Below are 72,089 nucleotides of genomic sequence, written 5' to 3'. Positions count from 1 at the left end.
AATATTCAGAATATATCTCTATATTAGCACTTCAGAATGAGTCTTATCTGCAATGAGTATTAAAGCACCCATATTACAATGAGTTATTCACAAATAAATTTGTTTCACCATCAAAATCCTGCACTTCTGCTAGCTTCATGGTTTGCATAACAGCTGCATTTTAAAGAGACATCTGGTATTTTCTGTTTACTGTGAATACTCATTTTCAATTTAAAAGCTTTGAATGAAGATGGAAAGATGAAAAACTGTCTCAAAATTTAATTTGCCTAACACTTTTTATGTTTGCAAAAGGGGCATTCCACGGTATTTTTGACATTATGTAGAGTCCGTAACGTGACCTTTTTTCGCCATAACTTTTTATTTTACCGTTTGATTTGCAAATTATTTTAATTGGAGCTGGTGTGTTGGTAGGAAAAGATCAAAATAAAATAATATGCTAATCAAACAGTAAATTAAAAAGTTACGGCAAAAAAGGTCACGTTACGGACTCTACATAAGTGTCAAAAATACCGTGGAATGCCCCAAAAGCAAAACAGAGGGATTTTAAACTTCCAAACCTATTGTTTACTTCTGAAAAGTTGTGCGTTTTATAGAGAAATGCGTTATACAGGTCGGCGTTATAACTGTCTTCTACTGTAATATGGAAAGCCAGTGCCAGATGTTTAGAGATGGCCACTCTGTTTCAGGAAAATAATGTGAGGCTAATTTTTGACACGGGAGCAAAAAAAAAAAAAAAAACGCATACGTTGTTATCAGTGTGCAATCCTGCTGAATCTACACAAAAATCCTACACGAGAGACTACTCAGATTTGCGGACTAATAAATGAACCAAAGTCTGTGAGTTCTCACTTTTGTTCTCATTTAGTAAAAAATTCGTAAAATAATTTCCTCTGATCTTTTTAGTAAAGAAATTCATCCAGTGAAATTTTGTTTTGTTTTTGTAAAATGTCATAATCTTTTAATTTATGGTTAATGTTACTAATTGCAAATAGGGAATTTTTACATTTGGGGTGCGTGAATGTTTTTAAAAAATTTTAATCGCCACCGAAATTGCAAAAGTGGCTGCCATTTTTTGTGGCTTTGGTAGCCAGTGGCTACTATTCAGAGTTCCTAGCTAGAGCTTTAGTTATCAATGAAATATACGAGTGGTCAGGTGCAGTACAAAATGGCTGCTTCCCATGGGGGGGGGGGGGGGAATTATGGCACAATTTGTGCCATCCAAATTGGGGGGGGGGGGATTTTTTGAATTTTTTTGTTTATTAATTTAAATTTATTTATTGATTTATTTTTAACTTTTATTTTATTTCAATTTATTCTGTTTATATTTTATTTCATTGATTTATTTAGTTTGTGTTTGTCATTGGCGTAGCACAGAACTTTTCTGATAATAAAATAATAATGATGATAATTAAAAATAAACCTCTACTAATAATAAAGCTGAAAGTCTCTCTGTCCAGATCTCTGGATCTCTGTGACCTGCATAGTGCCTAAACCATTTGGCTGATTTTCACGAAATTTTGGCACTGAATTAGTTTGTAGCATGGGGGTGTGCACCTAAAAGCGATGTTTTGAAAATTTGATTTTGATCTTTTTCTATTCCAATTTAAGAATATTTTACCGAGCAAATTATCACAACGTGGAAGATTAAATTACAAAACTGTGACATGGGCGAGCAAATGAACCTAGCCAATTGGCGAGAAATTCGTCATCCATTATTCGTAAATATAAAGGCGAACCAAATGACCTTTTAGTTTTCTACTATGGGCAAAACCGTGCGGGCATTGCTAGTAAATGAATAAATTGTTATAAATAAAAAAATAAATAAAAAATATTTTTAAAAAATCAATAAAATAAAATAATAAAAATTATTTTAAAAAATCAATTAAATAAAATAATAAATAAAAAATATTTTAAAAAAATCAATAAAATAAAAAAATAAATAAAAAATAATTTTAAAAAATCAATAAAATAAAAAAAAAATATTTTTAAAAAATCAATAAAATAAAAATAATAAATAAAAAATATTTTTAAAAAATCAATAAAATAAAAATATTTTTAAAAAATCAATAAAATAAAATGATAAATAAAAAATATTTTAAAAAATCAATAAAATAAAAAAATAAAATAAAAATATTTTTAAAAATCAATAAAATTAAAAAATAAATAAAATATTTTTAAAAAATCAATAAAATAAAAAAATATTTTAAAAAATCAATAAAATAAAAAAATAAATAAAGATATTTTAAAAAACTCATCAAAGTAAAAAATAAATAAAAAATATTTTTAAAAAATCAATAAAATTAAAAAATAAATAAAAAATATTTTAAAAAATCAATAAAAAAAAAATTTATTACTTAAATACAAGACTTTTTTTTATCTTATTGATTTTTTAAAAAATATTTTAAAAAACCAATAAGATAAAAAAATAAATAAAAATATTTTAAAAAACTCAATAAAGTAAAAAAAAAAAAATAAAATTTTTTTTAAAAAATCAATAAAGTAAAAAAAAATAAAAATTTTTTTAAAAAATCAATAAAGTAAAAAATAAATAAAAATTATTTTAAAAAATCAATAAAATAAAAAACTAAATAAAAATTTAAAAAAAAAATCAATAAAATAAAAAAATAAATAAAAAATATTTTAAAAAGATCAATAAAATAAAAAAAATAAATAAAAAATTTTTAAAAAATCAATACAACAAAAAAATCAATAAAAAATGTTTTTAAAAATAAGATAAAAAAGAGAGAGCTGAATATAAAAAAGGGAAAGAGAGTTTAGATTTTTTTTTGGGGGGGGAGAGGGGGGAACTGAACTTGGGGGGGGGATGGACACCCCCGCATGGAATGGCCCTCATGACTGCCGATCGTTCCAGGGCTGTATTCCGTGGAGAGTGGCAAGGGCACCCCTGCCCTGGTGTATGGCACCTTCTGCGACAGGATCTGTCTGTACTACGATGTGAGGCTGCCCTTCTTCAGGGTCAGGACCCTGGGGGAGGCCATGGAAGAGCACCCCGAGGGCCCCCAGCTCCTGGCCAGGTTCCCCACCGAAGGTGAGTCTCCAGTTGTTACAAGTGTTGTTGTTGTTTTTGAAGACCATTTTTTGGTGTAGGGTAACAGCTCCGGTAACAGACATGCTTAAGACACTGCTCTCGGGTTAGCTCCATTTTCTAAGCCTTTCGATGTATTTAGACTTCTGAAACTATTTTTCTCTCATGCAACGACATCTCGTTTGGCTGCTTCTGGATCCTCTGAATGAGTTTATTCTATTTATATTTGCTCCATTTGGAAAAATAGTCCGACCCAGGGGCGGATCTAGAGGGGTGCCATGGCCCCTCCCAAAAAACCTTAAGAGTGGAGAAGAAAAAAAGAATGTAAAATGAGAAAGCAACAAAATTTGACACATGTGTTTACTTAAAACGAAATTTAGGTCTTCATTGGGGGAGAAATTTAGTTCCTCTCCTCGAAGCAGAACTTGTATTTTTAAAAGACTAACTTTAGACACTTTGATAATCTGCAAACGCTGCTCTCTTCAGAATACACCTGTTGTTCAAAAAACCAAAGAGGGCCTAATTTTGCATTTTTAGGGCTTTAATTTCCGGGTTTTTCTGAGGGAGAGCCCTTATTTCTATGCTCATCCACAAGTATCATGAAAGAAAATGAAAAATTGCACTTTAGAGCTTCGATTTGGAACATTTTCCTGCGACAAGAAGCTATTTCAGCTTTTTATCCCTTCATTTTCCCAAAAACAGCTTAAAACAACCTTTTGGGGCTTCCATCACAGTTTCTGGTAAGTTTTTTAAGTCAATTTATAAAAAGTTTCCAGAATCCTTGACCCTCTTCTCTTTGTCTCCAAAGACCTAAAACTGTGTTAAGAGTTGAATTTCCGAATATTTTCCTCTTAGATCTCAATTACCCCCGTCCTTCCTCTGACGCAACCGAAGACAATATAGAATTGAGTTTTTAAGATTTGTAACTAAGTATTGATAGCTTTTTCTTCAAAGCAATAAGTTACACATAAAGAATGTTTCAATACTAAACTTACCATAAGTTTAATAAATCCACCCTATTTCTGTTTTTATTCTAAAATTAAAACTTGGTATAGAAACTTGAAAATGGGAAGAGTCGATTTTTTGGAGGAAATATAAAAAATCCAGCATTGTTTGAGAGGTGACCTTTAAGGCAAACATCTCAAGTAAGTTTGTTAAAAAATTTCGAATGGCCCCAGGAACAGATAGGATGAAAAAAAGATGAATCATGGACAGAATTCCCCCTTCCTCTTCAAAATGTACAAAATTTCTTTATTTTTAGAACGAAAGCCTTATTAAATCCAAATGAGTCCGAAACACCGGCTGACCTCATGGTGGCTGTTCGTAACCTCCCACCACTGACTTTTAAATACCAACTGGCTCATAAAATTCACTCTGATAAACACCAGATGGTTGCACCGTATTCATGGGCCACAGCAACATCCGTTTTACCCGACTAAAAGTGTTATTTTTTTTAAATCCAAACTTATGACTGCCTGTTACTCGACCCTTGTCTGTTACTGGTGCCGTTACTCTACTTTCTCTGTCGTAATGCCTGCGGTTTGCTTTTGGTTTTGAATTGTTGCTAAAAACACTAAAAAACAATACAGTGAAATCCCGTCACAACGAACTTCAAGGGCGTAAACGGTTGTTAACCACAATATCCCCCCTGCCCCCCAAAAAGGTGTCATTGACCGCGAGTGAAAAGTAGTGGAGGTCACACAATATTGCATTTCATATCTCGCTTAATTTTAGTCCCGCTAATGTCAAACTTTTTTGGGTTGGAATAATTTTTCAATGGAGATAATCTCCCTAAACATAAGTTAGGGGACCTGGGGTCCGTATAAAAAGTTAAATTTTGTATTTTTTGGCTCAACAACCGTAAATGTAATTCATTGTTTTGGCGATTTGTTTTGGAAGAAAAGAAACTTTTGATTTGTTTTTATTCGAGAGAAATGTACGACATTTTCTTCTTTTTTTCTGACGATGATTTTTGAATGTTCCACAGTATGTTTTTTTTTTTTTTTTGCCGTTAGACGGATGAATTATGATAGCGTGGTTGCTGGGCTAGATGGCGATAAACAATAGAGAGATAAACAATAGAGAGAATTATTTTTCTGTTTGAAAGACATTATTTGATATCTTTTTTGGTTTATTTGAAGGAATATTTTAAATTGCGGTATAAACCGCTTCACTCGCTAAAAAGAGTTTTAAAACAACTGTAAATCTAATGTAATGATTTGACAAAAAGTATTAAATTCCGAAGAAGCTTTAATATTTTTTTTTTTTTTTTTTTTGAAAAGGTGTGTACGCATTTTATACAAAGAAAAATGATCATTTCACATCAGAGGGAGAAGGGGCGTCATTTTTTTTTTATTCAGTGAACTTCCATCCAATTTTTAGCACGAGCATCGCTGTGCTGGTACTGCTAGTGTGTTAATAAGCGTACCATATTTTCCTGCATATTATCCATGGGCTGCCTATAATCCGCAGATCCTAAAATAGGCCTGAAAAAAAAAAAGCTTCGTATAATCCGTGGATAATACGATGTAAAAAAAGTAAAGTTTGAATTTGACATACTAATTGAGCAACTAAACTAGAAACGTGAAAAGGTAATTACTTTGAAGGCATAATCAAAATTAATCTGAAATATAATCGAAAATATAATGATTTCTACTTGAAATCTTGATTATAGTACGCTAATTACTTGAAAAACAAAGAATCGAGACAAAGGAACAAACGGTCTAATCTTGTGCAAATTGGCTACCTATTTCACTGTATTCTTGCTTATATTGCATGGCCTGATTCTCGTAAGTGGAACATTCAAGCAACGTAAAATAACCAACATACAGGCAAGCAGCGAGGAAGAACATGCATGCTTCGTAAAATAAACAACGTTCAGTCGGCGTACGGTCTCGATCGGTGAATCCTACCGTAAAAATATCGAGGTTCAATGCGTTGGTGTTAAGGGGGGAAAAAATCACAGATTATACGCAGGAAAATACGGTAAAATTTCTTGTTGCGCTACTTGCAGGAACTTGTCCTATATAGTTAAAAATGTGCCGGAAAAAAGACCTTATAAAGGCCCTGTTTTTTAATCAGCTGGAAGTGTGGGAACTCTGGCATATTGTCAGTACTTAGACTGAAAATTGTGTATACTTTGGGAATTTTTATCGAAATTCCGTTTTACCGTCTCCTCTCATCTTAGCTGTGCAACTCTTACATTTAGACGGATTTAATTAATTATCTAAGGAGTTTTTAATCAATTCATTTATATCATTTTTGTATGAAAAATGTTGGTTTTGCGACATTCGCCGACTCGTCTGTTTGGTAGGAGGAAAAACAATTTTAAAGTTTTTAGGGGACCTCACAAATGTGTCTTGGTTGAGTCAAATTAGGAAGCATATTTAAGTAAATCATTAACATTTATCAGTGCAGTAAAAATACAACATGTTAGCAAACATTTCTAAAGCTTCTTAAAAAATAGTGTATTCGTGTAGAATCCTAATTTAGCAATGAAAAAATATTGCAGCATAACAAGAACAAGAAAAAGTTATACCACAGGTGCTCCTAAAAAATCATCTTGATAACAAAAAAAGATCCAGTAGTTTTGAATCATCTTCAGCCAGGTAATTTCCAATCCAAATCTTTAGCAGTTCACGCAAGGCCGGGCGGCCTAACTTATTCATTCAACAGGTGGATCAAGCACGATTCCATCAGCATCAGCCAGATACATATTTAAGTTATATCTTTTTTAATAATAAACCAACATATTACATACATAATGGCATTTATTTACATTTGTGTAAGAAAATAATACTTTCATTTTATTTTTAAGTTACATTTAATTCATTTATTTTAAACTAGTGGCACCCGCACGGCTTCGCCCGTAATAGAAAAATTAAAGGTCTTTTGGTTCGCCTGTATATTTACAAATGATGTATGGTGAAATTTCTCGCCAATTGGCTTGTACCCATGTTACGGCTCCACGTTATGATCATTTCGTATCTCGCCCATTGGCTTGTGCCCATGTTACGGTTCCACGTTATGATGATTTCGTAATTTATGATAGTTTTTTTCTTAAAATTGGAATAAAAAAAGAACCACATCGCATTTTCGAAACATCGCTTCGAGGTGCACACCCCCATGCTACATACTAACTTTGTGCCAAATTTCATGAAAATCGGCCGAACGGTTTAGGCGCTATGCGCGTCACAGACATCCAACAGACATCCAGACATCCTCCGGACAGAGAGACTTTCTGCTTTATTATTAGTAAAGATTAATGATAAATTGTATACACGGTATTTATTTATGTTTTAAAACAAAATATATTATTCACTTTGAAATAAATATACTTCGTAATAACGTACATAATCCGTATTATGTCGAATTTGTAGTTATTGGTCATTCAATAGTACATTGTGCAGTTACTGCTGACTACCAATAAAAGTGCATGAAAATTACTACTGCAAAGAGCAGGTAAACGGCAGTATCTGCTTAAATTAAAATTTTGATTGCGAAATCAAAATGAAACAGACTGCCCAAAAAATACTGCGATATAAACATATAGAATAGCCTAAAATCAAATTTCGATATTTTATTGATGTTTGTGGGAAATCAAAAACGCGTTTCTTCAAGTATATCTCAAAAACTCATTTTTGTAGATACTGCCGTTTACCTGCACACAGCAGTATAGAGGAGGGAGCATCGTTGTTGTGGAAGCGGGAGAAAGCGAGTGATCGACGGGATCGATGTCCACCGCTTAAATACCACCCCAATGACGTTCCACTCAATTTGCATGTTCACTCTTGACAGTTCGATGAAATTCTCCAAATAAACTCAAAAATATTATTGGCAACACTTCATTTCGTTGAAACCATTACTTTGACGAAAAAAAAAAATCCTTTTCACTGTGAGTTTTAACCGAACAGTTAATCGTGCACCATGCGGTTTGTTTACTTTTGTACTACGCATGCCGATATGAACGTAAGCTTTGGGACTGCATTTAACGAGTGTAGCGCCAAGATATGGAGAGCCCCCCCCCCCCCACATAGAAATAGGTAAGTATAATTAATATCATTCCCCCAGCACCGGAAGGTCAAGAAAAATAAATAAAAATATCTAATACAGTAGAAGACCGCTATAACGCCGACCCATGTAACACAATTCTCTATAAACCGCACTACTTTTCAGAAGTAAACAATAAGTTTTGAAGTTTTAAAAAACCCTCTGTTTTGCTTTGCAAACATAAAAATGGTTAGGCAAATGAAATTTTGAACGTTTTTCATCTTTCCGTCTTATTTCAAAGCTTTTAAATTGAAAATGAGTATTCACAGTAAACAGAAAATACCAGATGGCTCTTGAAAATGCAGCTGTTATGCAAACCATGAAGCTGGCAGAAGTGCAGGATAATTCACTTTCTTTTAATTGTGAAACATATTTATTTGCGAATGACTCATTGTAATATAAGTGCTTTAATACTCACTGCAGATTTAAACTCATTCTGAAGTGCTAATACTTAGATATATTCTGAATGTCAGTTTCAAAATTTGTGAAATGATCTATATAAAGCAATAACTTGTATAACGCAAAAGCTCTGGTCCCAAGGTGTGCATTATAACGGTCCTCTACTGTATTTTGACACTATTCCATTTCAGCGTCGGACCTTCGCCGCCTGTATTCCATGTGTCTGTACGAGTTCCCTTCCCATCTCAAGCAGGAAGAAGACACGTGACCCTCCTGTGTATGTGTTTATTTTTTTTATGTACAGGAAGCTCAATAAAATGTTTTTATATATTTGAAAATGGTGTGTGTACTTTTTGATATGCGAGAAAAAACAGCATTTTCCCCCATGGGCCATTCCATGAAAAAGCAGACATTTTGTTTCACATATAACAGATCTATACACTGTAAAAAAAACTGTAAATTTTGAAGAAGTTCTGGAATCTAGAAGCACAACTGACTACAACTGTATTTATGTCGAGGACTGCATACTAACCGCCTTGCCTCCATTATTTTATATACCGATAGAGGGCAGCACCATCACCGGATCGAACAGTTAATGAAAATTTAGAACTAGTCCAGGAGCTAATAGCTACCTAGTGCTAGCACCCCCCAGAGGTAGCGTTTCACTTGGAGGACATGGAGACCACGAGCAGTGGCGTAGCTAGACCCGACTTTCGGGGGGGGGGTTACTTCTTATATATATATATATATATATATATATATATATATATATATATATATATGTATATATATATATATATATATATATGTATAATCGCTTGGAATTTTTTCCTTTTCTTCTTTTTTTTTCTTTCTCTTCTTTTTCTCTTTTTTTTTTGAGACTAACTTTTCGGGGGAGGGAGTTTTGTCCCCAAAACCCCCCCTTAGCTACGCCCCTGACCACGAGCCTATTTAACGTCCCCTTTAATGACGACGGTGGGTCTTCGACCATCGAGGTTCGAACTCAGGACCCTCCGGCCCCGAATCCGACACTCTACCGATCGGGCTACCACGGCCCTAGCTCGTTTTATTTATGAGACTTTGATTTTTAGAAAAACCCTCTTTTTCCAGCGATGCTTGAACATAAATGGACGATAACTCAACACTAAATATAGATAGAAAGATTTGGTAGAAAGCATTTTACAGTACATTAACTGCTGTTTAATATAATTGGCAACATGACTAGTTCAAAAAAAAATTAAATTTAAAATTTAAAAGTCTCTTGAAGCATATAATGAATTTTTTTTCAAAAAATTCTCGTGTATTTTATTTTTGTGCAAAATTTCAAGTTGGGATCTCAATGGGATTCTTTTTTTTTTTTTTTTTTTTTTTAATTTTTGAATAAAAATTGATTTAAGAAATGATGAAATTTTTCAGACTCTCATTCAGTTAAATATGGGGTTCTCTTACTGGGTGACGGTTTAGTAAGTAGTAATTAAACATGAATGTGCTTGAAATGAGCTGGCATGTACTTGTAGATTTCTAAGCCCCCCCCCCCGCACCACCAATTTTTGTTTTGTTTTTTCAAAATCAAAAAAAAAAAAAAAATAATAATAATAATTTGAATTTTGACATCTTGAATTCAAATTATGTTTTTCGCAATTACGAGTGTGTGTATGTAGGCGTGTGGGGGGGGGGGTATGTGTATGTGGTGTAGGCATGTGTGTTTGTGTCTGTGTGCAGTCATGAGTGTTTGGGTAGTTGTGTGGATGAGTGTTTGTGTGCGTGGGGGCGGGGTATGTGTATGTGTGTGTAAGCATATGTGTTTGTGTCTGTGTGCAGGCATGAATGTGTGGACAGTTGTGTGTATTTGTGTGTATGTGTAGGTGTCTGTATGCATGCGTGTGTGTATGTGTTTGTGTATGTGTGTAGGGGTATGTGTGTGTATGGTGGCGTTTGTGTATGTGTGTGTATGTGTAGGTGTGTGTGTGTGTAGTTGTGTATGTATGCGCGTGTGTGTAGGACATGGATGCAACCTGGAGACGGCTTTCGCTAGAGGAGCAGCATCGTGAGATCGACGGTGATGGTGCGGAGGGTGGCGGTGGGAAAATAAAATGATAGGACGCCGAAAACAGTCAAATGAGAACAATAAGCAATCGTGATTGCTCAAAAAAAAGCTGGTACATAAGAATAATAATCTTAACAAACTGAGATGCTGCCAAACATCAGTAGTGACTAAGGCTTGCTTATAAGGGGGGGGGGATCATAAAAACTAAAAGTCGGGAAAACTTTTACAGACCAATACAACCACACTCATTTGCAGCTTTTTCTTTTTTTTCCGGGGGAATTGGGACAGTAGGGTGAGGGGGGGGAAGCAATCTGGAGCGAAGACTAACAACATGGAAGGTTATGCTCAAAAGAGCAAAGTTTGTTGGATCTATAACTGCTTTTAATATCTGTATTCTGTACTAGTGGTACCCGCACAGCTTTGCCCGTAATAGAAAAGTTAAAAGGTCTGCATATTTACAAATAATGTGTGGTGAATTTTCTCGCCCATTGGCTTGTACCCACGTTAGGTTCCACGTTATGATCATTTCGTATCTCGGCGATTGGCTTGTGCCCATGTTACGGTTCCACGTTATGATAATTTCGTCATTTACTCGTCCGTCTCATGATAGTTTTGTTCTTAAAATTGGAATAGAAAAAGAAGCACATCGAATTTTCGAAAAACCGCTTCGAGGTGCACACCCCCATGCTACAAACTAACTTTGTACCAAATTTCATGAAAATCGGCCGAACGGTCTAGGCGCTATGCGCGTCACAGAGATCCAGACATCCTCCGGACAGAGAGACTTTCAGCTTTATTATTAGTAAAGATATAGATAGAATTTCAACCACTTTTAGATTATCAAGTTTTTTATTGAAATACAAATGCATCATTAAATGTATTAACAAAAAGTATTTTACATTAAAAAGAAAATAATAATAATAATTGGCAAAGTATATAACTTGCACGAATAGCTGCCCGTAGACGTTGGAAGGGACGTGTACAGTTCGAATGCAGTATGGCTCGGTCAACCTGCTGAGGTGGCTCTGGTAACTCGATGCTTGACCTTGGGCGAGCTCATTTACGCTTGGGTTGACGGAGCAGAGATTCTTTTATTGGCACAAAGCAAATAATTGCGAGGATAGAAAATCTGCTCCAATTGTGCCAATTGAATTTGAAGAATTCATAACTTTTTACTTTTAAGAGTTTATTCTCTCAGTGAAAAGGAGACGTATGAACTAGTGATGGGCATAATCGAGATCTTAGGAATCGAGATCTTTTGAAATCGAGAACTCGAGCGATTGAGAATCGAGATCTTTTGAAATCGAGAACTCGAGCGATTGATAATCAAGCTCTTTTGAAATCGAGAACTCGAGCGATTGATAATCAAGATCTTTTGAAATCGAGAACTCGAGTGATTGATAATCAAGATCTTTTGAAATCGAGAACTCGAGTGATTGATAATCAAGATCTTTTGAAATCGAGAACTCCAGCGATTGATAATCAAGATCTTTTGAAATCAAGAACTCCAGCGATTGATAATCAAGATCTTTTGAAATCAAGAACTCGAGCGATTGATAATCAAGATCTTTTGAAATCGAGAACTCGAGCGATTGATAATCAAGATCTTTTGAAATCGAGAACTCGAGTGATTGATAATCAAGATCTTTTGAAATCGAGAACTCGAGCGATTATCTTTCTTAACGATCGATTATCTTTCTTAACGAGCGATTAACTCGATCGATAATCAAGATCTTTTGAAATCGAGCCATTGATAATCGAGATCTTTTGAAATCGAGAACTCGAGCGATTGATAATCAAGATCTTTTGAAATCGAGAACTCGAGTGATTGATAATCAAGATCTTTTGAAATCGAGAACTCGAGTGATTGATTATCGAGATCTTCTGAAGTCGAGAACTCGAGCAGTTCCTCGCTCGAGAACTCGGAAAGTGATAATTGTGTTCTTGAGATGTGACGATCAAGAACTTGAGATCTAATAATCGAGAACTCGTGATAATCGAGTTCTCGAATGATCTGGAATAATCAAGTGATTCGATTATGAAAACTCGATTATGGCCATCACTAGTATGAATACATGTATTTAAAGTTTAAAAACGCAGACGTTCGGGATGAAAATATTTGAAGAAGAAACGAACGCTCTCAAGGTCAAGCCTCTTCTTTCCTGCGCCAGCCAGTAAGATCACGCTGTTGCAACGCCACCGAATGTTGACTTTGAACTGTAACCAAACGCAAAAGGTTTTCCGAGCCTTGAGCACAGAGTAACGAAATAAAACAGTAGTAATATACAGTACATCCGAGAAAGATAGTTGCCATCCTAAACATTAACAACAAAAACACAATCAGACGAAATGGCTGCAGTAGAATGAGTTTCTTTTATTGTTTTCTTTTCTTTTTGATATCCATTGCTTGTTGGAGAACTTGAATTCTTCTTCTTTTGTAAAGTGAGTATAGTAGAGAACACAATTATCCGGAAAGTTCGGGACCATCGCTATCCCGGATATCTGAATTTCCCGGTTTTCTGGATAGCTAAAAAGCGCTATTGGCCGATTGTTTAGAAAACTTAAATTACTATAGAAATAGACATTTAAAAAAAAAACACTTTTCGTCGTTTTAAAACGAAAAAAAATGAAGGGAAGGGCAAGAAACAAGTTTTTGAACGTAAATGTGCGATTTTTTTTACTCTTGTGTATGAAAGCATTTGTTTTCATGAACGCATTGCTTTTTTTTTAAATTTTTTGTGAAGGTGTTGTATTTGCGATTACGATAGGGTTATTGATAACTATTGCTTTTACATTAAGTTAATGTGAATAGAAATTTCATTTATGAGTTCTTGTAGCCTTATTACAGTCTTGTGTTTAACGATTTCCAGATTCTGCGATCAGCTATCCGGAAATTCGCGAATCTGGTTTTCGGCGTTTCCCGCTCTTTCGCTCTAAACAACTTTAATTTAATTTAAGGAAATTCACAATAAAATATTGCATTAGAATGTGACAATATTTATTTCTTTAGGTTTCAGTTGGAATGAAACACGAAAATTTTGGACTTACGAGCGTACTCTTTAATTCAAGAAAATATTTCGGAAATTTTTTGCCGCTTACAAAATAACCCTTTGAAGTTCGTTTTTGTTAACTTTTTCCCGAGTTATAGATGAGTAATATGGTATTTATTAAGAAACCGTTCATGTTCTTTTAGGTATTTCAAAAAAAAAAAAAAAATGCTTAGTTTCTCAAAAATTGCCAAAAATGCGTATTTTTGAAAAGTGGCGGGAAAATGGGCAAAAAGTTGCCGGTTTTCTGGTTTCCCGGTTTTTTGGTTCCCGGATAAAAGGTTCTGCACTGTACTACTTCTTTGTAATGGGGCTGCGTCGGAAGCACTACCCTTTTTACAGACCTAATGCGATCCTCTATTATGGCATCGTTTCTTTCTCTACCGCTATCAGCGGATGCCGTTACCAAGAGAATTTAGTCGCCCAGTTTCCTCACCAGATGGAGTCACCTGAGTTCTATTCGATGCGAAACTTACTATAATTTTGCCGAGAGCACTCCAAGCCAAACGAGTACTCGAGGGATCTTTTACATGCCGCATGATCATACGACATGGAAGCTGCCGATTTGTTTGTATTTCGACAACCCCCGACTGGATTCGGGTTCGAACCTGCGCCCTCAGGGCGTAAGAGACCAACGCCGAAAGCATTGGTTTCCTTGGAGCGAATCACCGACCTTCGGCGTCGCTTCTCGCCGATAGGAAAACTTGATTCTTCTGCGCATGCGCGCCCGAGCCAAATCGACGTCGTGAGTGGCCACGCCGGAATCACTTGACTTTGATTTCAGCGTCACGCCGAGTAGCGACGCCAAAGCTCGGTGATTTCGCTTCTAGGAAACCAGGGCTTAACCACTCTCGACGTTTAGGAAGGCGAAGATCTTTCTCGGACGTCCTTCGAGGCTAAACTGCCACCGGATTTGGAGTCGGTTGCCGAGTGCCGATCACCGGTCCTTGAAGATGATGGATATGGGGTGGGAGGGCACCACTATGAACGCCTGCTTGCACTTGACCTCCTGACCCGTGCTCTCCAGCTTGAATCTGTACACCAACTGCAAACAAAAATCACAAATAAAGACCACACAGCGCTTTAATAGTAAAACATACTTGCCAACTCAACTGTTCTTAACGGGAGACTCCCGTTTTTTGCTTCCATCTCCCGATTTCCCGTTTTTTACGATTTTCTCCCGGTTTTGCAGTTTTTTCAGTCAATCATCAAAAAGTTTCACTTTCTTCTCAGTAGATGGCGCCCTTTTCTAGTCTACCAATGTCGGGGAATAAGAATTTTTCCAATTAATAACTCATTTAGTAAAAATTTATTTTTTAGAAGCTTTCCACTTTTCATGTTCAACGAAGCACGTGCTTTGACGAAAATGGCAGCAGATTTCAATCCTTTTGCATCTTGAAATTATTTCAATTATTTTTAATGTTTGAAGTTATTTTAACATGTGCTACCCTATACCTATTTATTTCATATTGTATTTTCATTATATATTGATTTCCTTTTTTTTTTCGGATTTTTGTAATTAAATTTTTGTAGCCACTTTGCTGGTAGAAACAGGAGAATGTACGAAACTTTAAGCAAATTCACTCCTTATTATTTAGTTTTTCCTTTGCAGTCTATTTTTCTTGCTGCTACCAATTTGCTTACATCTGCAAAAAATCCCCATTTGACTTTAAATTTAGTATTCATGTTATTTAGAAGCATAATTTAATAATTCTGTAGCGAGGATATGTCGATGGTGAATCACCTATATACCTCTAGTAAAATCTCCTGTTTTTTTTTTTCCTTCGAAGGTTGGCAAGTATGTCATGAGTTTCAGCGATTCTCACCGCCTATTAGAATTAAGTGGGGCCATGGTTTAGCACAGAAAAAAGAAATAAATTGGCAAGGCCCGTTAAGCGGCAGCGTGTGTCCGCCATCTATAGTGCGGCCATGATTAGTGATCTGATTTTTTTTTCTCACCTTGGCGAGTGCGCTGTGCATCTCCAGCTCCGCGAACCGCTTCCCCACGCACATCCGGTTCCCGTATCCGAAGGGCAGGATGCTCCAGGGGTTGTGCTTCCGGTCCGGGTCCGTCCAGCGGTCCGGCTCGAAGCGGTGCGGCTCCCGGAACCGGTCCGGCTGCATGCACGGCACCATGAAGTTGCAGAACAGGGGGACCTGGGGGAAGAGACACGTTAGTGGGCTTTGCCCCTTAAATTACCCCGTCAGTGCCATCTATCGGCACATTTTGGAACCGTTTTTACTTCCTTTTACAAAAAGGAAGTATTGTATTCGCGAAAAAATTTTCACTCATAAAACTACCTTAATTTCCATTTTTCTCACTCCCGAATGAATGTTGAGTTTTTTTTCGACCCGACCACACGTGGATATATGCCTAGAAACGTACAGACACCCGAAATATCCATTTTGACGACCTACGAGTTAATTACAACGAACTTTCTCGTGACGTCTGTATGTACGTATGTATGTGCGTATGTGTGTATGTATCTCGCATAACTCAAAAACGGTATGTCCTAGAAAGTTGAAATTTGGTACGTGGACTCCTAGTGAGGTCTAGTTGTGCATCTTCTGTTTTGGTTGCATTCGGATGCTCCAAAGGGGGTGTTATACCCCTTTTTTGGGGGAAATCATTATTAATTTCGATGTAAACTCAAGTAGTGATATAATTTGTCGGACACTTGGCGATATATCGCCAGTCTTTTGGTCGCCAAGTTTTGTGGTTGGAGTAAAAGGAAGTCATGTGATGCACACATATTACCTCGTATTCTTTTTTGCCAAACTAATTTCATCGCCTCAGGACTGCTCTGGTGAAATATTAAGTCATTCTTAGCAGTATAGTTTTAAAATTAGAACACTTTGAAATTGGGACTTTAATGATAATTACCCAGTATAGTTCGATCATGATCCAATTGGCACCTTTCAGGGTCACATAGGGGGTGCCTCTTACTGGGGTACCGCTGAAACTACAATATTTCACCGTAAAAGGTGCCATGTGCAACCCGCAATTTTAACACTATAAATATACAAACTGTTCAAAATGTTTTGTTCTTGCTTAAAATTGCGTGAACTAAACAAGACCGTAGTTTCTTGTCAAAAAAAATATATTAATTTGAATTTTTGGCATCTTGAATTCAAATTATGTTTTTCGCAATCACGAGCGTGTGTGTGTATGTATGCGCGTGTGTGTGTATGTATGCGCGTGTGTGTTTGTGTAGGCGCATGTGTGTGTGTGAGTGTATGTATGCATGTGTGTGCGTGTTTGCAGTGCTGTGTGTGTAGGCATTCGTGTGTGTGTGTGTGTGTGTAGGCATGTCTGTTTGTGTCTGTGTGCAGGCATGAGTGTGTGTATGTGTGTGTAGGAGTGTGTGTATGTGTAAGTGTGTGTGTGTAGGTGTGTGAGTTTGTAGGCGTGTGTGTGTATGCGCGTGTGTGTAGTATATGGATGCAACCTGGAGACGGCTTTCGCTAGAGGAGCAGATCGTGAGGCGGCCGGTCGACGGTGATGGTGCGGAGGGTGCTGGCGGGAAAATAAAATCAAAGGACATCAAAACAATCAAATGAGAACAATAAGCAATCGTGATTGCTCTAAAACGATGGTACAGGTTAACGAATTTAAAGAGAAGAAAAAAAAAAGCGAAGGGAAGACCCACATGATTATGAGCGGAAAAATTAATTTGAATTTTGACCTCTTGAACTTAAATTATGTTTTTCGCAATCACGAGCGTGTGTGTGTATGTAGGTGTGTGTGTGAGGGGGGTATGTGTGTTTGTGTGCAGGGGGGTATGTGTATGTGTGTGTAGGCATGTGTGCTTGTGTCTGTGTGCAGGTATGAGTGTGTGAGTAGTTGTGTGTATGAATATTTGTGTGCGTGGGGGCGGGGTATGTGTATGTGTGTGTAGGCATGTGTGTTTGTGTCTGTGTGCAGGCATGAATGTGTGGGTAGTTGTGTGTGTATGTGTTTTCGTGTGTATGTGTAGGTGTCTGTATTTATGCGTGTGTATGTGTTTGTGTGTGTGTGTATGTGTTTGTGTGTGTAGGATATGGACGCAACCTGGGGACGGCTTTCGCTAGAGGAGCAGCATTGTGAGGAGCCGGTCGACGGTGGTGCTGCAGAGAGAGATGGTGGGAAGATAAAATCATACGGACATCGAAACAGTCAAATGAAAGCAATAAGCAATCGTGATTGCTCAAAAAAAAAATCTTTAGAAAAATATTTTATTACTTCTTTTTTAAATTGTGTCAAAGCTGAAAAGTGTTCCGATGCGATTTTACGGCATACCAGGGATTCAAACTCATTCCCTTGTGTCCGGTTTCCATTGTCTCTGTGCAACTTTCTGGCTTCACGTCTGAGATTTTGATGAATTTTCTAGACACGAAAGTCGGGATGTCTAGCCAGTTGCTCACAATATTTGGCTTTACTATCTTCCATATTAGATAGCAGAACCAGTGTCGTAACGAAAACTTATAGTACAGTTTCAATCAATAACCGATGTTTGGTAAATCGAAATTTCCAGAAATAAGAGATATTTAAATGACTACCACAAAAATGTCAAATAAAAAGGGATTTAGACAATTTGAGGGTCTACTGTAGTTTTTCATAACAAAATGAAATACAATAAAGTAAAATGCGAAAAAAAAAATGTAGTAACTAAAAAAGACAATACATTTTATCGCTTGAGAAATAACTTAGCCTAAACTGTTGGTAATCCTAGAATGTACAAAATCGGAAACTTCACCATTCCTGGTTTTCATTGTCTTTTATACTTTTCTTCAGAAAACGCTGAATTTTAACGAGTTTCCTAGTTTTTCCAGCCCAAGACAATTTCTACCCTTTGTCCATATGCTTAGGCTACAATATGCTACAGGTGCCCCACCTTTTCTCCCTAAAAAAAGACAAAAAAAAAATTAATTTGAATTTTAACATCTTGAATTCAAATTATGTTTTTCGCAATCACGAGTTTGTGTGTGTATGTAGGCGTGTGTGTTTATGTGTGTATGGGGGGTATGTGTGTTTGTGTGTAGAGGGTATGTGTATGTGTGCGTGGGCATGTGTGTTTGTGTCCGTGTGCAGGTATGAGTGGGTGGATAGTCGTGTGTATGAGTGTTTGTGTGTGTGGGGGGGAATGTGTATGTGTGTGTAGGAATATATGTTTCTGTCTGTGTGCAGGCATGAGTGTGTGGGTAGTTGTGTGTAGGCGTGTGTGTATGTTTAGGCATGTGTGTTTGTGTCTGCGTGCAGGTATGAGTGTGTGGGTAGTTGTGTGTATGAGTGTCTGTGTGTGTGGGGGGGAATGTGCATGTGTGTGTAGGAATATATGTGTTTGTGTCTGTGTGCAGGCATGAGTGTGTGGGTAGTTGTGTGTATGTTTAGGCATGTGTGTTTGTGTCTGCGTGCAGGTATGAGTGTGTGGGTAGTTGTGTGTATGAGTGTTTGTGTGTGTGTGGGGAATGTGTATGTGTGCGTAGGCATGTGTGTTTGTGCTGGCATAAGTGTGGGTAGTTGTGTGTGTAGGTGTATGTATGTATGTGCAGGTGTCTGTATGCGTGTGTGTATGTATGTGTTTGAGTGTGTGTTTAAGTGTGTGGGTAGTTGTGTGTGTAGGTGTATGTATGTATGTGCAGGTGTCTGTATGCGTGTGTGTATGTATGTGTTTGAGTGTGTGTAGGTGTATGTATTTGTGTGCGCATGTGTGTGTGTATGTGTAGTTGTGTATGTATGCGCGTGTGTGTAGGACATGGATGCAACCTGGAGACGGCTTTCGCTAGAGGAGCAGCATCGTGAGGAGCCAGTCGAGGGTGGTGCTGCAGAGGGTGCTGGCGGGAAAATAAAATGATATCACATCAAAACAGTCAAATGAGAACAATAAACAATCGTGATTGCTCAAAAAAAAAAAGCATTTTTTGCGGTTTTATTTTAAAAAACCATGGGTCCATGGACTTTTATTAAAAAACCCGGGTTTTTACCAACCCTGACAGGATTGCAATGGGGAGTTTGGTAAAATACTTACCCCGGCCGGTATGTTATACCCCGACACCTCGATGTCCTCTGGAAGGATCCTAGTTATGGTGGGGATGGTCGGCGTCAACCTGAAACATAAAAAAATATATTAACTGTCATGTGATCAACCGACCGGCAGCGACCGGTCGCGGTATACGAACGCAACCTATGTCAGCATAAATAAATACCAAACAGCTTGTTATACAGTGTCCAGCTCTAACAACACGCAGAACCAAGCACATTCACAGCCTAGTGAAAAACTAGACTGAACTCACTTCGGAGAGTCTTCTGTTGTAGCATTGAACGAACATTCTAGCACTTTCTATTCACACATATTTTACTCCTGAAGTCTAGAAGTCACAGGTTTTATGTATCTGTTAGGTTTGAACTACTACTTTTGTGAAAAGTTCGCAATTGTGCCAAGCTTGGCGACTTTTGGTGATTTTTCGCCAAATATAGCGCAGAGAACGATGCCAACTTGGCGATAAGTTTTAAGACCTAAAGTAATATTGTGCGAAAATGAAGGTAATAAACGCAAAACACTTAAAAATATAAAAATAATCACTATTTGCTAAATTTGTAATGATGTAAAGGATAAACATCAATAGAAAGCCCTGGTGTTTGCGCAGAAGACAAAATTTTCCCAAGGTTCTTGGAAAATGATTTATACTGAATGGGGTCGTATTTCCTTAATTTTAAAAGTATTTTTTTCTGAAAGAGTATGCTTAAAACAATAGCATCTGACCATTTTAAAAATAATTGGACAAAGTTTAATATTAAAAAAAAATACATTTTAATCGGTGCGCTTTCATTGCTTACGCTGCTGCTCCTGATATCACAAATGATGAAATGCCGTTCACTGATACCATACGGGCAGAACGCACTATTTAATTCGCATCTTTACTCACATGTGTTGGCAACGATAATACGTTTGATAGCTAGCGTAGAGCGCAATATTTAATTCACTTCTGAATTATCTTAACATGAAAACGCAGTAGACAGCAAGCGGTAGACAGTAGCGCCACAGATTGTATTCAGGGCGCCTGTGAAATGCGCGCCAAAGTTCATCACTTGTGACGTAAAGACCATTATTTGAAAAATCGGACATTTAAGAAAATTAATTAAAAATTTAACGTTTTGAAAAAAAGATTTTTCTCGCTCCACTTTTTTTTTTTTTTTTTGCTCATTCTATCGACTACAGTGACTGAAAGTAGTTCTATTGACTGAAGGATGCAACCCCATTGTTTTTGACAGATTTCAAGCAGTTTTAAAGTAGAAATTGTGAAAAAAAAATCTGGCGCACCTGTAGGATTCTGTGACGCAGGCCTTGAGGTAGTGCATCTGCTTGAGGGCGTCTTTGGTGACCACCCCGTCGGGCATGACGTCACTCACTTCCCGGTACAGTTTCTCCTGGACATCCGGGTTCCGGGACAGGTGGTACAGCAGGAAGCTGAAGGTGTTGGTCACCTGGAGGAAAAAGATGGCGGGTTGTCAGCGTGACAGTAAAGAAAGAAGAATGCAGAAAAAGCTCAAGGTTTCAGGTCACTTTTTTCTCTAAAAGTTTCCCTTTTAGTTTCAATGCCCTGAAGTCCTTTTTTATTTTTCAAAACCTGATCCTTTTTCCCTAAAAATCAGTTGTTTTTTTTTTTTTTTTAATTTTAATCAGGACCCTTTTTCCCAGAAAAATAAATAATTACCTTTGTGCAGAGAAGTTAAAGGAAATAACAAACTCTCTGTACGCTTAAACCCATTGGTTTAAACCCCATCGGCTAAACTTATATTTCAGCTGATAAATCGGCTGTTTATAGATAATCGGCACTTTTGCAGAATGTCTTAAAATCCAAAAGCTCACTATTTTGCACTGAAAAAGGAGTTCCTTGAAACCCCGAAACTCGGGTCTGCAGTAATCTGTAGTTTTTGTGCTACAAAACGTTGGTTATTCCCGGAATTAAAACGTAGCTCTCAAATTCCTGTTGTCGAAGTTACTACGTTTTAATGCGCTTTTCCACGAGAACCACCTACTTCAGCATGGAACCGAGTGCACTGCGCATGCGCAAAATAAAACGCTCTTCAAAATGCAATCATTAGCGTCATCTTCCGGCTTTTCGTTCTCCTACAGTTACGTCAGTCCTGGAAATGAATAGCCGGACCTTGCATTTAAAAATAAAAAATATATGTTGCAGTAAAAAAAAAAAAAAAAAACTGATGTTTTATTTTTAAGAATGGTAAATAAAAAATGATTAAAGTCAAGTTTTACCGCCCTAGGCAGCTAGCTGCCTACTCTGCTTATTCAGAAATTCCAAGACTGCGAAGTCGCAGCGTAAATAAAGCTAGGATTTTCAGAGTCTCCGACTCCTTCACCCCAAAATCAGTTCGACTCCGACTCCTAAAATCGATCGTGCTTACCGTGAAGATTCCGCCGGAGATGAAGTCGATGACTGTGACCCGGATTTCCTTTTCCGTGAGGTTCTTGTTGGCCAGGAGACTCTGCAGGACGTTGGGGCGCTGTCCGGGCGACGGTTCCTGGACGGTCCGGGGTTGCTCCTCGATCATCTCCCGGATCCGGCGGCTAACCACGCTGCGGAGAAAAGTCCGGTTAGACAAGTGACAAATAGGAAAATCATGGGTCGGGGGGGGGGGGGGTATATACTTCGTCTTATTTTGAAGAAGAACATTTACCACATTTTAATAAGTTTACTATTCATTTTGTTTTATTTTATTTTATTTTTTTAAATTTTGAAAACTTTAAAAAAAAATTAGTTTGAATTTTCACATCTTGAATTCAAATTATGTTTTTCGCAATCACGAGTGTGTGTATGTAGGCGTGTGTGCTTGTGTGTGGGGGGTATGTGTGTTTGTGTGTAGGGGGTATGTGTATGTGTGTGTAGGCATGTATGTTTGTGTCTGTGTGGCGGTATAAGTGTGCGGGTAGTTGTGTATATGAATGTGTGTGTGGGGGGTATGTGTATGTGTGTGTAAGCATATGTGTTTGAGTGTGTGTGCAGGCATGAATGTGTGGGTAGTTGTGTGCATGTGTTTGTGTATGTGTGTGTAAGGGTATGTGCGTGTGTGTGTGTATAAGTAGTTGTGTATGTATGCGCGTGTGTGTAGGACATGGATGCAGCCTGGAGACCGTTTTCGCTGTAGGAGCAGCATCGTGAGGAGGCGGTCGACGGTGATGGTGCGGAGGGTGGCGGTGGGAAAATAAAATGATAGGACATCAAAACAGTCAAATGAGAACAATAAGCAATCGTGATTGCTCAAAAAAAAGATTAAAAGTGGTGGTGCCGGGTGGAGGGGCTTACCTATCTACAAGTTCATAGCAGCTCATTTCAAGCATAGTCATGTTTACTTATACTACTCACTAGACCATCAAAAGTAACAGAATCCCATATTTAACTAAATAGAATCTGAAAAATATCATTATTTCTTAAGTCAAATTTTATTTAAAAATTCATAAAAATATGATCCCTTTGAGATCCCAACTTGAAACTTTGCACAAATGAAGATAAAATACACAAACATTTTTGGGAGTTTTTTAAAAAAAATTCATTGTATGTTTTTTGAGAAATTCAAATTTTAAATGTAAATTTAAATTTTTAAATATAAATTTTTTTACAAAATTAGTCATGTTGCATATCATATTAAACAGCAACTAATGTACTTTAAAATGCTTTTTACCAAATCTTTCTATCTGTATTTGGTGCTGAGTTATCGACCATTTTATTTTCGAGCATCCATGAAAAAAAAGTGGGTATTTCTAAAAATCAAAGTGTCATAAATAAAAAAAAAATGAAAGAGATAAAAATCTAAAAATTTGGACTTTTGATAACCTTGAAGGATACAATCGATGAGCCAAGTTTCAAAGAAATGCAAAAATGTGAGGGGAAAAAATTCTCGAATTTTAGATCACTCCCCCCCCCACCCCCCCCACCCCTCTAATTTCGCAACTGTTAGTCCAAGATGCATATTTCCAATTGAAAAAATTTTCAAAATCAGATGCAGAATTAAGGTAGTGAAAATTTGAACCAAAAATAGAAATGAGTCAGAAAATACAAAATTTAACTTTTTATACGGGTCCTAGCAGTGGTGATTGTGTTCCGGTATTTTACCGAATTTCCGGTATTTTCGGACGTATTTCCGGTATTTTTATGTCCGAAAATACCGGAATTATGTTTCTTTTTGTCATGCTTTTATCTCCCTACCTCCGCAACTTTTTAAAAATTATATAATACTCATCAAATATACCTGCAAGAGCCTTAAGATGGACACCTATCCCTTAAGATGGACAAATGTCAAGATAATTTTGTACAACACCAGCTCAAAAGTAACTTTGTAACCCATTAAAATTTTAATCAAATGTACACACACTATTTCGACTCTGACTATTGAACTATTTAATACTATGGCATAGGTGCACTTAAGTAATAGGGGCCAAAGATTCCCCCCCCCCCGTTCTTGCTTTGAAACTTTCAGGTATTTTTTGATGAACTCACAATCAGCCCTGTACCTAGGTCCCCTAACTTATATTTAGGGAAATAATCTCAATTAAAAGATATTACTAACACAAAAAAACTTGACACTCGTGCGACCAAAACTCAAGGAGATATTAGAGTTCAAAGTTTTAAGGGACCATATAAAAGATGAGATTGGAACTGATCGCTCTTTCAGAGGAATGTCAGGTTGCCGAAGTAAAAAAATAAATGTATTTATATTTTTCACTAGTGGTACCCGCACGGCTTTGCCCGTAATAGAAAATTAAAAGGTCTTTCGGTTCACCTGTATATTTACATATAATGTATGGTGAATTTTCTCGCTAATTGGCTTGGTTACGGTTTCACGTATTGATAATTTCGTTTTTTTTCTCGTCCATCTTATGAGAATTTTGTTCTTAAAATTGGAATAGAAAAAGAACAAAATCGAATTTTTGAAAAATCGCTTCGAGGTGCACACCCCCATGCTGCAAACTAACTTTGTGCCAAATTTCATGAAAATCGCCCGAACGGTCTAGGCGCTATGCGCGTCACAGAGATCCTGACGACTTTCAACTTTATTATTAGTAAAGAAAGATAAAGATTGCTATTCCAAAATAAATGCAAATGATATGCCGTGTTACGCAAAAACACTCTACAAAACCTCGAACAGTTTAAAAAATCACACTGTATGTACGCATTTAGTTTCAAACCCTTGTTAACCGCTATATTTTCCCTCAAAAGCTGTTATTGAAGAGGATTTTCGCCCCTTCTTCTTTGTCACATTTTCCATAAATCAAATTTTGGAGAGGGAGGAATTGAAGAGACCATATTCACAATACACACAAACTAATTTATTTTTCTACTCACAGTATATATGATGGGCAGCCAAGTTGCCCTTTTTCCCGAATAGCGGTCAAAAGATATGTCATAAAGTTATCCCGCTATTCGGTCAGGAGGTTTTTTTGCAGTCATGCCTTCACGACTGTCTATAGCCATATAACCCAGGCGCTCTCATGCATCTGCGCAGTAGGCATTCGCGGAAAGCCCCATTGCGCAATTATGGAGATCCCAAGTTTCTCCCAAGGGGATCCCAAGTTCTTGGGGTCCCTGTCAAGTGTTACGCAATGTAACCGCGTGGAGCATATAATTTCTTACATCAAGACTTCAATTTCATTTTCAGGACTTCAACTTCGAAATATTGCTGGGGCAGAATTATTCGAATAACGAGTTATTGATAACAACAGTTATTGATATTAACAGTTATTGATTACGAGTGTAAAGTGGTGTGTTTCAGAGCTCGGTGAATATGGGTCGTAATAATGTCAAACTTTTTCTGTTGGAATGACTTTTCAATGAAGATTATTTCCCTAAACATAAGTCAGGGGATCAAGGGCCCATATAAAAAGTAAAATTTTGTATTTTTTGACTCATTTTTATTTCTGCTTCAAACTTTCAATATCTTAACTCTGCATCTGATTTGATGACTCCCTAAATTTTATCTCTTTTTGATGGTCATAGTGACCTCCCATCGGTGCGCTCCTTGCGGCCGACCTATAAAGAGGATAGGCTGACTTACTCGTACATGGTGCTCTCTGCGCGGTCCAGCTTGCGGTAGGACTCGGTCTGCACGAACTTCCAGAGGGGCAGGCCGTAGTATAGCTCCTGGAAGGCCTCGAAGAGCAGCTTCACGGAGGAGATCATGGCCGAGGCGTCGCCGCTGGGGCTCAGCCGAGGCTCCAGGCAGCCCAGGCGGACCTCCAGGCTCAGCAGGTACACGGCTGCAAGCAAAGAAGCTTTATTTGAAAAAAAATAATTAAATAAAACAACATGCGCTCCAGAGGCTAGATGAAACGCTTTAGTCTTTATCTAAAGATTTTGCAACATACACCCTAACCTGTTTTTTTTTTTTTTTTTTTTTGCGGTGTATTAAAATTTCAATCAGATTGGGATTCAAGTGACGAAATTATTTTTAAAACGAGTGTGAGGTAGTATCTTCCTCGATGAGAAGTCACTGTGACCTCCCAAAAATTTCTTTATTCGCGAAATTTTGTCCGACGATTCGGCAAAATTATCATCACTTGGTTTATTTTGGTTTCGTTTAAAAAATGATTTTGTAAATTTTTGGGTTATTCTCTATGTGAAACTTTTTTTATGCGGTAATCATAAGAAAAATATTTTTTAACTGTTTTGCGAAAACAACTTTTTAAAGCTACTGGTGAAGTTTCAAACAATTTTTTTAATGCGATTTTTTTATGCGGTCCATATTCATCGCATAAAAACAGGTTTGAGTGTACTTAAAAATTTAGTTTTTGCTCAAAACAAACGTCCGTTAAATTGCATACACCGTGTCAGCAAGAAAAAAAGATGCCCTCTTAAAAGGGCTTTTGAATGCGTTCTAATTTGAGCCGCAAATAATTCAAGCGACGCGCTTGAGAGTTATTTATTAAACCTTTCTAGTTCAGAAACCACCGATAGGCGGCACTGTACACGGAAAAACTTTCAATGCGTTATACCGCGGTAGCCCGTTAAGAGTATGAATGATAACAAAATACAAAAGGAATTAAAATGAGAACTAGATCAAAACAACAAAAAACTGCACGATAATAAATTTAAGAATTAAACACCAATATAGTATAAAGAGCAGCAAAAAGATAGACTTTACGAAGAGCTCATGTAATTTCTGCCGTTCCAATATTATCTCTCCAGGTTACTGGGACTCTTTGTCAAGATCTGAGCATGTAAGATGTCCAGCATTCATAATGTCTGAATTGCATATTTGGCATGTTACTTGATGCCTGTGCTATTGTGATGTTTTGCCATGCAATTGCCACAGCCTCTTTACGGGGCTTATGGTCGGGGGGGGGGCACTTTCCATTTGCTCTTCCCGGGGGGGGGGGGCACTTTCCATTTGTCGGTACCCAGAGTATCTGCAGAAATGAGTTTTTCAGACAGTTAAAGAACCGCGTTTTGGATTCCATAACGACAATAAGGAAATGTTGGAATACGGCGTTCTTTTCATGCCGTATTTTCAGCGGAAACCGAACAAGTAAGTTTGTACAATAAAGCTAAAGTAAAATAGCTGACGAAAAATAAATAAATAAATAAAAGAAAATAATAACATCGATAAAATAAATAAATAAATAGGAAAATATTTTTTGATACTGCCGGTTACCTACTTGCCCATGGCAGAGCTGTTCTAATGAATTCTATGAATAACAATAGTTTTCTGCTTAGATGTGCAAAAAAAAAGGATACAGTAAACTCTCGTTAATCCGCGGAATTGGGGGGCACAAGTGCCGCGGATAATAAAAATCGCGGATAAACCGCAAACAGGCTAAAATGAGGACAAATAAAGTGAAAATTGTCCTTCCGCAAAAACTTAGCTGTGGCATAATACTTTCTTCAAACAGTTAAAATATATGCAATACAGCAAAATTGTTTGTAAGTTTTCACAACATAACTTAAAGCCAATAAAATACCATATATAAGTACCGTATACAAAATAACTAGTTTAGATACGATGAAGAAAGCACAAAAAATTAAAACAGAATCAACCGAGTTTAAATTTACAAATTTTCGACAAAAGACAGCCGTTGGTGTTATACATAGAAATTTGCTGTGATTTCGATATATAGAAAATTTCGATATGTAGAGATTTTTTCGATATATAGAAACAATTTTTCTGTGTAATGAACATTGACATTTGCTGGGATTTTGATATATAGAAAATTTCGATATATGGAGATTTTTTCGATATGTAGAAACAATTTTCCTGTGTAATGAACATAGAAATTTGCTGGGATTTCGATATATAGAAAATTTCGATATGTAGAGATTTTTTCGATATATAGAAACAATTTTTCTGTGTAATGAACATAGAAATTTGCTGGGATTTCGATATGTAGAAAATTTCGATATATGGAGATTTTTTCGATATATAGAAACAATTTTTCTGTGTAATGAACATAGAATTTGCTGGGATTTCGATTTATAGAAAATTTCGATAAATAGAGATTTTTTCGATAGATAGAAACAATTTTTCTGTGTAATGAACATAGAAATTTGCTGGGATTTCGATATATAGAGATTTTTTCGATACATAGAAACAATTTTTCTATGTAATAAGCATAGAAATTTGCTGGAATTTCGATATATAGAAAATTTCGATATATAGAGATTTTTTCGATATATAGAAACAATTTTTCTGTGTAATGAACATAGAAATTTGCTAGGATTTCGATATATAGAAAATTTCGATAAATAGAAATTTTCGATATGTAGAGATTTTTTCGATATATAGAAACAATTTTTCTATGTAATGAACATAGAAATTTGCTGGGATTTCGATATATAGAAAATTTCGATATATAGAGATTTTTTCGATATATAGAAACAATTTTTCTGTGTAATGAACGTAGAAATGTGCTGGGATTTCGATATATAGAAAATTTCGATATGTGGAACTTCGATATATGGAGGTTCGACTGTAATAGTAAATTTGAGGTCAAAGTGTTCTCACCTTCCAGGGCCAGCCTGTACACGTACTCCTGCAGGTTGTCGACGACGCAGGACCCCTCCTCCCTCCCCGCCCGGATCACTTCGGCGAAGTCCTCGCAGAGGGCGTCCATGTCGCAAACCATGTCGTCCAGGGCGCTCATCCGCTTCAGGACGGGGGTCAGCATCTTCCGCAGCCTGCGCCACTCCTCCCCCACGCTGTCGACAGACGATAATTAAACAGGGTTGATTGTGTTCCGGTATTTTACCGAATTTCCGGTATTTTCGGACGTATTTCCGGTATTTTTATGTCCGAAAATACCGGAATTATGTTTTTTTTTTTTGTTATGCTTTTATCTCCCTACCTCCGCGATTTTTTAAAATTGTATAATACTCATCAAATATATCTGTAAGAGCCTTAAGGTGGACAAATGTCAAGATAATTTGTATAACACTAGCTCAAAAGTAACTTTGTAACTCATTAAAAATTTAATCAAATGTGCACACAATATTTTGACTCAGGACTATTTAATACTATGGCAAAGCTGCGCTTAAATAATAGGGGCCAAAGATTAACCCCCCCCCCCCCCCCCCCCCCTCCGTTCTCGCTTTGAAACTTTCAGGTATTTTTTGATGAACTCACAATCACCCATGTAGTTAATTGTATGGCTATAATATTAAATGTACTTTAAAATATTCAGTATGTGAAGTACAGTAAACCCTCATCAATGCAGAGCGTATTAAGCCGAAACTTTGCTTTATCCGGACAGTTATAAACCGGACTTCACTTAATCCGGACCCAATTAAATCGGACTTTGATTAATCTGCACCCTATTAAACCGCAGTTCGTTTGATCTGGACCGTATTAAACAGGTTTCGCGTAATCCGGACTGCATCATTTAACCGGATTTTGCTTAATCCGGAACTTATTAAACCGCAATGCGTTTAATCCGTACCCTATTAAACGTGAATTTAGCTTCATCCGAACCGCATTAAATCGGACTTCACTTAATCCGAATTACATTAAACCGGACTTCACTTAATCCGGACCCAATTAAACCGGACATTGATTAATCTGCACCCTATTAAACCGCAGTTCGTTTGATCTGGACCGTATTAAATAGGTTTCGCGTAATCCGGACTGCATCATTTAACGGTACTTTGCTTAATCCGGACCCTATTAAATTACAATGCGTTTAATCCGTACACTATTAAACGTGAATTTAGCTTCGTCCGAACCGCATTAAACCGGACTTCACTTAATCCGAACTACACTAAACTGGACTGCACTTAATCCGGACCCTATTAAACCGCAATTCGTTTAATCCGGACAAGATTAAACCGCAACTTTGCTTCATCCGAACCACATTAAACCGAACTTCGCTCAATCCAGACCCTTTTAAACCAGATTTCGTTTGATTCAGACCGTATTAAACTGGACTTCACTTAATCCGGCTGAGCTTAATCCGCCACTAATCCGGTGCCACTCGTCCCCCACGCTGTTGACAGACGATAATTAATTGTATGGTTGAATATTTAATGCATGCAAAAATATTTAGTATGTGAAGAACAGTAAACCCTCCCAGTGGCGGATACAAGGCGAGGGTCATGGGGGTCATGAACCCCCCCCCCCCCCCAGCTTATCTCCATGATATTCTCCTTTGATTATACCGAAAGCAGTTCTTGATTCCGATTGGCTAATCCGACTCCAAAGCACTAGCGAACTATAAACTGTAGGTTGTTTTCCCCGCATACACAGTGTGCCGACAAAGAAAGCGTTTCTACGGAATTCATGTACGCTAGAACCTCGTCAATTCGAACCAATTAGTTCGGATAATCGACTCGTTCGGATGACAGGACGTGGAATGTTTATCACCTGTCCGAAACTGAACAACAGCGAAAAGCTGGAACGTGGCTCATCAGAGCACTAGTGTTGCAGAAAACGCTAATATGTGTTATAAAAAACACTCTATTCTATACACTTAAGTGTTATAGAAAGAAAAGAGAAAATACTTTGCAGCATAAAATAGTTTATTTTATTGATACAGTCGAACTCTTTATAACGAGCGTGAAGGGGACGCGGTATTTGCTTGCTATAACCGAGTGCTCGTAAAAATGGGTTTGGGAAAAAAATCATAGAAATGGGGTGGTTTAATTCAGTCAAAAGTATTACTTTTAGTCATTGAAATGGATAGAACAAGCAAAAAAAAAAAAAAATTAAATGGACCCAGAAAATACTTTCATGTTCCCAACAGTTTTTTTTTTAAATTAATTTATTAAAATGTCCTATTTTTCAAACAAGGCGTGGTCTTGATGACGTCACAAATGACGCTCTTTGGCGCATCTTTCTACCGCATTTCCACGTTATGATAAGCAAGCAGCGAATTAAAATTGCGCTCTACGCTTACTACCAACCCTATCGTTGCCATTCACGTGAGTAAAGATGCGAATTAAATATTTTGGACCGTGAATGGCAACACTGAATGGCATTTCATCATTTGTGATGTCATCGGCAGAAGCGTTAAACGATGAAAGAGCACCGATTTAAGTATTTTTTTTAAAAATATTAAACTTAAAGAAATTATTCAAAAAATCGTCAGACCCTATGTTTTTAAGCATGCTCTTTCAGAAAAAAATACTTTTAAAATTTTGGAAACTACCCCATTCATACAATTACTGTATTTTGTTTGTTTTTATACCGGTACCAAAGAAGTTGGTTGATTTTTATCGAACTCTTTCTTGTTTCCTTTTTGCACAAATTAAAAAAAAAGAAAAGGACCGTCATCACTTTTTCTGAGGATTAATGACTCGTCACTACCTTTCTGTTGAGTGCGGATAGGATTAGCTGAAGGATTGAAATAGAAACTTTATCAATCGCATCGTGCAGGTGAACGGCAGTATCTGCAGAAATGATTTTTCGAGACATTTGAAGAAACGTGGTTTGGATTCAATATTAACAATAGGGAAATGTTGGAATCATACGATTTTTTCAGCCGAAAATAAATAAGCGAGCTTGTACGATAAAGATGACGTACAATAAATGACAAAAATGCAAAAAAAATATATATATATTAATTTGAATTTTTGGCATCTGGAATTCAAATTATGTTTTTCGCAATCACGAGTATGTGTGTGTGTTTGTGTGTGGGGAATATGTGTGTTTGTGTGTAGGGGGTATGTGTATGTGTGTGGAGGCATGTGTGTTTGTGTATGTGTGTGGAGGCATGTGTGTTTGTGTATGTGTGTGTATGCATCTGTGTTTGTGTATGTGTGTGTATGCATCTGTGTTTGTGTCTGTGTGCAGGCATGAGTGTGTGGGTAGTTGTGTGTATGAGTATTTGTGTGCGTGGGGGCGGGGTATGTGTATGTGTGTGTAGGCATATGTGTTTGTGTCTGTGGGCAGGCATGAATGCGTGGGTAGTTGTGTGTGTATGTGTTTGTGTGTGTTTGTGTACGTGTAAGTGTCTGTATGTATGTATGTGTTTGTGTATGTGTCTGTATGTATGAGTGTGTGTATGTGTTTGCGTGCAGGCATGAATGTGTGGGTAGTTGTGTGTATGAGTATTTGTGTACGTGGGGGCGGGGTATGTGTATGTGTGTGTAGGCATATGTGTTTGTGTCTGTGTGCAGGCATGAATGTGTGGGTAGTTGTGTGTGTATGTGTTTGTGTGTGTATGTGTTTGTGTATGTGTAAGTGTCTGTATGTATGTATGTGTTTGTGTATGTGTAGGTGTCTGTATGTATGAGTGTGTGTATGTGTAGGTGTCTGTATGTATGAGTGTGTGTATGTGTTTGCGTATGTGTATGTGTGTAGGTGTTGTGTGTGTATGTGTAAGTGTCTGTATGTATGCATGTGTGTATGTGTTTGTGTATGTGTGTAGGTGTATGTGTGTATGTGTTTATGTGTGAATGTGTATGTGTTTAGGTGTATGTATGTGTATCTGTGTGTGTGTGTGTATGTATGCGCGTGTGTGTAGCATATGGACGCAACCTGGAGACGGTTTTCGCTATAGGAGCAGTATCGTGTTGCTGCGGAGGGTTCTGGCGGGAAAATAAAATGATAGCACATCAAAACAGTCAAGTGAAAGCAATAAGCAATCGTGATTGCTCAAAAAGAAAAGAAAAAGAAAAATTTGCAGTTACTGCCCTTTACCTGCACTCGGCAGAGTAGGACTTGCTACGTCCTCGCTAAAAGCATGTAAGTCTCCCATACGCTTAACAGTGTTACAATAAATATTTCGATTTTCCGAGTTCAGAAAATCAGGGGTCGTCGTAAACGAGGTTGACTGCAGTAAACATAAACAGTTATATAAGAAAACAAATGATGCCAATTCACATACAATACAGTACAGCACAGTGTTGCTGTGCATAATGAGTCAAAGTTTTAAATTTTAAAAACGTCACTCATCTTCAGTTTAAACTATCTCACTAAAGCAATACACTAAATAAATTTTATTTACAGCATGTATATTTCGTCTCGGAGACGTTCGATTAGCGGGCTTTTGTATTACGGGAGTTCGGATTAAAGAGGTTCGATTCTATTATATTTTGAAGCTGTGGGTTGTTGAAGATTTAAGATCTTTTTAAAAACGTTTCCCGCCCAAAAATGGCAAAATTTGGCCCATTATGAATAATCGGTAAAGCGGCAAGTTATGGCCATTTACCGATTACTGCCGATTAATTGGCACATCCCTAGTATATACCGAATGTCTCTAGCCTTAAAAACGCAATTTTATGCTTCTATGATAACACCGACAGACTCATCGGGAGAATCCTCCCGGAAATGTTTCGAAAGTGAAGTCTCAAAACGCACGCGTGCACCTTTGAAGGAGAAGATAAGGGAAGGTGCTCTAGTCGAGACGTTTAAAATTGACTTAAAATAGCGCTTTTTTTTTTTTTTTTTGTCAATTTCGGTAACGTTGAAGGAATAGGAGGAGTAGGGTGGTTCAAAAATACATGCAAAAAAAAGTTTCTACTGGATTCTTTTTTTTTACATGTGAGATGGGGGGACACCCCTCAGTACTTTTAAAACTTGTGGATAGTCATGTACTGGAAGAATGTTAGCTTCCTATTTTCCTATTTCAACTGAAAAGGGGTACTCAACCCCCTCCCCCTAACTTCATGCGTAGGGTGAGGGGTTAAAAAGTACATTGAACTGAAAAAACAATACTACATATTACAATATACGCTTGGTAATATGCATATACATTTATACATTGCAATAAAATAGTTATTTATATATAAAAAAAAAACAGCTGGGGAAGTGAAATGTTCCTAAACTTGGGACATTTTCTATGCTACTGTTCATGTTAAATGGAGGGGTCATAGAGCACCCCCTAAGCATTGGATTAAGAAGTTAAAACTTTTATAGCATAACACTATTAGTAAGTTTTAAAAAAATCGGGGGTGTCTGGACTCTAGCTGAAAAAAAAGTCTTTTTCGACCAGCTTCAGGAGGAGGTCTCCCGAAAAAAGTTTTTCGAAATTGAAGTCCTCACCTGTTGGCGAGTCCGGGCGTGTCGTACTTGTCCGGGTTGCTGAGTCGGTAGTGCTGGACGAACTCGCTGACGGGCCGGACGGGGTACCGGCCCTGGTGCTGGAACACCGTCTGGAAGTCCTCGGGCCGGAAGAGGTGTACCACGGGCCGGCGCCACTGGAATTCCTCGCGCACCACTGGGCCGTAGCGCCGGAACTTGTCGAACGACGACTCGTGCAGGTTCGACAGGTTGTAGCGACCTGGAACGGTTGGAACTATAGTCATGGGCATAATTGAATCACTCGATTATTCAGGATCATTCGAGAACTCGATTATCAGATCTCGATTATCAGATCTCGAGTTCTCGATTATCAGATCTCGATTATCAAAACTCAAGTTCTCGATTATCAGATTTCGAGTCCTCGATTATCACATCCCGAGTTCTCGATTATCAAAACTCGAGTTCTCGATTAGCGTATCTCGATTATCACATCTCGAGTTCTCGATTAACACATCTCGAGTTCTCGATTATCAGGTCTCGAGTTCTCGATTATCAAATCTCGAGTTCTCGATTATCAGGTCTCGAGTTCTCGATTATCAAAACTCGAGTTCTCGATTATCAAAACTCGAGTTGTCGATTATCAGAACCCGAGTTGTCGACTATCAAAACCTGATTTGTCGATTATCAAAACCCGAGTTGTCGATTATCAAAACTCGAGTTGTCGATTATCACATCTCGAGTTCTCGATTAACACATCTCGAGAACTCGATTCAAACATCTCGAGAACTCGATTCAAAGTAATCGAGAAGTCATTCGCTCGAGCCCTCGATTTCAAAAGATCTCGATTTTCAATTACTCGATTATCAGAAGTACTCGCTTCCCGAGATCTCGAGTATCAAAAGATCCTGATTATGCCCATCACTTATTGGCACAAGTCTATGTATTCATGCATCTATATGTGTATATGTAAAACATTATTTTTGCATGCCCCGTGACAAGAGATATAGTATATAGCGTTAAAATCTTACACAATTGCGTGTGTGTGTGTGTGTGTGCCGTCGTGACCAGATCTATTTGGTGCTGAGCAGGGGCGGATCCAGAAGTTTTTATAAGGGGGTTCAAGTTTCAAATGGCCAACGTTATACCGCCTATGTAAAAAATTTGGGGGGCCTATGTAACCCATTGGGGATGACACACCCCTCATATATGCTACAAAACACCCCTCCTCCCCCAATGAAATCTAAACCCTATCAAATTACATTCCTCCCTTAAAATATTTCAATGGCGCAATGGATCGCCATGGATCATATTCTCCCAAATTTTGGTTGGTCACGTCATCGCAAACTTGTAATATATGAGATTACAGCTATGAAATAGTTAAAAAAGGACACACGCCGTGTGTTTTATGATGGAAGAGTAGTCTGAAAAAACTTTTTAGTTTTCGATTTCAATTCCGAGTCGCAACTGACTTCAACTGTATTTATGTCGAGGACTGCATACTAAGTGCCTTGCCTCCATTATTTTTTATACCTATAGATGGCAGCACCATCACCGGATCGAACAGTTAATGAGAATTTAGAACTAGTCCAGGAGCTAATAGCTACCTGGTGCTAGCACCCCCAGAGGTATCGTTTCACTTGGAGGACATTGAGACCACGAGCGTATTTTACGTCGCCCAGTCCCCTTCAATGACGACGGTGGGTCTTCGACCATCGAGGTTCGAACTCAGTACCCTCCAACTTTTAAGTTCATTAGAGATGATTGTTCTTTTGAAAATGAGCAAAAAAACTGAAAATAGCATTTGAATTACGACGCGTTGAGAAGAAATTCCTGACAGAACCAAGCAAAAAAAAAGGGTTAACATTTATTCCTTGTACTTTTGTTTTTGGATCTAAAAATTTGAAGTTGATTAAAGATTATAATAAAATTCCTGTCAACTTGACCCTCCCCTGAATCCGCCCTTGGTGCTGAACTCGTGAATAGGGGCCACCCGGTTGAAGATACTCCGTGTTTGCTAATGGTGACTGAGGCAAGTTAATTCTGGCGTGATCAAATACTCCTCCAAGTGCCAATGTTGGATAGATACAGAGGGATTCAAAAAGAATGGTGGGGTCTCATAAAGCTACCTATCTGGGAATATTGGATCAGCAGCTTTCTGGAATCGTTCACCAGACTTGACACCCTGTGGGTTTTTTTTTTTTTTTTTTGAAGGATTCTGTGTTTCTGTTCTCCTTACCTGCTACTCTTGACGGACTGAAAAACTGGATGACTGCAGCACCTACTTCCGTGACTGTACAATGTAAATGATACAATGTACATGTACGGATATGGCAGGAGTTTGGGTATAGGTGTGATATTGTTCAGGTGTTTGGAAGAGAGCACATAGAACAAGTTTAGTGTGATTTAAGTATTTAAATAAAAATAATTTGAGTTTTGACTTTTTGAATTCAAATTATGTTTTTCGCAATCATGAGTGTGTGTGTATGTAGGCGTGTTTATATGTGTGTGGGGGGGGGTATGTGTGTTTGTGTGTAGGGGGTATGAGTATGTGTGTAGGCATGTGTGTTTGTGTCTGTGTGCAGGTATGAGTGTGTGGGTAGTTGTGTGTATGAGTGTTTGTGTGGGGGAGAGGGGAATGTATGTGTGTGTAGGCATATGTATTTGTGTCTGTGTGCAGGTATGAGTGTGTGCGTAGTTGTGTGTAGGTGTGAGTGTATGTGTAGGTTTCTGTATGTATGCGTGTGTGTATATGTGTTTATGTGTATGTGTTTGAGTGTGTGTTTGTGTATGTGCATAGGCGTATGTATGTCTGTGTAATGTGTATGTGTTTGTGTGTGTACATGCGTGTATGTGTAGGACATGGATGCAACCTGGAGACGGTTTTCGCTAGAGGAGCAGCATTGTGAGGCGGCCGGTCGACGGTGATGCTGCAGAGGCTGCTGGCGGGAAAATAAAATGATAGGACATCAGAACAGTCAAATGAAAGCAATAAGCAATCGTGATTGCTCAAAAAAAAAATCATTTTTTACCACTCTTACTAATAAACACGTTTGAAACCTCAATATTCTTTTACAATCACCCTATAGATTAAAACAATATTCAAAGCTACACATATTGATTGAAATAATTTTTATTCCATCGAGAAATGTGTTTAAGCAACCGCCGAAGGCGGCTAAAAAGGGAAAAAGAACGTTCTACTCACCACCGGGGAAATACTGCCACCCCGTTCCTACGAGCGGCAGAGAGGGCCAGGGCCCAGGAATGTCGTTTATTCCTTGAGTGGGCGTGGTTGTCTTTTGGGTGGAGGGGCGGGCCAGAGACAAGGCTCCGCCTCCCAAGGAAGTGGCGACGCCCGAACAAACCTTTCGGGCCGCCATCTTTTCACAGCCGTCTATGTTCACCTGTTGGGACAACAGAAACGAAAGAAATAAGTTTCATATGTGTATGAGGGAGTTTCTCAACTTTGGACATTTTAGCACTTGAAAGGCTGAAAATTTCTGGGGGTCTGTGTGACCCCTTTTTTTGATTTTCAAGCGGATTTTGAGAAAATTCTTCCTGAGTGAGTCCACTTGCCGTCTCGTCAGTGGCGCTCAAAATGTAAATTTGGGGGGGGGGGGGACAGTGGCGTCGCTACGGGGGAGGGGGGTGAGGAGTTGTCCCGCAACCGGGTGTCAGCCGTCTGGGGGTGACACACAAAGTAGAATTGCAAGTTTTTGAAAAATGTGATTAAAATGCATTTTTAAGACTACAAATTTGAAAATTTTCCGTGATAAAACCCCCAAACCCCCCCCCCCCCTTTTACTTGTTTTTGGTACAGTAGCCCTCTTAAAATTTCGTTATAACACAAATGTAGTAAGTAAGTGTATTATTCAGTAAGTAAAGTGTATTATTAGTAAGTAAAGTGTATTATTAGTAAGTAAGTGTGCAATTCAGTAAGTGGGTTAAGCACGAAACTGCAGTCCTCGGCTGGAATTGACAGAGCTGGCGGTGTATTTCATGTACAAATGTAGTTGTTTCTGAAAATCGCATTTAATTTCAAGTTTTCAGTTTAAAAAAAAAAATATTTTGCGTTTGTGGGGGGGGGGGGGGGGGAGGGACATCCAAAATTACCTCCCCGGATGTCACCTATGTTAGGTACGCCACAGGGGAGGAAATTGTTAATTTGCCAAATAAAACTCCAAATTGTACCGCATGATAAATTTCGGGTATGAAACACATAAATACATTCAATGAGAAGGGATTTTCGGGAAGTAAAACATTCCAATAATGTCCCCAAATTTGCCGAATTGTCACTCAAAATTTTTCGAATCAGGAAGTTTTTGGGTTGATTATGGTGACTTCCCATCGGGGACAGCCTCCAGTGACAAAAGAAGAACTGAATGTATAAAATATAAAATATTTGTATATAAAACCTTTGTAAATGAATTTGATAAAATGAGGTTGTTTCCATCAGTCAAAAGTACTACTTTAAGTCCCTGTAGTTGGTTGAATGAGCAAAAAAGAAAAAAAAAAACATTAGCAACAACATGGAGCGAGGAAAAACTTTTATCTTCAAAACACTTAATTTTCAATTAATTTTTTAAAATATCCGATTTTTCAAATAAGGCGTGGTTTTTATGCCGTCAAGAGTGACGAACTTTGGCGCGCTATTTAACTGGCACGCTGAATGCTTACGTTGCTGTCACCGCGTTTCCACGATATGATAATCAAGAAGCGAATTAAATATTGCGCTCTGCGCTGATGGCATCAGTGAGTGGCATTTCATCACTTGTGATGTCATGCGCAGAAGCGTAAAAAATGAAATTGAATCTGCGCACCGATTAAAATATTTTTTTTAAATAGTAAACTTCGTCATATTATTTAACGAGCTGATGTGTGCATCACATGACTTCCTTTGACTCCAATTTAATGTCATTTCCCCATTACTCGCAATTTCAATGTCATTCAATGGTTTATTCTCTAAATATCACCGACAGTGGCCGAATTGAAACCAGATTTAGAAAAATAAAAGAAAAAAAAATCGCCAAATTTGTCGCCAAGCTGTCGACAAAACTTGACGACCAAAAGACTGGCGATATATCGCCAAATGTCCGCCAAATTATAACACCACTTGAGTTTGCTTCGAAATTAAAAATGATCTCCCCCCAAAAAGGTGCAAATGACCCCTTTAGAAACACCCGAATGCAACCAAAAAGGGACGTGCACAACTAGATCCCACTAAAAGTCTACGCACCAAATTTCAACTCTCTAGGACTTACCGTTCTTGAGTTATGCGACATAATTTCGAAATTTACCGCCCCTAAAATCTGCCGCCTACGCCAAAAGCCGGGTCTGATGTACACACCCACATGCTAGGGTTGTAGCCTGTCCCTCGAAATTAGCAGCATATAAATATTTCGAGTGTTTTTCGCGCCATAATTTCTTACGACGGCCCTGGGTACGCAAACGGTTCACTATATAACAAGTGCGACTGTATAAAAATAAAATTACAAGTTAATATCGCCCCAAAACAAAATTTTCCTGGCCGCCCCTAGTATTAGACATATTTTTTACATAATGTGTGTGTGTAGTTGTGTATGTATGCGCGTGTGTGTGTAGTTGTGTATGTATGCGCGTGTGTGTGTAGTTGTGTATGTATGCGCGTGTGTGTGTAGTTGTGTATGTATGCGCGTGTGTGTAGTTGTGTATGTATGCGCGTGTGTGTAGTTGTGTATGTATGCGCGTGTGCGTAGGACATGGATGCAACGTCGAGACGGTTTTCGCTATGGGAGCAGCATCGTGAGGAGCCGGTCGACGGTGATGCAGCGGAGGGTGGCGGTGGGAAAATAAAATGATATCACATCAAAACAGTCAAATGAGAACAATAAGCAATCGTGATTGCACAAAAAACATGGGCCCAGAAAATACTTTCATTTTCCCAACAGTTTTTTTTTAATTAATTTTTTAAAATGTCCGATTTTTCAAACAAGGCGTGGTCTTTATGACGTCACAAATGTAAATTAAAATTGCACCATACGCTTGCTATCAACCCTATCGTTGCCAATACTCGTGAGTAAAGATGCGAATTAAATATTTTGGACGGTGAATGGCAACACAGAATGGCATTTCATCATTTGTGATGTCATCGCCAAGAAATGTAAACAGTGAAAGCTCACCGGTTTAAGTAATTTTTTAAAAATATTAAACTTAAACAAATTACAGTGTAGCACCGTTTATACGTTTTTGAAGGGACTGCACGAAAAAATTCACACATACACACATACAAACACATATACACACGCATACATACAGACATCCACACATACACACACAAAAACATACACACAACTACCCACACATTCGTGCCTGCACACAGACACAAACACATATGCCTGCACACACATACACATACCCCCCCCCCCCCCCACCCACACATACACACACAAAAACAGACACACACATACACACAACTACCCACACATTCATGCCTGCACACAGACACAAACACACATGCCTACACACATACACATAACCCGTACACACCGTTGAAGCACCGTTTATAAGTTTTTGAAGGGACTGTCTGAAAAAAGCGTACAAATGAAAAAACGCATAATATGTATAGGTTAATGTGTATTAGACTCTGCAGGGACCAATTTTAAAAACGTATAATTGATAAAAACGTATAAAAGAGAAATGTATAAACAGCGCTTCACTGTATTTAAAAATTGCTCTGATCCAATGCTTTTAAGCATGCTCGTTCAAAAAAAAAAAGAAATTAAAAAAAATACTTTTAAAATTTTGGAAACGATCCAGTTATTCAAAATGCTCAATTCTGGCAAAGCGGCATCAATTGCATCTGAAATGTACATAACCTAAGCTATTAAAAAACAGTCAAAGCATTTTATTCATACCTCGGAACACGCTTTTCAAAATGGCACCCAAACCGTAATGCTGTGGTTAGGATTTGCGTAGTTTTCACAGCGCTGCTTGGTTAGGTTTGCCTCAACTATGTATGACTAAATATTACCAACTATGTAGTCTGACCATCAATTACATGGAAAGCTAATATCCGGTTTAAAAGTGGAAATGGACGTATCTATTAGTTTATAGGGGTGTTAGTTGGTTTGTTAAAGATGTGCACTTTTGCCTCTCTATTATTTAGCCTTAATTTTGTAAAAATGAAAATTTGCTCTCGGAAACATTTTTTTAATCTAAAGTATATTCGATCTATGTTCACACGGCAAAAATGAATTGATTTATTGATTCACAACAAAGTTTTGAGCTTACCATTTTGCTTTTACGTTCCTGAACGAAATGAAAATATTTTCTTTTCTTTTTATTGTTTCCATGGTAACTATTTTTGTCTTCCCTTATTTTATTTCAGAGAATGCAATAAATGAGTAAGGCACTAGCGACATTATAAAACGCGTGCATCAAAATCCCATCGTTATTTTCCCTTCTCCCCTGCGAGATTCCTTCAGATGGAATCGTCTTTACTTGGCAGATTGCCCAATTACGTACAATCCGCGGTCGAACAGTATAACTCATTTATTTTTTCTTCAAAATGTGTATAAACATATTGAACGAGGTACTCTGTTTTTCAATTGAAATTAGGATATTCATGTCATACATTAGTAAACGAAATTAGTGAAATATAAATACACTACACTCCCGATTATCCGTGCTAATTAATGCACGGATAATCGAAATCCATGGATAATCCGAAAGTGACCAAGCACGCAGAACAGTGTGTATAAGGAGGCTGTAAGTAGAGTTCACGGTGGTCTTTACTAATAATAAAGCTGAAAGTCTCTATCTGGATATCTGGATCTCTGTGACGCGCATAGCGCCTAGACCGTTCGGCCGATTTTCGTGAAATTTGGTATAAAGTTAGTTTGTAGCATGGGGGTGTGCACCTCGAAGCGATTTTTCAAAAATTCGATATGGTTCTTTTCCTATTCCAATTTTAAGAACATTTACCGAGCAAACTATCACAACGCGGACGACTAAATTACGAAATTGTCATAACGTGGTACCGTAACACGGGCAAGCAAATGAATATAGCATCATCATTCAATATTTATAAATATGGAGGCGAACCAAATGACTTTTTAATTTTCTTCTACGGGCAAAGCCGTGCGGGTACCACTGGTATATAATATAATACTTCGGGTTTAATTGCGATACTCTACTGATACAAAAAGCAAACATTCGTACTGGTTATGATATAAGTGATCAAATTTGCATAATTTTTAGCCATAATTAATCTAAAAATTTTTAATTTAAATTTTTGGCTGTGCACGGATAATACACAAACCGGTTAATTCGCACACGGATAATCGGAAGTACAGTGTATTCCGATTCATCCACTCGTAGCAGTGAATTCGAAGGCTTTCTTTCCCCGAACGATATCATCTGCTGATCTCCGTTAGAACAAACATCTCCTTCGATAGGCCCTCGTTAATCGCCAAAAAATTGCCCTTTCCACTGTCATAGTTGATTCTGTCCGATGAAAAAGTTTGGTGCCGATTATCTAATCTGAGGATAAACACTCTGTTTGACGCCGTCAAACATTTCTGCGATAAGTCGAAGGGGAACGGGTGCGAAGGAGTTAGAAAACGAAATACGAAAGCACCAAAGTTTATCTACCAGAGATGCGTTGGTTGATTTGTACGCGGCTTTTAAAGGTTAAATCAAGAATAAAAAAAAATAATAATATTTTGAATTTTGACCTCTTGCATTCAAATTATGTTTTTCGCAATCACGTGTGTGTGTGTGTATGTAGGCGTGTGTGTTTATGTGTGTGTGGGGGGGGTATGTGTGTTTGTGTGTAGGGGGTATGTGTATGTATGTGTAGGCATGTGTGTTTGTGTCTGTGTGAAGGTATGAGTGTGTGGGTAGTTGTGTGTATGAGTGTTTGTGTGTGGTGGGGTATGTGTATGTGTGTGTAGACATGTGTGTTTGTGTCTGTGTGAAGGTATGAGTGTGTGGGTAGTTGTGTGTATGAGTGTTTGTGTGTGGTGGGGTATGTGTATGTGTGTGTAGGCATATGTGTTTGTGTCTGTGTGCAGGCATGAGTGTGATGAGTGTGTAGGTAGATGTGTGTAGGTGTGTATGTGTAGGTATCTGTATGTATGCGTGTGAGTGTATGTATGTGTTTGAGTGTGTGTATGTGTTTGTGCGTGTATATGTGTTTGTGTACGTGTGTGTAGGTGTATGTATTTGTGTGTGCGTGCGTGTGTGTGCAGTTGTGTATGTATTTGTGTGTGCGTGCGTGCGTGTGTAGTTGTGTATGTATGCGCGTGTGTGTAGGACATGGACGCAACCTGGAGACGGCTTTCGCTGTAGGAGCAGCATCGTGAGGAGCCGGTCGACGGTGATGCTGCGGAGGGTGGCGGTGGGAAAATAAAATGATAGGACATCAAAACAGTCAAGTGAGAACAATAAGCAATCGTGATTGCTCAATAACATAAACGAACTAAAATAATTTTTTGTGCTTGAAAAATAATGATCTGTACTTGTTTTGGGCGTGATCTACGGAACCCTCAACAAGTACGAATCATTATTTTTAAATGCAGGAAAACTTTTCGAAGTTTGATACTGCACATAAAATCAGAGTTCGAAAATATAGTGACATTTTCGAAAATATCGAATCTCGGCAGGGTTAAATTTTCGAAAATATCCGATATTTTGATATGTATCGGATATTTTCAATCAACACCAAACTCAAGTCTTCAAAATAATAAATTCATTTTCAAACGACTCTTTATTTTCTTATATTGTTATTACAATATGTAGACTTAAAGTTAAGGTTTCTTTTATTATTTACTAGTGATACCCGCACGGCTTTGCCCGTAATAGAAAAATCAAAAGGTCTTTTGGTTCGCCTGTATATTTACAAATAACGTATGGTGAATTTTCTCGCCAATTGGCTTGTACCCATGTTACAGTTCCACGTTATGATAATTTCGTATCTCGCCCATTGGCTTGTGCCCATGTTACGGTTCCACGTTATGATCATTTCGTAATTTACTCGTCCATCTTGTGATATTTTTGTTCTTAAAATTGGAATAGAAAAAGAACCACATCGAATTTTCGAAAAATCGCTTCGAGGTGCACACCCCTATGCTACAAACTAACTTTGTGCCAAATTTCATGAAAATCGGCCGAACGGTTTAGGCGCTATGCTGAATTAAAATACAGAGTTTAATTCCGAGAGCAACGCACAAATATATAGAGTATATATGAGGCCCCTAGTTTCAAAACCGGATACTCGCAAAAAATTCGATTTTCTTTTTTTTTTTTTGTTAATCTTGTAGAGAACCATAAGGCCTATTTGCCTGCTCAATATTAGGTTCAAAAACCGCTTCTTTCCCCCTCGATATGGGGCGGGAAGGTCTGCCTCAGTTTCAAAACCGGACTTTTACGTCTCCTGTAAAATTTGGTTTTCTACAAGTGTCCGGTTTTGAAACTAGGGGCCTCATTATTAAAAAAAAAAAAAGTCCCGCCCGCGCAAACGGATCGGGCAAGAAGCGAGGCAAAAAGAGAAGCGACTTACCTGTCGGACGACCGACGTGTGTGTATCGTCCGCATCTGGTAGCAAGCATCCATCCCCACCTGTTCTCTCTCCTCCAGCCGTCGTTCGTACGTCGACCCTTCACCCCCCCCCCTCCCGCCCCCCGAGTAAACAGGCTCTGCGAAGGTGGACGCTGTGTCGTCCCACAGGTGTGCTTCGTCCACAACACCCGACCACTTCCGTTTTCGATCGACAACAATGGGTTTTCGGATGGGGTGGGTACTTTCGGTTTCCGACGCAAACAGGGATCTCGGCGGGGTTTTCCGAATAAGCGGACGTGCTTCCTTAAGCCTGGAAGCTGCTTAAATAATCATTTTCAAGTGCTTGAGAAACGACGACGTTAAAAAAGAAAAAAAAAAGATGAATTTTTACATTTTGAATTCAAATTATGTTTTTCGCAATCGCGAGTGTGTATATGTAGGCGTGTGTGTTTGTGTGGGGGGGGGTATGTGTGTTTCTGTGTAGGGGGTATGTGTATGTGTGTTTGTGTCTGTGTGCTGGGATAAGTGTGTGGGTAGTTGTGTGTATGAATGTGTGGGGTGGGGGGTTATGTGTATGTGTGTGTAGGCATATGTGTTTGTGTCTGTGTGCAGGCATGAATGTGCGGGTAGTTATGTGTGTGTGTGTGTATGTATTTGTGTGTGTATGTGTAGGTGTCTGTACGTATGCGTGTGTGTATGTGTTTGTGTGTGTATATATATAGATGTATGTGTGTAGGTGTATGTGTATGTGTGTGTATGTGTTTGTGTATATGTATAGGTGTATGTGTGTAGGTGTATGTGTTTGTGTGTGTGTATGTGTAGGTGTCTGTATGTATGCCTGTGTGTGTATGTGTATGTGTTTGTGTGTATATGTGTGTGCGTGTGCAGTTGTGTATGTTTGCGCGTGTGTGCAGGACATGGATGCAACCTGGAGAAGGCTCTCGCTATAGGAGCAGCACCGTGAGGTGCAGGTCGACGGTGATGCTGCAGAGGGTGCTGGCGGGAAAATAAAATGATAGCACATCAAAACAGTCAAATGAAAGCAATAAGCAATCGTGATTGCTCAAAAAAAGAGAGAGAATGCACCAAAAACCTGATTATTCGATCGGACGTATTTCCGGAAATTGCAGAAGCGTTCTTTGCTGGATGCATGTTAAATAAAACTGGTGGCTTTCAGAAAAATAAAATTGTATGTTGTGGCCATCACGAAACTTTCTTCTATATCTTTCTTATGATTTTGATCCCTCCCCATGCTTGACGAGGATGCAATATTCCCAACAAAAACGAAATGACACACGCCAAAACGTGGCGACCATCCCAATTCCCGATTTATCTCAAAAGCAAAGCAAAGAATGAAAATTGAAAATTATTTTAAAAGCCTTGCTTGAATTAATTACAAACATTTATTTCTTAACAAACACAAGATGGCAACAGTTAAAAAGTTTAAATCATTGCGATTTTCTGGTCATTTTCCAACAATTGAAATCACGCGAAATACGCAGACAGGCTATTACGATTTATCTTTCTTATTATTGTTGTAATTATAAAGCTATTTTTACTCACACAAAAAATAAATAAATCAGCCCCCCAACCCCATGGAGCAATTGGCGCCAAAATTGAACCAACGCCTGTTTACATATGGGTTGACATTCATTCCAAATTTCATCCAGAACGTAGCATTACTTCTTGAGATATGGCACTCACAATGGAAAACAAAGAACGTTCGATTGCGCCACCCCCTTTTCAGCTGCTGACGCCAAAATAGAATCATTTCTTATACCCTCAAAGGGCTACTTGTCGATAAATTTTTGTTTGATTCCGTGCATTATTTCTTGAGATACAGCAGTCACAATTGACGACAAGAAACGTTCTATAGCTCCACCCCCGTTTGAGCTATTGACACCAATTGCTACATAATTACAAATAGTTGTGGAACTACTTTGATATACCCCCGCAAATCGGAAATTTGGCGACTTTTTTTGTTTTTGTTGACACAAAACTTTGTTGCCACAAAAATTGTTGCCACAAAACTTTTAAAAAAATTCAAAAAATGGTACAAAATACATGAAAATACTAAATTTGGCAACAGCAAAAACCTAAAAGCTGAAAAAACCTAAATTGGCAACACCAAAATAAGAAACAGCAACCCTAAAAAGTCGGTAGGGAATGCCAGATTTGGCGCGTAGTTTTTGGGGGTGTATATCAAAGTTATACCATAGTTGTTTTTGATTACGGTCGTGACAAAGATTTCAGATAACTTTGCTCAAATATAATTTTAAAATTTGCAATCTACAAGAAAGTTGATTAGTGGAAAATGACTAAGTGGCGTCTGACTACAACACTATTATAAAACAGTATCTTCTCAATTGAAATTGGTGTTGCCAGATCCTAGACTGAAAACGTGAGTTTAAGTTTTTAACTAAAAACATGAGTTTGAAAAAGATAATCTTTTCTTGTTGAAACTGTATTTACTGTAAGAAATGCGATATTTCACGTATTGAATTAGGAAACTACACTTTCTTGAGAATAACATGATGGTGTAAAATGTGTTTTATATTTTGATGTTTATGTCCGATTTTCCGTGGATTGCCCCCCCCCCCCCCCCACTGCCTCATGTGTGGTGTAAGTTGAACCCCGGTTTCCTCGACATTTTCTATCATGGCTTCCAGATCTCTCTTAAACAGCTCATTTACTCAACTCAGTAACTTAACTCCACAACTCAACTTAAAACAATGACTCAAACTCAACAACTGAAAACAACAACTCTACCCTACAGCACAACAACTCAACTTGAGTCATCAACTCAATTCAATATTTCAACTCGACTCAATAACTGATATCTACAACTCAGTTTAAAGCAATAACTGAAGTCAACAACTCCGAGCAACAGCTCTAACCTGAAACTCGACAACTCAACTCGGCTCAACAACTCAAAGCAACAATTCAACTCTACTCAACAACTCAAAGCACTACTTGAACTCTACTCAATGTACAAACTCTACAACTCAATTACTCAAACCAATAACTCGGTTCAACAGCTCAAAGCAACAATTCAACTCGACTCAATATCTTTTATCAACAACTCTACTTAAAACAATAACTGAAGTCAACATCTGAACAACAGCTCTAACCTGCAACTGGACAACTCAACTCGGCTCAACAACTCAAAGCAACAATTCAACTCGACTCAACAACTCAAAGCACTACTTGAACTCTACGCAATGTACAAACTCTACAACTCAACTACTCAAATCAATAACTCGACTCAACAACTCGAAAAAACAATTCAACTCGATTAAACAACTCAAAGCACTACTTGAACTCTACTCAATAACCAAACTCTACAACTCAACTACTCAAATCAATAACTCGGCTCAGCAACTCGAAAGAACAATTCAACTCGACTCAACAACTCAAAGCACTACTTGAACTCTACTCAATAACCAAACTCTACAACTCAACTACTCAAATCAATAACTCGGCTCAGCAACTCGAAAGAACAATTCAACTCGACTCAACAACTCAAAGCACTACTTGAACTTTACTCAATACTCATCTCAATAACTCGAAAGAACAATTCAACTCGACTCAACAACTCAAAGCACTACTTGAACTCTACACAATAACCAAACTCTACAACTCAACTACTCAAATCAATAACTCAACCCTACAAATGAACTAAATTAAACTTCACTCTCAGCAACTCGAACCCAACTCTACAACTTAATTCAACTCAACTGAACTCAACAACTCTTTATTCTTCACAGAGTTACTTTTAACATTATTTTGACCAGGGACTCTGAGGGGGAAAAGGATAGACTCCGACTCCTAGAATTTTAAACCTCCGACTTCAGACTCTGACTGACTACAACTAATTTTACTCAAGCATCAGTTCGGCTCCGTCGCCCTGCTTCTGATGACTACAGCGGCTAAACTCGAAGGACGTTTATTCTAGCACTATCGGTACCCGTGCGGCTTTGCCCGTAGTAGAAAATTAAAAAGTCATTTGGTTCGCCTGTATATTTACAAATAATGAGTGATGAATTTCTTTCCAATATGTTGTGTTCATTGTTCATTTGCTCGTCCACGTTATGATAATTTGCTCGGTAAAATGTTCTTAAAATTGAAATAGAAAAAGAGTAAAATTGAATTTTCGAAACATCGCTTCGATGTGCACACCCCCGATGGTACGAACTCATTCTGTACCAAATTTTCATGAAGATCGGCCGAACGGTCTAGGCGCTATGCGCTTAACAGGCATCCAGAGATCCAGTCATACAGACTTTCAGCTTTGTTATTAGCAGGGTTGGCAAGTTTCTGCCGAAGTGGTTAAAACCACTGGTAGAAACCGGTTAAAACCGGCATGGCAAAAACCACTTTCTGCCTCTTTGCGGCAGAAACTGGCAAAAACTCACAAAATGAAAAATTAATTCTTGATATACAACAGAAAATGCATGGAAAAAATAATTAATTGTTAACCAAAGTAATGTAATTTTATATCACAACTAGTGGTACCCGCACGGCTTTGCCCGTAATAGAAAATTAAAAAGGTTTTTTGGTTCGCCTGTATATTTACATATAATGTATGGTGAATTTTCTCGCCAATTGGCTTGGTTACGGTTTCACGTAATGATAATTTCGTTTTTTTCTCGTCCATCTAATGAGAATTTTGTTCTTAAAATTGGAATAGAAAAAGAACCACATCGAATTTTCGAAACATCGCTTCGAGGTGCACACCCCCATGCTACAAACTAACTTTGTGCCAAATTTCATGAAAATCGGCCGAACGATCTAGGCGCTATGCGCGTCACAGACATCCTGACAGACTTTCAGCTTTATTATTAGTAAAGATTCAAAATCAAATGTTACATTGTTTGGACCCTGCCATTGCCTCTTAGAAAAGGTGGTTTCAAAAATCTAAACAGGTTCTCAATTTACTACGCACAAATGAGAAATTTTAGAATATTCTTAAAACAGAAGAGCTAACAGCAAGCAATGTCCGTGAAACTTTCATCTGTTGTATAACTGGTCCACCATGTAGTAACTGGGGTTGTGGTAAACATTTGACTCGAAAAATAAGTTATGAGAAATTAGGCCAATTTGTTTTGCAAAGCTGTGACATTAGGTACAAAATTTAGGCAAGTAAAATTCTGGCACTTTCTTCTTGAAGCAGATGACATGATAATTTCAATCACAATTTAGAGGAAGTATATAAGTGAGCATCAGTAATGCCTGTTTAATTTTGTATATCACGCCTCTTTCCTAAGCACCCCTGCATGATTTTTTATCCTTTGTTAAATGAATCCAAATACTACGAGCCTCTGCAATTGGAAAGTTCCCTTTCTGAACTAGATCAAGGGCACTAGCATAGGATTTTATTTTTTTCAATGATGAAATGTTTAAATTTTTAGTTTACTTAAACAAATATCATTTACTAATTACTTGAGTTTTAAAGACGTTTTTAAGTTTTTGCCAGTTTATGGCGCTTTTTACCGGTTATAACCAGTTTCTGCCACTGGCAAGGCAAAAACTAGTTTCTGCCGGCAGAAAGCCTACCCTGGTTATTAGTAAAGGTCTCAGATAAAAGCTCGAGATTTCAGATAAGAGCCTACTAGAGTAAACATCCCGTCATTTTTTACGCGTAAACAGCCTGCAAAGAAAAAAAAAAGGCGGGGGAACAAGCATTGTTTTTTTTCTGCCCTACTCTCCCCCCACCCTCCATATCCCGATCGCTAATAGGCCCCATACAATATAAAAAAAATCTTAGTCACTTGAAATTCTAACCACGCGTCGCGAGAGAACTGAAGACATTGTAATTCATTTTGAATCGGTTGACAGGGCAGAGGATGTCCCAAAATAGAACCAGTGCCATCCCCAACAACGTTTTTTTGAATGAAGGGCTCTCAATAAATGACGTAACACTTTTGTTTACACGAAAGATTCTCAAACTTTTCTAATTCGATGCACCTTTTGAAGAATTCGAATTTTCTCACGTCACCCTAGTCCATCTCTATTTTTTGAGATAGTACCTAAGTGTGCCACATACCCGCCTGCCCTCCCCTAAATCCGGCTCTGCGCAATCTTATTTGGTTAGCGAAGATTTAAATCGTCTGCTAAGAAGAATTAGTTTAAAATATGCGTTATGTTCAGAACAAAATGAAAATCCTTCACCCTCTATTTTTTTCCTTAAAAATTTAGGTGTCAAAAATGACGACAGCATATAAAATCATTTTAATTGATACTGCTGACAACTGTTTATTGAGCAATCACGAATGCTTATTGTTCTCATTTGACTGTTTTTGGCGTCCTATCATTTTATTTTCCCACCGCCAACCTCCACACCATCACCGTCGACCGGCTCCTCACGATACTGCTCCTAGAGCGAAAACCGTCACCAGGTTGCATCCATGTCCTACACACACACGCAAACACATACACAACTACACACGCACACATACACACACAAACACATACACACATACAAACACATACACACGCATACATACAGACACCCACACATACACACAACTACCCACACGTTCATGCCTGCACACAGACACAAACACATATGCCTACACACACACACACATTCATACACACAACTACCCACACACTTATGCCAGCACACAGACACAAACACACATGCCTACACACACATACACATACACCCTACACACAAACACATACCCCCACACACAAACACACACGCCTGCATACACACACTCGTGATTGCGACAAACATAATTTGAATTCAAGATGTCAAAATTCAAATTAATTTTTTAATTTTTAAACAAAGGAATAAAATGAGACTAAATTCTCCATTACAATGAGAAATTATCCACCAAACAATTAAATTAAGCTTTTAAAATCCGCCAAATAAAAACTAATTTATTAAATAACATAAAAAGTTGATTAAAATAAACTTGAAAACAAACAAATCAACATTAAAACCTTCAATAATAATCCGCCAAAAAGACTTTTTTATTACAGGTGCGTCACACTTTACTTGGCAGCTTGTTTATTTCGAATTCTGCTGTTATGCCAAGACATTCAGCCAAACCGACCAGCCAAGATTTGAACTACCTCTAGTGCATGGGAATGGATCCCACCCCGAATTCGATCCCTCCATTAAAAAAAAAAAAAAAAAAAAAAAAAAAAAAAAAACGCGCCAAGTGAAGAAACGCCGCAGTGAAAAGTGAAAGCGGAACCCAACGAGGCACCCCTGAGAGGCGAAAGTTCCCCCCCCCCCTAACCTGTTTTCTGGTTCTGTAACCCACATTCGGATATCTCCCTTCGTGGGCCTTCCCCGTGAAGGTCGGGGGGCGATTGTGTGGGCGGAGGGGCGGTGTCCATGGGTAAAAAGAGGGGACGTCTTTAAAGTAATTGAAGACAGTAATGGTTTTTCAATCAATAAAGATTGAAAAACCCCCATTGATGAATGATTAATCAAAATCATCCTCGATTTCAGGCCATTAATGAATGGTCTCTCAAAAAGAAATATTCTTCTATAAAATAAGGCCATCAATGAATCATCAATCAAAGACAAATATTCTCTTATATAATAAGGCCATTAATGAAACATCAATCAAACACACATCTTCCTCAATTAAATTAAAGTCATCGATGTATGGTCAATTAAAAACAAATGTTTCCTCAATAAAATAAGGCCTTTAATGAATCGTCAATTAAACACAAATCTTCCTCAATTAAATTAAAGTCATCGATGGATGGCCAATTAAAAACAAATGTTTCCTCAATAAAATAAGGTCTTTAATGAATCGTCAATTAAACACAAATCTTCCTCAATTAAATTAAAATCATCGATGGATGGTCAATTAAAAATAAATGTTTCCTCAATAAAATAAGGCCATTAATGAAACATCAATCAAACACAAATCTTCCTCAATATAAATTAAAGTCATCGATGGATGGTGAATTAAAAACAAATGTTTCCTCAATAAAAAAAGGCCTTTAATGAATCATCAATCAAAGACAAATATTATTCTATAAAATAAGGTCATTAATGAATCATCAAACAAACACAAATCTTCCTCAATAAAATTAAAGTCATCAATGGATGGTCAATTAAAAATAAATATGTTTCCTGAATGAATTTAAAGCCAATACTGCCGCGTTAAACGTAAAATCCGCAACTCCGCTTAAGATGAGATATTGCGTTTTCAAGTTTTACGCCCATATAAACTTGATTCAGAGGCCATTTTTTCAGAAACTTTTGAAAAATATTTTCCATCCACAAATGACTCTAAAACACTGCATTTGGGTAAAATATGTCACAAAAAAAAAAAAAAATATATATATATATATATATATATTAATTTGAATTTTTGGCAACTTGAAATCAAATGATGTTTTTCGCAATCACGAGCGTGTGTGTGTATGAATACGCGTGTTTGTGTAGGCGCATGTGTGTGTGTTTGTGTAGGCGCATGTGTGTGTGTTTGTGTAGGCGCATGTGTGTGTGTGTTTGTGTAGGCGCATGTGTGTGGGTGCGTGTGTGTGTATGTATGCATGTGTGTGCGTGTTGTGTATGCAGTGCTGTGTGTACGCGTGTGTGTGTGTGTGTAGGCGTTCTTGTGTGTGTGTGTGTGTGTAGGCATATGTGTTTGTGTGTGTGTGTAGGCATATGTGTTTGTGTCTGTGTGGAGGCATGAGTGTGTGTGTGTGTGTGTGTAGGAGTGTGTGTTTGTGTCTGTGCGCAGGCATGAGTGTGGGTTTGTGTGTGTATGCGTGTGTGCGTAGGATATGGACGCAACCTGGAGACGGTTTTCGCAAGAGGAGCAGCATCGTGAAGAGCCGGTCGACGGTGGTGCTGCAGACGGTGCTGGTGGGAAAATAAAATGATAGCACATCAAAACAGTCAAATGAGAACAATGAGCAGTCGTGATTGCTCAAAAAACACCTCTTCTGCGACAACTTAATTTTGATAACATTTGCAGTTACGACATCTGTGCCTGGCAGAATAATGAATGATCATTCAAAGAGAAATCTTCCTCAGGAAATTTAAGGCCATTAATAACTGATCAATCAAAATCATCCTCAATCAATTTTAGGACATAAATGGATAAACAGTTCTTCTTCTATAAAATTAAAACCATTTATAAATGATCAATCGAAGATCTTCCCCAATAAATTTGAGACCATGAGTTCAGGATCAACCAAACAGAAATCTTCCCTAGTTTAAGGGCATGAATAAATGATTAATCGAAAGAAATGTTCCTCAATAAAAATAAGGCCACGAAAAAATGATCAATCAAAGAAAAATATTCATCAAGAAATTTCAGGCCTCGATCGATTGAACAGAAAACTCCCTCATAAGTTTAAGGCAATTTATGAATTCAAAGAAACATCTCAAGGGGGTAGGGGGGGGAACGTTATTTGAAACGTATTTACAAATTAGTGAGCTATTAAATGAACTACTAATGAATTTGAAGTGGAATATATTTCGAAGATTTGCTCTTGTAATTTCACCGGCATTTATACAAAATTTGCGTTTTCTGACGAGGTTTACATCATAAGTTTATACCTGAATGACTCATATTATTCTTGAGAAAGGATTTTTTTTTTTTTAATTTTCTTAGTGTACAACATCATAGGTAGGACTCGACCGATGCATCGGCCTGGCCGATGCATCGGCGCCGATGGTTCAACAATTTAGCCATCGGCATCGGCATCGGCGGCCGATGCTAAATTGCAAGAAACATCGGCCCATCGGCCTTAAAAACTTCGAAAAGCCGATGGAATTGGCCGATGTTTTTGAAAAAAAAAAAAAAAGCATCTTTGTTGTTTTACCTTTTAATACAAAGTAAAGGTTGTTTTCATGTAAAATTGTTTACTAAATTTCAGTATGAATTTTTATTTGAGTCATCCCTGAAAGAGTTTTTAATACTGCATTCAGGTACCAAACAAATTAATTATTGCGTTGTTTCTTGCTGCTGGATGTACGTAGTATCTCTCATAAGTCATAACTCCAAAATGGTAAACTGTAGAAGGATAAGTTTTCGCGTGTGGGGTGTGCGTACGTTCCAGTTGTGCACTTCCCTTTTTGTTTTCGATCGGGTGTTCTGAAAAGCCTGTTTACTCATGTTTTGTGGCTATTAATTACTTATTTCAATGCAAAATTAAGATAGCGTCTCAGACTGACGGTCATTTGGTGATATATTGCCGAATTGGAGACCATGGAAACAAATATGAGATGGCAAAACCCCACTATTCATTTTAAAACACTCTATATTTTAAATCCGCCACTGCAAGTCAATACAAACTCGGGTGCAAGTTTCGGAAGGGTTTTTTTGTTCAATGTTTATGATTATTTTGAACTCTATTTTTTACGACTGTTTTGAATTTCCGAGAACACTTGTGTGCCCCTCCTCCCACTCCCTCAATTTCTGAAATTAAACTCTAGTTATACTCCTGAGTTGTTTAAAACTAACACCATTCATAAAATTAGAGATTTTTTTTTTTTTTTCAAACTTTATCTATTGTTTAGAAAGAATTTAGAGCATTAATTTAAGAAATTGATTAAAGAAAGACGTTTTGAATGGTGACACAATTCGGAAATCGAAGGGACTTTTGAATTTTTTCTTCGGAAGTGCTGAAATAGATTCAGAAACTCTTCCGAGGGGTTGGTTTTAGCGGTTCTGTACTACAAATATTAGGCCGAGGTTGGGGCCGAAGTGTGAGTTACTGCAAAATCAGAGGGTGACCCCCCCCCCCCTCCATTTCGTAATGCGCCATCTTTTTTGAATCATTAATAGCGATCGATTTTTTTTTTTCTGTTGTAAGTAACTATTTTTATGTATTTATATAAAATCAATGAATAAGTTATTTCCTTTTTTTATAGAAAAGTTTCAAGGATTTTCTATTATGCAATTTTTTAAATTTCAGAAAATTACTGTTAAATTGAACAATTTAATTTGAACTTGTTTGTAAAGTTTCATAAAAGATTAAACAATCTAATTGTTCAATATTATGTATGCAAACATCAGATCAAGTAGTCATATGTATTCAGTTATTAATTTTGTGTAAATATTGATTTTGTTTATAGCTGCGTTTTAAGAACCTCGCTCTTTTCATGGCAATTTTTTTTCCAGCAAAATTTATGTCACTGTTTTAGTTTTTTGAAAAATGCAAAATTTTCTATTCATAAATTTTAAATAAGAAAAAATATTTCTTTTATGATTTAGTATTGTAATTTATCTGTTATCTTTTTTTTTAATTTGATGACTAAAAAATGTCTACGTGCAATCTTTCCAATTTAATTGCGTAATTTGTTGACGGTTTCATAGTTTTATTCTTAATTTTTTTTGAATGATTTAACAACATAATTTAATGTTTTTTAACTATGTTTAGTGAACTTAAATCCATACATCATTACAATATTACTGAAATCTTAGTTATATGTTCAATTAAAAAAAAAAAATCAATTGTTTATTAAACAGTCTTTTTGTTTTTCTTCCTTTTTTCTTTCTTTCTTTCTTTTTTTTTTTTTTTTTTTTGACTGTTGTTCTTTATTTTTCATTGTACAGCAGTCAAAAAAGGAGAAGCATAACTACACCCTATATAGATTGTACGTAGTACGATCCAAAAGTTCGGGACAAGCTGTATAGAACCTTACCCAGAATAGTTCACATTACAGAAGCACACCCACCTTCAAAAGTTTACCTTGAGGGACTATGTACTTCTGCCAGTGTTCATATAACTTTTGGAAACACTTCTGAAAGCCATTTTTCGCTACCTTCTATGATGCAGCTTTATCTTCTCCTGACGGAGGAAAGCATCGTCCATGCAAATGTTTTTTTGCTGGGAACAGGTAAAAGTCACACGGAGCTAAGTCCGACGAAACGTTATGTTATTTGTTTGTCATATCAGAGTATTGACCAATCGAACCGTGCATCCTCAACATGAAAGTCGCCTTCTTCCCTACGATGAAGTTAAAGCAGCAGCGCAAGAGGCCTTACAGGAGGTTGCGAAAATGTCTTCCAGGAGCGCTTCTAAAAGCTATACGAACATAGGCAGAAGTGCATAGTCGTTCAAGGTGACTATTTTGTAGATAGATTTGCTTCGGTAATGTGAACTATTCAGGGTAAGGTTTTATACAACTTGTCCTCTAACCTTTAGATCATACTACGTACGTATGAGTTTTCAACTTACTATTTCATAACGTTTTTGAGTGAGGTAAGTTTACGCGCATGAAGACATCATAAGAGAATTTGCGATAATTAACTGAGGAAGCGTTCAAAATGGATATTTCGGTCATCTACATGTTCTTAGGTACATATGCACGTACAGATGTGCCGAAAAAACTTTTGAAGTTTAAATTGGGTGATCGTAAAATAAAAATTTAGGTGAAAATCTGTTTTTTTTTTTTTTTTTTTTTGTGATTGCAGTTCCTTATTCGTAGAAAGGAAGTAAAGTGAAATGAATCAATCATCCTTTAAATCTCTGACAATTTTATCAATTTATTTCTGTTTGATTTTTTTTTTTTTTTTTTTTGCCATCGGCCAACGGCATCGGCCATCGGCCATCGGCAATCGGCCATTTGGAGGAAAACAATCGGCCATCGGCCATCGGCCATCTTTGAATAATCGGCCAACAATCGGCATCGGCCCATCGGCCAAAAAATGCCATCGGTCGAGCACTAATCATAGGTTCACCTGCATGTTTACAAATAATGGATGATGAGTTTCTCGCCAATTTGCTACGTTCATTTGCTCACCGTTGTTACGGTAATTTGCTCGTCCACGTTGTGATAATATGCTCGGTAAAATGTTCTTAAAATTGGAATAGAAAAAGAACAAAATTGAATTTTCGAAACATCGCTTCGAGGCGCACACCCCCATGTTACAAACTAATTCTGAGCCAAATTTCATGAAAATCGGCCGAACGGTCTAGGCGCTATGCGCATCACAGACATCCAGACAGACTTTCAGCTTTATTATTAGTAACTAGTGGCACCCGCACGGCTTTGCCCGTAATAGAAAATTAAAAGGTCTTTTGGTTAGCCTGTATATTTACAAATAATGTATGGTGAATTTTTTCGCCAATTGGCTTGTACCGACGTTACAGTTCCACGTTATGATCATTTCGTATCTCGCCCATTGGCTTGTGCCCATGTTACGGTTCCACGTTATGATGATTTCGTAATTTATGATAGTTTTTTTCTTAAAATTGGAATAAAAAAAGAACCACATCGGATTTTCGAAACATCGCTTCGAGGTGCACATCCCCATGCTACAAACTAACTCTGTGCCAAATTTCATGAAAATCGGCCGAACGGTCTAGGCGCTATGCGCGTCACAGACATCCTACAGACATCCTCCGGACAGAGAGACCTTCAGCTTTATTGTTAGTAAAGATTTAGTAAAAAGTAGCTTAACCCTTAACTTAATGCGCACAGCGTTGCAAGATTGCATGAAAAAGGTAGTGGATAGAATCAATGAAATAACTAGTTTCAAAGATTAACAGTAACATACAGTTGGCTCTCTGTTTAACAACTTTCAAGGGACCACAAAAAATCGTCTTTAAACAGAATGCTTTTAAAACTATAGTGGACCATTTGGGACCGTGAAAAGCCGTCTTTAAATAGAGAAAGTCGTTAAATAGGGCGTCGTTAAACAGAGAGCCAACTGTATATATATATATTCGATTAATAGAATGTGGAATTAAGAAGCATTCTATGAAGAATTAGTGTGAGAAGGCCGCGAGTCCGTCGGCCTTCCCCGTAACCGTGAACTTGAAAAGATGCTCACCTGCTCCTCAGCTCCCTCCTAGAACGAACTCTCGAACGAGAAAGAGCGGGAAACCCAAAGAAGAGAGAGAGAGAGCTGAAGAGAAAGGGGGGGGGAGACTCTGGGGGCGCGTGGGAATCGAGAATCCTTTGTACTCCTAAAGTTCGCTCAACCTCTGAGACGGCCCCTCAAAGGGTTGGGAAGGATTTCCGGGGCCCCCCGTCGAAGGGGGGCGTAGGCGATATTAGTTTTACTTAGCGGGATTAGGGGCATCCGGCCATTTTGGAGCACGAGGCGCCAATTTTTGAAACTTTTTTATTCGGATTCGGAGCTAGCTCAAATGCTTGCAATAGCAAAGAGTAAATACATTCGTTTTTTACTGCGTTTCATTCATCTTACTAGCGATAATCGCACGGATTTGCCCGATTAAAACGATGCAAAAATATTTAAATTGCTTTAAAATTATTATCACTAAATTTTTCAATTTAAAGAAGTTGTGAGCAGATGTTTCAAAATTTCAGTTGACAACCTAAAGACCAGTTTCACCTATCATTTGTATGAAGCAGTGGCAGCAGTCGGGGGTGGGGGGGGGGCAAGGGCGGACATGCCCCCCTTTTATTTTTCATTTGTTTTATTTTCTAATTTAGGAACCAAAACTAGAAATTATATACAAAAGCAGAAGCGTTAAAACAAATAATAATTATTTGTTTTACCTTATATCTGTATACGAAAGCAGTAACTTTTTGTTTATGTATTCACTAGTGGTACCCGCACGGCTTTGCCCGTAGTAAAAAATTAAAAGGTCTTTAGGTTCGCCTGTACATTTACAAATAATGAATGATGAATATCTCGCCAATATTCTTTGTTAATGTGCTCATCCACGTTATGGTAATTTGTTCGTCCATATTATGATAATTTGCTCGGAAAAATGTTCTTAAAATTGAAATAAAAAAAGAACAAAATCGAAGTTTCGAAAAATCGCTTAGAGGTGCACACTCCCATGCTACAAGCTAATTTTGTGCCAAATTTCATGAAAATCGGCCGAACGGTCTAGGCGCTATGCGCGTCAGACATCCTGACAGATATCCGGACAGAGCTCCAGACTTTCAGATTAACTATTAGTAAAGAAGATTAATATTGCTCTTATTGTCATTATTATTATTATTACTATTATTTAAATTGAAGAATTGAATGTCTCATTTTTCGTTGCTTCGAGTTTTTTAATGAATTTGAATTTTAGCTACAACATTAAAAAATCAAAGCGAGTGAAACGTTAAAAAAATATGAAACTTCTTGTAAGTGGATTGATTTGCTAAATGCTATTAAATTTGGAATGGGTCTCGGAACGATTTGATTTAACTCCCCCCCCCCCCTCTATTTCTCTCTCTCTTCCCCTCTTTTTTAAAAGTAAATTAAGTTTATTTATTTTCATTATTATTATTTTTTTAATTTTGACGGATTTTTTTTTTTTTTTTGGTTTTTTTAATATCATTCTCTGAAGATGTTGCAGCATTTATCATGCAATTATCATGTTTTTCGAATTTTCACCCGGTTTGAGGTTTTTTAATGTTAACTTGATTAAGTGTTACCATAACTTATTTACATACCCATTACCCATTCTACTAATTATTTTTCATTACTCTTCACATTTTTTTATATTTACTGCTGTTAAGGTTCAAGAGGAAATTTATTTTTCAGATATCTAATGCATACATTATATATATATATATATATATATATATATATATATATATATATATATATATATATATATATATATATATATATATATAAGGAAATGATGGGAAGTGTACGTACCGCAGGCTTGTCCGCTGTCCGTGTGCCGAGGATCGCGGCTTGCCTCCGAATGAAATGAATCGTCTGCAGCGAGACACTTTCACTTTAACTCCCCGGCCCCGGGCAGTGTCCTTAGAGGGCCTCTCGAGTCGGAAGGACACACCTGTTACTCGCGCGCATCCACGACAACCCTTTTATCCTTATCGCTGGTGTGGAGGACGACCCGAGTTTTAGAACGATTCGACGATTTGGAAATAATGAAAAAGTTATTGTTTATTAATGCGTAGTAAAGACTCGGATTTTGGCGAAGTGTATTCGGCGCGTTTGCAGAAAAGAGTTTGCTTCATACCTAAAACGGCGATTGGGACTGAAAATTGTAAGGGGAGGGGGCAAAAAAAAAAAAAAAATAAATAAATAAATTTGAATTTTGACATCTTGAATTCAAATTATGTTTTTCGCAATCACGAGTGTGTGTATGTAGGCGTGTGTGTCTGTGTGTAGGAGTAGGGAGAAAAGGCCGGTTCAACGCCAGCCGGCGGCTCTCCGGCTCATAGCCGCCGTCCATTGCCCCTGTAACCTTGGGTTGAGCCGCCTCCCAGGGCCGCCGCGAGAACCCGTAGAAGGTGACGAGGGTTTTTCCCGCGTTTTAGATATTTTTCCCGCGTTTTCGGACTTAGAATATTTTGAACTTGTTGTCATGGTATCCACAAAGTTTTTACTTTTTTGGATGGCAACACTTGTTTGAGTTTCGGTTTTGGAATGGCAACACTTGTTGTCATGACAACCAGAGTTTTTAGTTTTCGGTTGGCAACACTTGTTGCTATGTTTTAACTTATGCTATTTTTAACGTCGGTGGCGCCATCTATTGAGATATTTCCGGACTTTGAATATTTCTGCGAATTTAATTATTTTTATTTTTACAGAGTGTTGAAGTTGGGAATCGAACACCCAAACTTTGAGTTAGCAAAAACGTATGCTAACCACTATGCTATATTTTTCATTACTCTTTCAGTCTTAATGTGAATCTGTACCATGACAACGAATATTACAATTAAATTAATTTTAAAACCATCAGTTAATTTACTCTTTAGTACTAATCATGGCATATCATTAACTGAATTTCAGCTCATAATTGAAACTATCATCATTATTATTATTTTTCATAATAACAAAGTTTTCACTTAAGTAAAGATTTATTTAAATACAACCCATTCGAGATTTTAGATTTGGTTCAATGCTTTGTGGACTTGAAATATATTTTAAACTTTGATTTTCTTTTTCATGCATTTCAAACTTTATCATTTTTATTTTTTTCTAACTTGTTAAATTTTCTTAACTAATTTCATTTTTCTTTGTCAAATTTACAAATATTTTTTCTAACTTGTAAAAATTTCGAAGAAATAATTTTCTTAACTAATTTTTTTTTGACTTTCATACAACAAAATATTTTTTCTTACTTGTTAAATTTTCAAAGAAATAATTAACTTAAATATTCTTTCACACATTTTGAACTTTAACGTTTTTTCCTGTCATTTAGCACTTTGATTTTTTTTTTTTTTTCACTATTTTAGCGTTTTTCAATTATTTTCAGTCTTTAACTATTTTCTTAGCCTTTTAGTCTTTAACTAATTTCAAGCATTTCAGACTTAAATTATTTTTTCGTGATTTCGATTTTTTTTTTTAGTATATTTTAGAGTTTGATCATTTTCTCGCTTGTTTTTACTTTTTCGTTTTTTTCCCGATATTTTTAAACTTAGAAATTTTTCGCAATTAGTGACAGGAATCGAAACCTCAAATTTTTCGAAACGTTATCATGTCTTCAATTTTTTGCAATCATGTCAAACTTGCAATCAATTTACTCGTAGTAGTAATTAACACTTATCATTAACAAATTTTCACGGATTTTAAAAATTAACTTAATTAATTTTTTCCAGTAAGCAAATTGCGCACTCAAGTTACATTCCAACACTGCATATACGCTTCAAGAGTTTCATTGAATTTATCACATTCCATTTAATTAACTCTAATAATTACTTTTTCATTAATACTTAACTTAATCATTTTATCATACATTTATTCCAGTTACAAAATTATGCTTAAAAGTTATTTATTTTTCTTAGCACAAGAGATATTAACATGTTCCTACTAAAATGCTTTTCACTCTAGTTTGAGTTTACTAAAATAGCAACTCATTTACGATTTAGATTCATTTAATCGTCTTTGATTCTTTTTCATTATTATTATTTTACAGCTTTTCCAAAATATTACTTTACAACCAACTAATTTCATTAACAGAATTTTCATTACAATTTATAAATTTCACTTTTATTTAATTATTTTTACCTACGGTAAAATAAAACACATCACATAAAAAAGTTAAACATCAATGAAGAACCCGAGAAATGTTAAAATTATAAGTCGAGTATCAAAACTTCATGTCAGCAAATTTTAAAAATAGACTTACCGAAAAATAATTTCTACTGAAATTCATTTCAAAACTTGGAATCAATTTACTCTTAGCATTAATAAACACTTATCATTAAGAAATTTTCATGGATTTTAAAAATCAACTTATTTAATTTTTTCCAGTAAGCAAATTTCGCACTCAAGTTACATTTTATCACTACATATACTTTTCAAGAGTTTTATTGAATTTATCACATTTTATTTAATTATTTTTTGATTAGTATTAAACTTAGTCATTTTATCGCTTAGTATTTAACTTAATCATTTTCTTGCTTGTTTTTACTTTATCGTTTTTTTTCCCGTTATTTTTAAACTTAGAAATTTTTCACAATTAGTAACAGGAATCGAACCCACAAATTTTTCGAAACATTATCAGGTCTACAATTTTCATCCAACTAATTTATTTTAAAAACTTGCAATCAATTTACTCTTAGTAGTAATTAACACTTATCATTAATAAACTTTCACGATTTTAAAAAAATCAACTTATTTAATTTTTTTTCCAGTAAGCAAATTTCGCACTCAAGTTACATTTCATCACTTTATATGCTTTTCAAGAGTTTCATTTAATTTATCACATTTTATTTAATCAACTCTATTAATTATTTTTTGATTAGTATTTAACTTAGTCATTTTATCGCATAGTGTTTTACTTTATTATTATTATTTTTTTTTTCATACAAGCACTCTTGTTAGAATAAAACAAAATTTTCAACATTCATGAATTAGAATCACTTTGACTATTTCATTTTCCCAATAATATTTTACTTTAACAACTAATTTCTTTAACAAAATCGATATCATTTATTTTAGTCTTTATCCTTTTCGAACGATACATTCAAATGGACAGCTATACGTTAAATTAAGAAACTTAATCTAAATTTTGACAAATTAAGTTATAGCTAAATACTGACTAAAATTAAGTACAAAAGACTAACCTTTTTGGGGTGAAATCCCTCAAGTACCAGCTATCGCGAAGTTATTTAAAAACAGTGAATGAAATTGTAATAAGTGGATTGTTAATTATAACTCAATCTCACAAATTACAACTACATGCATGTTTTATTTGAAATCGCTGCATACGGCTGTTTGCCCATCGTCGATTTGCAGAAGGCATGCCGTGAAATCGCAAATCAACGCGGCTGTTGAAAAAAAACTCCAATAATCCCAAAGAACTTCCCATCGTCCACACTCACAGAGGCGAATTGAGAAAATGACTTTATCAATATTGCTATCTACCCCTTTACCGATAACAGATAACAAACCCCACGTGCGAGTATTATTCACCACCTGGCCTACGTCTTTCAAGTGATGTCACTGTTTCTGACCAATTAAAATTAGTTCACGTTTCTCAAATATCAAGCACATAGATCGGCAATAGCCTGATGTCTGGTTTTCCAAACAAAATTTTAGATTTTAATTCGTAGTTTCGAATTAATTTCTTTTTCATTTCAAACTTATATAAAAAAATTTCCAGCTTGTAAGAATATTTCTTTCAAAAACAGATTTTTGATTCAAAACAGTATTTTTTCAAACTTGTAATATTTTTCTACTTAGAAAATGAAATCAAAAATTTTTGTTTTCTTTAATCATATAAAATGTTTTTAAAAAATAATTTCTCAAACTTGTAATATTTTTCCACTAATTAAAAAAAAAATCAATTTTTTTTTCAATCATATAAAAATAAATTTTTATTCTTACAACAATAAATTTTTCCGCAAAAATATTTTTTTTCAAATCAAAATAATAATAATAATAATATTTTTGTAACATATTATTTTTTTTTCTTTTCAATCTTTTTTTTTTTCGCAAAACTATTTTTTTTTTCAAAAATTTTCAAACTTACAAAATAAAATTTTTTCAACTGAATCTTTAAACGAAATGATTTAATTAAATTTAAAACTCAATATCACTTTACTCTTAGTATTAATAACCAATAGCACTTAACCATTTACTCTTCGCACTCTAAGTATTAATTAACACACATGCATTATAAATAATAATAATAATGTTTAAGATACTTACAAATCATCCACTCAAGCTTTCAAATATCCATCTAGCATGTTATTGTTCATTCGTGTGAGGGAACTTGTAATAAAACTTTACTCATCAACCGAAATTATAAGCGAAAATATCACATTTTCAGCACTTAATATAATCCTACAATTAACAAATTGGTTTTAACTTTGAATTTAAGAAAAATAAAAACTATTACACACTTAGTAACATATCTATCGATGTATATTATTTCATGACAAATCACAAATAGGTGAGGATCTTTTATCGATCATGTGACCAACTAAGTTAAGAAAGAGCATCCTTATCTCATATGTCAATTTATAAGTCTTTAATATTTCTCTTTAATGTAAGTGTATTCATACGTACGAGTTTGTGTATGTGAATATAACTGTGTATTGTTTTCAAACCATTGACATGTTTAAGCTTTACGGTTCTAATTTTGACTTTCCACTTAGCATTAGTCGAAGTCCTTCGCATGTATTAAACTATAGAAATATCACAAAAATTATATTTTCATTCAGTCTTAATTACAAAACCATACAATAACATGAAGACAACACCGATAGTATAAAGATTACTTACAATAAAGTGCATATAAAGAATATATGTAAGAGTGATTTCAAAGTATAATCCATCAACCATATTCAACATCTCAATAAAAACACAAGTCTCTTTTAAAATGATAAACACAATTTATTCACACACACAGTAAAAGACAATTAAAAAAACTTTCATCTTTAAGTAAAACTCTTCAAAACTTTCAAGCGTATTTTTAACATCGATTGCATCAAATAAATCAGACACATGACATTTTAAACATGGACTATCAACATTCAAAGTAACGAAGTCACGAGTCAAGTTTTCCCAATTAACATTAAAAAGAGCCCGTTCGAAAAAAGTGTCGAACTTTCGACCCCTTGTTAATGATTCACATTCATGCACTCTCATGTAAAAAATGAATCCATTTTTACAATCCACACATTCTTTTTTAGAAAGGTAGTTTATGTTGCATATGAGCTCATCAAATAGTCACTTACGTAGAGAATCAGCCAGTTTACGAACTTCTTGTGATGTATATGTGCTGATTTTATCACATCGACAATCACAGGGATATTTTTTCTCAATTTCCGAAAGGATGTACTCTTTTAGAGTATAAGTCATAAGTTTGTCTTTGACACTACGTGAGATACAAGGGGACGCGTAGCACAATTTGTCAATCTGGCTTTCCAAAAGTAGAACTCTATCAGGCATCAACTGGAACACTTCTCGTTTCAGTTTGAACAATCTTTGCACACTAACACAGATGTTACCATTCGCACTCGACTCTCCTTTTTTATAACAAAAGCGAAATCACGGTCTTCGATTAATTTTTGATTTACATTTTTACGTAGGCTTGAAATAAGTGATCTCCACACATCTGGTTCTAAGGAAATACCATCCATAGTTGGTCTAAAAATACCATCTTTCCCACACGTATATCTTCTAATATGCACGCGTGTACGTTTCCGAAAAGTATTCACCTAAAGTGAAAATACAATCACCCAAGTGTATCATATCATCAGGCTGTGGAGAAGCCTCAATGTTCATTTTCATGTTCGTTGCATCCCATCTGTTCACCAGCGTTAGTCATTCTTAACTCTCATAGGATTAGGAGTCACAATACTAAAACAACTTCCTGTGAACTTAAAAAATAAATCAAACTAGGTTTTAACACTAGCTGGTGAAGAAAAATCCTAAGTACATAGAATAAAATTTCACGATCTCTTTCAAAGCTCAGAATCACCCTGAAAATGATTCTCCAAACATCCACTATAAACCAATGAATATTCACTTTAACCAATGAGAAGTGTACATAAATCTCTTGCTACTGACGTCATAGAATATCACATGAACTTTTGAGCAGAATTGAGTTGTTTTACACAGTATTCAGATTTTTAGAAAATGCCAACACTTTGACTTCCAAATTCATCCTGACCTACTACGAGTAATTTTAAGATGGTAGCAGGTTTTCACATCACATCGAATGCCGATGACGTTTTCGCATCTCACGCATGACATGATCAATCATGTGTAATTGATCATGTCAATTTGCATGAGATGCGAAAACGTCATCGGCATTCGATGTGATGTGAAAACCTGCTACCATCTTAAAATTACTCGTAGTAGGTCAGGATGAATTTGGAAGTCAAAGTGTTGGCATTTTCTAAAAATCTGAATACTGTGTAAAACAACTCAATTCTGCTCAAAAGTTCATGTGATATTCTATGACGTCAGTAGCAAGAGATTTATGTACACTTCTCATTGGTTAAAGTGAATATTCATTGGTTTATAGTGGATGTTTGGAGAATCATTTTCAGGGTGATTCTGAGCTTTGAAAGAGATCGTGAAATTTTATTCTATGTACTTAGGATTTTTCTTCACCAGCTAGTGTTAAAACCTAGTTTGATTTATTTTTTAAGTTCACAGGAAGTTGTTTTAGTATTGTGACTCCTAATCCTATGAGAGTTAAGAATGACTAACGCTGGTGAACAGATGGGATGCAACGAACATGAAAATGAACATTGAGGCTTCTCCACAGCCTGATGATATGATACACTTGGGTGATTGTATTTTCACTTTAGGTGAATACTTTTCGGAAACGTACACGCGTGCATATTAGAAGATATACGTGTGGGAAAGATGGTATTTTTCGACCAACTATGGATGGTATTTCCTTAGAACCAGATGTGTGGAGATCACTTATTTCAAGCCTACGTAAAAATGTAAATCAAAAATTAATCGAAGACCGTGATTTCGCTTTTGTTATAAAAAAGGAGAGTCGAGTGCGAATGGTAACATCTGTGTTAGTGTGCAAAGATTGTTCAAACTGAAACGAGAAGTGTTCCAGTTGATGCCTGATAGAGTTCTACTTTTGGAAAGCCAGATTGACAAATTGTGCTACGCGTCCCCTTGTATCTCACGTAGTGTCAAAGACAAACTTATGACTTATACTCTAAAAGAGTACATCCTTTCGGAAATTGAGAAAAAATATCCCTGTGATTGTCGATGTGATAAAATCAGCACATATACATCACAAGAAGTTCGTAAACTGGCTGATTCTCTACGTAAGTGACTATTTGATGAGCTCATATGCAACATAAACTACCTTTCTAAAAAAGAATGTGTGGATTGTAAAAATGGATTCATTTTTTACATGAGAGTGCATGAATGTGAATCATTAACAAGGGGTCGAAAGTTCGACACTTTTTTCGAACGGGCTCTTTTTAATGTTAATTGGGAAAACTTGACTCGTGACTTCGTTACTTTGAATGTTGATAGTCCATGTTTAAAATGTCATGTGTCTGATTTATTTGATGCAATCGATGTTAAAAATACGCTTGAAAGTTTTGAAGAGTTTTACTTAAAGATGAAAGTTTTTTTAATTGTCTTTTACTGTGTGTGTGAATAAATTGTGTTTATCATTTTAAAAGAGACTTGTGTTTTTATTGAGATGTTGAATATGGTTGATGGATTATACTTTGAAATCACTCTTACATATATTCTTTATATGCACTTTATTGTAAGTAATCTTTATACTATCGGTGTTGTCTTCATGTTATTGTATGGTTTTGTAATTAAGACTGAATGAAAATATAATTTTTGTGATATTTCTATAGTTTAATACATGCGAAGGACTTCGACTAATGCTAAGTGGAAAGTCAAAATTAGAACCGTAAAGCTTAAACATGTCAATGGTTTGAAAACAATACACAGTTATATTCACATACACAAACTCGTACGTATGAATACACTTACATTAAAGAGAAATATTAAAGACTTATAAATTGACATATGAGATAAGGATGCTCTTTCTTAACTTAGTTGGTCACATGATCGATAAAAGATCCTCACCTATTTGTGATTTGTCATGAAATAATATACATCGATAGATATGTTACTAAGTGTGTAATAGTTTTTATTTTTCTTAAATTCAAAGTTAAAACCAATTTGTTAATTGTAGGATTATATTAAGTGCTGAAAATGTGATATTTTCGCTTATAATTTCGGTTGATGAGTAAAGTTTTATTACAAGTTCCCTCACACGAATGAACAATAACATGCTAGATGGATATTTGAAAGCTTGAGTGGATGATTTGTAAGTATCTTAAACATTATTATTATTATTTATAATGCATGTGTGTTAATTAATACTTAGAGTGCGAAGAGTAAATGGTTAAGTGCTATTGGTTATTAATACTAAGAGTAAAGTGATATTGAGTTTTAAATTTAATTAAATCATTTCGTTTAAAGATTCAGTTGAAAAAATTTTATTTTGTAAGTTTGAAAATTTTTGAAAAAAAAAAATAGTTTTGCGAAAAAAAAAAAGATTGAAAAGAAAAAAAAATAATATGTTACAAAAATATTATTATTATTATTATTTTGATTTGAAAAAAAATATTTTTGCGGAAAAATTTATTGTTGTAAGAATAAAAATTTATTTTTATATGATTGAAAAAAAAATTGATTTTTTTTTTAATTAGTGGAAAAATATTACAAGTTTGAGAAATTATTTTTTAAAAACATTTTATATGATTAAAGAAAACAAAAATTTTTGATTTCATTTTCTAAGTAGAAAAATATTACAAGTTTGAAAAAATACTGTTTTGAATCAAAAATCTGTTTTTGAAAGAAATATTCTTACAAGCTGGAAATTTTTTTATATAAGTTTGAAATGAAAAAGAAATTAATTCGAAACTACGAATTAAAATCTAAAATTTTGTTTGGAAAACCAGACATCAGGCTATTGCCGATCTATGTGCTTGATATTTGAGAAACGTGAACTAATTTTAATTGGTCAGAAACAGTGACATCACTTGAAAGACGTAGGCCAGGTGGTGAATAATACTCGCACGTGGGGTTTGTTATCTGTTATCGGTAAAGGGGTAGATAGCAATATTGATAAAGTCATTTTCTCAATTCGCCTCTGTGAGTGTGGACGATGGGAAGTTCTTTGGGATTATTGGAGTTTTTTTTCAACAGCCGCGTTGATTTGCGATTTCACGGCATGCCTTCTGCAAATCGACGATGGGCAAACAGCCGTATGCAGCGATTTCAAATAAAACATGCATGTAGTTGTAATTTGTGAGATTGAGTTATAATTAACAATCCACTTATTACAATTTCATTCACTGTTTTTAAATAACTTCGCGATAGCTGGTACTTGAGGGATTTCACCCCAAAAAGGTTAGTCTTTTGTACTTAATTTTAGTCAGTATTTAGCTATAACTTAATTTGTCAAAATTTAGATTAAGTTTCTTAATTTAACGTATAGCTGTCCATTTGAATGTATCGTTCGAAAAGGATAAAGACTAAAATAAATGATATCGATTTTGTTAAAGAAATTAGTTGTTAAAGTAAAATATTATTGGGAAAATGAAATAGTCAAAGTGATTCTAATTCATGAATGTTGAAAATTTTGTTTTATTCTAACAAGAGTGCTTGTATGAAAAAAAAAATAATAATAATAAAGTAAAACACTATGCGATAAAATGACTAAGTTAAATACTAATCAAAAAATAATTAATAGAGTTGATTAAATAAAATGTGATAAATTAAATGAAACTCTTGAAAAGCATATAAAGTGATGAAATGTAACTTGAGTGCGAAATTTGCTTACTGGAAAAAAAATTAAATAAGTTGATTTTTTTAAAATCGTGAAAGTTTATTAATGATAAGTGTTAATTACTACTAAGAGTAAATTGATTGCAAGTTTTTAAAATAAATTAGTTGGATGAAAATTGTAGACCTGATAATGTTTCGAAAAATTTGTGGGTTCGATTCCTGTTACTAATTGTGAAAAATTTCTAAGTTTAAAAATAACGGGAAAAAAAACGATAAAGTAAAAACAAGCAAGAAAATGATTAAGTTAAATACTAAGCGATAAAATGACTAAGTTTAATACTAATCAAAAAATAATTAAATAAAATGTGATAAATTCAATAAAACTCTTGAAAAGTATATGTAGTGATAAAATGTAACTTGAGTGCGAAATTTGCTTACTGGAAAAAATTAAATAAGTTGATTTTTAAAATCCATGAAAATTTCTTAATGATAAGTGTTTATTAATGCTAAGAGTAAATTGATTCCAAGTTTTGAAATGAATTTCAGTAGAAATTATTTTTCGGTAAGTCTATTTTTAAAATTTGCTGACATGAAGTTTTGATACTCGACTTATAATTTTAACATTTCTCGGGTTCTTCATTGATGTTTAACTTTTTTATGTGATGTGTTTTATTTTACCGTAGGTAAAAATAATTAAATAAAAGTGAAATTTATAAATTGTAATGAAAATTCTGTTAATGAAATTAGTTGGTTGTAAAGTAATATTTTGGAAAAGCTGTAAAATAATAATAATGAAAAAGAATCAAAGACGATTAAATGAATCTAAATCGTAAATGAGTTGCTATTTTAGTAAACTCAAACTAGAGTGAAAAGCATTTTAGTAGGAACATGTTAATATCTCTTGTGCTAAGAAAAATAAATAACTTTTAAGCATAATTTTGTAACTGGAATAAATGTATGATAAAATGATTAAGTTAAGTATTAATGAAAAAGTAATTATTAGAGTTAATTAAATGGAATGTGATAAATTCAATGAAACTCTTGAAGCGTATATGCAGTGTTGGAATGTAACTTGAGTGCGCAATTTGCTTACTGGAAAAAATTAATTAAGTTAATTTTTAAAATCCGTGAAAATTTGTTAATGATAAGTGTTAATTACTACTACGAGTAAATTGATTGCAAGTTTGACATGATTGCAAAAAATTGAAGACATGATAACGTTTCGAAAAATTTGAGGTTTCGATTCCTGTCACTAATTGCGAAAAATTTCTAAGTTTAAAAATATCGGGAAAAAAACGAAAAAGTAAAAACAAGCGAGAAAATGATCAAACTCTAAAATATACTAAAAAAAAAAAATCGAAATCACGAAAAAATAATTTAAGTCTGAAATGCTTGAAATTAGTTAAAGACTAAAAGGCTAAGAAAATAGTTAAAGACTGAAAATAATTGAAAAACGCTAAAATAGTGAAAAAAAAAAAATCAAAGTGCTAAATGACAGGAAAAAACGTTAAAGTTCAAAATGTGTGAAAGAATATTTAAGTTAATTATTTCTTTGAAAATTTAACAAGTAAGAAAAAATATTTTGTTGTATGAAAGTCAAAAAAAAATTAGTTAAGAAAATTATTTCTTCGAAATTTTTACAAGTTAGAAAAAATATTTGTAAATTTGACAAAGAAAAATGAAATTAGTTAAGAAAATTTAACAAGTTAGAAAAAAATAAAAATGATAAAGTTTGAAATGCATGAAAAAGAAAATCAAAGTTTAAAATATATTTCAAGTCCACAAAGCATTGAACCAAATCTAAAATCTCGAATGGGTTGTATTTAAATAAATCTTTACTTAAGTGAAAACTTTGTTATTATGAAAAATAATAATAATGATGATAGTTTCA

At 36.1% G+C, this 72,089-nt stretch overlaps 1 protein-coding gene across 1 annotated transcript; it reads right to left on the bottom strand.

The window, feature by feature from the left end:
• Positions 1-14,525: 14,525 nt before the first annotated feature.
• Positions 14,526-37,408, bottom strand: LOC129233134 (ecdysone 20-monooxygenase-like). Its single transcript, XM_054867196.1, has 9 exons — positions 37,234-37,408; positions 34,053-34,290; positions 28,581-28,774; positions 25,638-25,839; positions 21,993-22,164; positions 20,890-21,053; positions 19,597-19,675; positions 15,548-15,745; positions 14,526-14,633 (listed from the first exon to the last, which is right to left on the bottom strand). The coding sequence occupies exons 1-9, from the start codon at positions 37,406-37,408 to the stop codon at positions 14,526-14,528; spliced, it is 1,530 nt and encodes a 509-aa protein (XP_054723171.1).
• Between the last annotated feature and the right edge of the window lie 34,681 nt (positions 37,409-72,089).

This window comes from Uloborus diversus, unplaced genomic scaffold (genome assembly GCF_026930045.1).
Source record: "Uloborus diversus isolate 005 unplaced genomic scaffold, Udiv.v.3.1 scaffold_18, whole genome shotgun sequence".
Classification (NCBI taxonomy): Eukaryota; Metazoa; Arthropoda; class Arachnida; order Araneae; family Uloboridae; genus Uloborus; species Uloborus diversus.
Note: the sequence above shows the minus strand (reverse complement) of the source record. Positions and strands in the feature narration are given on the sequence as shown.

Bases quoted from the DNA above. Each gene is read 5' to 3' on its own strand.
- LOC129233134 (XM_054867196.1), bottom strand. From the start codon at position 37,408: ATGGCGGCCCGAAAGGTTTGTTCGGGCGTCGCCACTTCCTTGGGAGGC. The intron at 34,291-37,233 runs GTGAGTAGAACG...CAACCGTTCCAG, and splicing joins GTGGCAGTATTTCCCCGGTG to GTCGCTACAACCTGTCGAAC. The intron at 14,634-15,547 runs GTGAGAAAAAAA...TTTTGTTTGCAG, and splicing joins TGCACAGCGCACTCGCCAAG to TTGGTGTACAGATTCAAGCT.